Raw genomic sequence first — 71,349 nt, forward strand, 5'->3', positions numbered from 1 at the left:
TATAAAATAGATCCACTACTTGGATACATAGGTGGCAGAACATGTATATAGACGTATTGAAAGGAAAAAAAAAAAAAGAACATTGAACACTTAGTTGGGTTACAACCACAAAAATGTAGGATAAAATAAGAGGAGATTTCTCCTTTCTTTGCACATATTCTATAAAATCTCTCAAAATTCAATATTTTTGTCAATTTTAATCTTCTTTATATTAAACAATTTAGATGGAATTTGTCATGATTGATCAATTAAGAGATGTAATGCTATCAGAGGTGTAAAACAAAATTTAGATTAATAATTTACGTCTGTTAATTAACTAATTCAACAGCGTAAAAAAAATACTGAAAAAATTACAGGTTAGTATTTATCCCTCTTTATTTAATTTGGGCAAATTCCATCTAAATCATATAATTTTAAAAAGAAAAAAAAATTGGTGTTTTTAAAAAAGATAGGGGGTGAGAGTAGGTGGGGACATGAGGTTCCAATTTTTGGTCTCAATGAATTGACTTATGATGATTAATAAATGCGCTCATTCTATTGAATTTTTTTCCATTTCATTTGCCAGAAGAACAAAAGAATAATATTTAATAGATTTAATTTACCTAAAATAAAAAATAAATAAAATAAATAAATTAATAGTTAATATTATAATCACTTATAAATAGTCATGTATATGTACATATTACGGATCATTTATTTAATTCTTAATAATTTAATATTATTCACTTTACTTTTTAAAATAAATTACTTATTATAAATGAGCCAAATAGGCATGTTATATGTATACTCCCTCCATTTCATAGAAAACGTCGTCTTTAATTTTTTTTACAAAAATTAAAAAAAGAATATAAATAAATGATAGTTTTTTTTTTCAAAGTTATCTATATCACTATTATTAACAATTTCCATAATTATGTATAGTAAAATATAATAAGATTAAAGTATGGCAAACAATATTAACTTTTGTTCCTACTTAGGTTTAAATTTGTTTTCTCAATTTTATAAATGTTAAGATTTTTAAACGGTTCTTTTGAAAAATAACTATTTAGTTATGATAAAATTATTTAATATTAAAAGCTCAACATATAGTATATTAAGTAGTCTTGTATATTTTACCTATCTTTTGCAATAATTGCAGTTGAATTTCGAAAGAAAAAAAAATTATTTTATCACGATAATATTATAGTAATATGGAAAATGATTTTTTTTCTTCTGAAATACATGAAATATATTTGAATAATAAATAATAGGCAAAAATATATAATAGTTATTTAATATTAATTTATTTTTTATTTAAATTATTTAAGTTTTGTTTTTATTGTAGTTTACATTCAATTAGCACCATAGGTTTAAGTTATATTAAGTTAAATATTAATTATTTAATTTTGATAATATTTTTTAAAATTATAATTTTAAAATATTAAAATATAAAGATCTAATTGGAACATCATAATAAGTTAATTATCTAAATTTTTTTATAAATGAAGAAAATTAACAATATTAATTGTGTGAATAGACTTTTCAAACATTTTAAATGTTACGAGGACCATCTTTAATCTTATCTTCTTCATGAAAGTTACACTCATTATTCTCCATATTAATTGTTAGTCTAATCCATCATTTCCAAGTTCAACTTTTTCTTGTTTTTAATTGTTCTTGTTGTGTTCTTGAAAAAATTATTTGAAAAATTAAATTTAATCATGGAAAGATTCTTTTAGAATCTTCACCCTAGGATCACATCATTTTCTTTTAATTTTTAGAATCTTCTTTTTTTTTAACGTATTTTTATAATCTTTTTAAAAAAGAAAATTAATTCATACAATCAAGCATTTATAGTTACTTAATAAATGATTATCAACCAAACATATACTCTCTTATTATTATTATTATTATAAGAAAAAAAGTGAATTTAAAATTTTGGTAATTATTAATTAAAAAAATTATGTTTTATCTATTTAATATGAATATTGTCAATATATTATTATTTTGATAGTTGAATGTTTGTTATTCGAATAGACAAACAAAGTAGTAAATTTAGATTGTATTTTATTTGAAGTCTAAAAAATTAATTATATTTAATTAGTTTGTTAAAATATAATTATTTTATTTATAACGGTGGCCGAAGAAAATATATCATTAAAATTATACATATTCTATATATTAACTAGCTATATACTCAAAGTCAAACAAAGTAAACTAGCTAGAACTTAAAAGTCAAACATTCAGACTTTATATGTTGTGATGTTCCATACATTTTCCAAACGAATACAAAAGAACCGAGTAGGTGAACAAAGCCATAGCTGTGACATGTAAAATGTTCTACCAATTAAGTGACCAGAATCAAATGGTCGAGGTTAAAACAACAAGGTAGGTATGCATCATCTAAGAGTGAAACATTTACGTAAATCGAGTTAGAGTATTGAATGTGACCATCACATATATAGTTTGTACCAAATAAAAAAAAAAATGCATGTGTCATGTGACCACCACCTTGAAAATGTGCGCTTGCAGTGTCATGCATGTCCAATTGCAGTATGGGCCACTGAATTAGTAGTAAGTGGGCGTGTGAATTCAATCCTCTCACTCTACTACTTATATATATATAATATATTTTGTCAAAATACACACAATTCAATAATATTAACATTAAATGATTTGAGACAAATTTTTAACCATTTTCACACCGTTACAAAAGTCACTCCAACACATGGACTTTTAGTATCACATAATTGGTTCAATGTAATAGTGAATCACACTTCCCTAAAATATAGCTATTTCTTTTTTTAATTATCTCGTTTCTAGAGCAATAACTTTGTAATTAGAGTTTGACGGAATTACAAATGACTTGCACCAGAGTTCCACGGAAAATAGATAAAATTTAGTAAAAAATAATTCTAGTTATAATTACAAATGTTGTAGTGTTTATTTTTTAACAGAATTATTTATAGTAGTAAATTTTGCTTTTTCTTATCGATGATTTGCATTAGAAAGATAACAATGTGTAAAAGTAAAATATTTGATCATATTTTGGTTGACATACATAGGAGAGTCAAGGATTAATATTTATAGGTCTTATCTTGTAATAATAAACATTTTTTTAGAATAACCTCATTTGTCTAATTGTTGGAGACTATCAATTCGACAACCTATTTTATTTTCCATGTTATCAATTTACGCTGTTATTTTAGCTTTTTTTCAGTGGTATACATAAAAGTGGTCAAGGACAACAAGTAAAAACTCGAGTTAATGTTTAAATTAAATAACTGTAGTGGAACTCAAAATTATAGTTTTCTCAAGAAATAACATTTAATAGTTTTTATTTAAAAATAAATAAAAAGTGTATAATATTACAATTTTATATATAAATATAATAACAGAAAAATAAAGAAAAATATATCGAATCATTAAATAATTGTTCTTGGTACATCAAACTATATATGAAGTTTATATAGTCAACGAGTAACAATTTAGTAACATTGTTTTTTTTTACATGTATAACTAATTAATAAGTCTAATATTATTTGGTAAATTGAAATGTGTTTACTGTACTTTTAGCTTCAAAATTACAAAAAAAGAAATGTCAAAAATACATCGACTATAATGGATATAAAATATCAAAATCAATCTACTAAAAAAATATTTAACCATTCATGGTTTTTTTTCTATGGATATAATCTAAAATGTCAAATAAGACTAGAAATAAACAAATTTTGCTTAACCATTCATTATTTTATGGATAGTAGCCAAAATGTTTATGCTAAAAATAATTAATTTTGTTTAATCACCTATTTTTTTATGGACATAATCTAGTCTATCAATTAGCCGATTTACAAAAGAAAGAAGAATTATACCGCCAATTGTTCTTTGTTCTTCAAAAATCTTGTACAAATATTTGATCTCGATCAACGAATTCAATCAACAAATTTTTTTTTTGAGCTGGTAAGAAGCAACTTCGTTGAGGAGGTTTTACTAAAGAATAATTTCTCAAATTGCAATTGTCCACTATTTTTTTTTTATATCAACTCATTTTAATCGATCTTGATGAATCACTTTAGGGTGAGGGATCGACGGAGGTTGTTGTGATGGTTGTGGTGGGGGAAGATCGATATTTATATATGTCATTTGATGAAATAAAGAAAGAATATAAGAGATTTTGTTTTGAGAAAGAAGAAACTTATGTTGCGAACAAGAAAAGTAATATAGAAAATAATTTTTGCATAATTTTTGTTGGCAAACACATTGTCTTTAATATTAATTGTCTTATGATTTTTTTTTCTTCTTATTATCATGATCATGATGAGATAATTCTTATTTGCTATTTGAGAGGAAAAGAGAATAAATATATAAATGGTTCAAGAATCAAATAGAAAGGAAATGATAAATCAATTAAGCTTCAATAAAAAAATTCTCAAAGAAAGAAGTAGAATAATTATTACTCTGAAAACTATATTTTAATTCTAGATAGAAATCATAAATGAGAGAAAAGTAAAAAATAAAATAAATACTTAATGGTGAGAGAATTGTTCTTGTTACATCAAATGATACATAAAATTTATATAGACAAAAAATTGTTGGAATTCAATTATGAGTGGTTAGTCCCACATTGACCAGGAATGGAGGCTATATTGGATATATAAGGAGAATGACCCATAAACCTAATGCCTTAAGCTTTTGGGCTAAGATGTGGTGTCTAAGTCTCTTATGAATCCTTGTTTAGCCCATTCCGAATGTTGGGCTCCCTCGGACTCCCCAACAAGTGGTATCAGAGCCCGGTTTGGCTTGATGAGGGAGCAAAAAGTGGTCAATAAAGGACTTGGATCAAGTCTAGTGGTGGGAACTCATAATTGAGGGGGAGTGTTGGAATTCAATTATGAGTGGATATATTGGTGGTCAATAAAGGACTTGGATCAAGTCTAGTGGTGGGAACTCATAATTGAGGGGGAGTGTTGGAATTCAATTATGAGTGGATATATTGGATATATAAGGAGAATGACCCATAAACCTAAGATGTGGTGTCTAAATCTCTTATGAATCTTTGTTTAGCCCATTCCGAATGTTGGGCTCCCTCGGACTTCCCAACAAAAATAACAACTAGTTAGTATAACTAATTAATTATTTTATTTTACTTATATAACCAACTAATATATATAACTAGTTAGTATAACTAAATAACTATTGTATTTTTTCTTATATAACTAACTAATATGTTTAATATATAAAATATTTATTTCTCACTAATTATCTAAAAGATCCTAAAATGATATATATATTTTTGGATATTTATATGATCACGAAATGAAAGATATGGTTAAAGCAGTTGGGCTAGGGAAAGGACATGCATGCAAGTAATGGATGTAACTAACTAAGTGAGTGTAGGGCAAAACCGCCACTACGTCACTTAGCTAGCATGCATGCATTGGGTCGGGGAAGTTGAGGTTAATTATGTTGTTGGTGTCATAAATTAAGGAAATACAAAACCGTAAGTATGGATCATGTGTCCCCACTATTAATCATCCAGGTAGAATGTGGTGGCTGTGCTATGCTATTGCTGTGTTTTATCAATGTGGGCAAAAGCTAGCTGGATTATTGAAGAATTATCCATGTATTATCATGCTTCCAAATTCATTTAACATCTTAGTACCCACCCTTTTGAAAATTAGCAATTTAAGAATTTACAATCATAAGAAATAACGGATATATCTTTAAAGATAGAGGTGTCCATACTCTTTATCTTGGTTATTTATTTTACAAGTTAACTATTGTTTGTGATTGTTTGATGTTCTGATTCATTTTGTTAACATTACAATATATACTATTAGATACATATTTTCTTTCTATTATAGATTAGATTTTAGTCACTAATACTTTATACTTACAATATCATATCAGTTACATGAAAATATACTAATTGATTAATTATTAACTTCTAATAGTATAGTCTAGAGATAAAAAGTTATATATTGAATTTGAATGTTGCGGGTTTGATCTTCATGAGGATTATTAAAGGGAAATAGAATTGCATTTATTTGTAGGTATCTAATGAGTCTTAAGGACATGTATAAGTTATTAATTGAAATTTCTATCCTTAGTTGGGTTAGAAACTAGGATAAGATATGAAGTCGTTTACTCAATTATTCTTATAAAATATAATTTGAAATATAATAAAATATAATCTAAAATATAAAATAATCAAATAAATAAAATTTGATATTAAACTTATAGATAAAAAATTAATAATTAATTTAAAAAATGTTTATGATTTTACATAAGAGTAGTTTTGTTTTTTATATAATTTAATAAATTAGTATTCACAATTATAAAAATATAAAAGTTAATTGAAATTTTAAAATAAATATAATTTGTTTACAAGGTATTCTTGCCATTTAGATATAATATATATCATATCTTTATTTACATTCTAACAAATAAAATATAACTATTTGATTATTCATGATTTTATTTTTAAAATTTAAATTGTTTATTTAGTAGTGTCAATGGATAGTTTTAATATAAAAATATTTCATTAATTATTTAATTTTTTTTGTTAATTTATAATATTTAAAATATAATAAGTTAATTAAAAAACTAATATATAATTTTTCACAATGATAATTTTGTTATTTAAATATAATATATATTATATCGTATCATAATGAAATGTGTATCAAATATATGACAAAATAAAATGTTATCACGTTAATTATTATGTGTGTATGATATGATAATATTTATCCTGTCACTATCATATTATATCCTTATTCAATTTTATTTATTTTTATCATGTGCATCAAACAGATCATAAATTTTTTCCTACTTTATATTATAATATTATTTTTTAATCGGTTTAAATTTATTATATACAAAAATTTATTGTAATTATTGTATTTAGTCACCATTTAGACTATATGGGAAAGGTGCAATTGACAGGACTCATGAGAATAAGCTTGTTACTAATTGCACCGTCGCCATTTGATTAATTAACATCCGAGTCACAGATCCATCAAAAAACTAAGAACATCCGAGTCATAACGCACTATTCTAATTATTGTGGACACAAATAATTATATGACTAAAAATAAAAATAATTATAGATTCTCGTTAACAAACATATTTAAAATATTCATTAGAAAAAAAAAATAACTTTTTTACATAAAAAATAAATAAATTAAACTTTAAAAAAAAACTTAAAAACACAATTTAAATACACTTCCAATATATTTTTTTAAATAATTATTAAGTGTCATTTCAAATGATAGTGTCCTTTTAAATGACATTTGTTGTAGTTATATTATCAAACAGTGAGGTTGACATTAATGCATGATATTGATTTGATGGATTTATCTGGGTTTGTCTTGTGTAGTTTCCATGAGTAATTGAATAACAATGATACTACGTCCATCATTTTTTAATATAAAATTCTCTTATAAAATATATATTTCTTTTATTTTTTACTTTTATAAAATATAATGAAAATTTTATTATGTATCCAGACTTATACTTCTGTCCTATATTTTATTAAAACTATCATTTTATCTTCTTTTTTTTCAAAAAAATAAATTTTCTCTACTCCACTAAACTCAATTGGATATTCGGAAATTTTAAAACAAATAAGTTTTTCAGAACTCATGTATATCACAAATTTTGAATTTTGTTATCATAAATTTCTTTTTCGATACACAAATGTATTGTATAAAATTTAAACTTCGTGCACCAGAAAATAAAATATAAAAAATTCGATATACAAATATGTTTAAGTAGGATTTAGAGTTTAAATCCTAAACTCTAAACTTTGTGTACCGAAAAATTTAAAATAAATTTTCTAGTACATAAATGTATTTTAGTAAAATTTAGAGTTTAAAACCTAAACTTTGTGTACTGAAAAAACTTTTTTAAATTTTACACAAATGTATTTTAGAAGATTTAAAATTTGTGTCCCCAAAAATTTAGAGAAAAATTTTCAGTAATCAAATATCTTTCAATTTTTATTTATTTAGTAGGGTCAATAGATAGTTTTAAATATAAAATTATTTTATTATTTATTTAACTTTTTAGTATTTTTTGTTAATTTATAATATTTAAAATATAATAATTTAATTTTAATAAAAAACTGATATATAATTGTTCACAATGGTAATTTTATTATTTAAATATATATTTTTTATATTAAAATAGATGATAAATTTCATTATAATTAATTCACTGTGAGGTCTCGGATCATATGATGTTATGATGAAATAAAATATATTTTTTTACTCTAAAATAAAATTTCGTTGTCCTATTAGTTAACATATATATCAAACAAATGACGTGATAATATTTACCATATCATTATACTATATTTATCCAAATTTATATAGTATCTTGCATAGCATAGGAGCTCTTAGAGATTAATGTATTAATACATTTAACTGTAGGGTAATTGGTTCTAAAGTTACACGAAGATAAATAGTGAAAAAGTTGACCAAAATAAAACTTGGAGTGTATCTCATTGTGGCTGTGGTTGGGATTTTGGGACTGATCCATTCATGGTGTGGGACTTAATTTGATTTAAAAATGGGAGACAAATGTACGACGATGATTAGATTGATTTTTCTCTTTTACGCACAAAAGTCTCCTTTGTGTTTGTGATTGAAAATAATAACCTTTTGTTTTAAATATGACAAGGTCACTAGATTAATTAGGATAGGATCTGTGTTTGGTTAATTAGTGGAAATAATAATACACTTCGATCTAATCCGGTTGTTAGCTTGTTTGCTTCACCTTATCAATTCTTTATATATATGTGTGGTGATACCATTTCTAGCTTCATATTCAGTGTCACTACTTTAATTAATTTCCATCTATTCGTTGATTAAAGAATGATAATAGGACACATACAACAAACACTTAATCAATCCTTTTTTAAGGAATTAAATTAAATAAGAACTTAGGAAGAAATGTCTTCCTGGAATAAATAAAGTATGGATCAAAAAATAACTTTTTAGTATATTATTTGAGGGATGGAGAGAATTGATGAATGAAGATGTACTCCATTGACATGATTTCACACGCTCATTAAAGTATTATGAATGCTATTCAATATTTGATTTTAATTTGTTTTAACATTTTTATTTTTTTACTAACAAATTTATCAATAACATTTCACGTAATATTATAAATATGTTAAAGTAACAAAACTAACAATAGACGAATCTATTAGATTGAAATAATCAAATCAATTGAAAAATGACATGATTATTGATCTTTTGTTACTATTTTATCCTAACATTTTTTCTATAAAAAGCAAACAAGTAACATTGAATTTTACCATATAAATTTTGAAACCCCAACCATCCATCCTATTGTGAAAGTATATACTTTACATGCCATAACTTTGAAAAATTGCATTTTTTTTTCTTCTTAAATACACTTTTAATTTCTATTTTGTCTAAAATAAATTTTTTTACTTCTAAAATCAATTTTTTGGTTCACTACTAACTAACTCATTTATTTTATTTAAATATTTAAAAATTGTTTATCTTATCTTATTTTTTATTATTATTTAATGTTTATTTTTTTATATATAAAAAATTTAAAAATAAAATAAAATAAAATTATAAAATACTTTAAAATTATTTATTTATCCAACAATAATTAAAACATTAAAATATTTAAAATTTTAATTATTATAAAAAATTAAATGAGATATAATATTAAAATACTTAAAAGAAAATTTTAACTTCTCTATATAAATACTTCAACATTTTAAATTATTAAAAAAAGTTAAATAAATATTTAAAAATATTTTAATATACATAAATAAAATAAAATAAAATAATTTTTAATATTTCATATAAAAATAAAATTAATAACAAAATAAAATTAATGGGAATATCATATCATCAAAATTAATGGATAACTAAAAAAATCCCAAAAACTAGTTAATAGGAGATCAAAATATCGATTTTAGAAATGAAAAACTATAAATTTGTCTTATGCAAAATAGAGAGACCAATGGTGTATTTAAGTTTTTTTTTTTTACATTCTAGATGTTTTTTTTCACCTTTAGTCTAACAAGTTCAAAATTTAAAAATACTCTCATATTTTACAACTTTGAGTCATGATTTTTAATTTGTCACTGACACATCACTCTATATAACATGTCATTTTGAATAATGCAAAAAAGGACGGATAATGATAAATGACTTTTTTATTAGGATGAATATTTTTTATTTTATTTTAAAGAGTCTAACAGTAAAATTTACATATATTAAAATGTTGAGAAAACAAATATATCGGGAGCATTTGATTTGTTGTTGGCCCTGCACTTCTCAAACTCTTCAACAAAAGGTATTAGAGCAATGGTCTGACTTGGTAGGAAAGCAATAATGGATATGGTGTTGGATCCTCGTATCGAAAGTATTTCTGAAGATGTAGTTAAAAGCAGGTGTTGGTGGTAATAACGACGATACAAGTATATGATGCAGTAGACTCGCACTTGAGGGGAAAATTTTTGGGCTTCAAGTGTGAGTAGTTAAGTTGCATAATGACTAACAATTAGTAAAATGTAGGATATATCAGAGTGGTGATCCATATACCTAACGACTTAAGGTTTTGGGTTGAGATATGGATTTAAAGTCTCTTATGGTCCTCAAACATTTGACCCTGTGCTGCTATCGACACTCTCTTAGACTCTCCATATAAGTGGTAATCGAGGTAATGGTTCGGTTTAGTGGGGGAGTAGAAGTGGATCCTGATGTTAGATATTTGTATCAAAGTCTTCTTGGCGGCATAATCGATAAGCAAGTTTTGTTGGTAATAACGGCGGTGCAAATGTATAAGATGTGAGAGACTCACATTTAATGGAGAGATTGTTGGATTCAAGTGTGAGTGGTTAAGTCTCATATCAATTATGAATGAGCTAAATGTTAGATATATAAGAGATACTGACTCATATAGTCGATTCCTTAAGATTTTGAGTGAATATGCGGTGTCAATGTCTCTTAGAGATCTTGGACGTTTAGTCTATTGTTGCTTTCGCGCCTCTGGTCTTTCCAATAAGTTGTATCAAAGTTTTATCATTACAATTTGCACTGGTCAATAACAATTTAAACTTGTATTTGATTATTTTCTCTTATATTATTGTGTTAGAGTGTTGTGAGATGTAATTTAAGTATATAATTTTAACAGTGTTATTATCTGGTTATCATTATACAACAGTTTGATTTTCTGTGAGAATTTAGAATTTCCACGTTATTTTGTTGCAATTGTGTTTCTTTATTTTCTCAATAACATGAATTATATTTACGCAACTAATGATGAATAATTAATTAACACTAAATGCTTCTTAATTTTTTTTTTCAAAAAAATTAGAAAGTTCAAATATAAAATTAGTTTTTTAACATAGTAAGTGTTGGAAGGTATCCACGAATTATTAATGGGAAGTTTGTCAAAGTGTTAGATACTAGGTTATATTAGCACAAATATAAGATGAAAAGAATAAATCCAAGAAAAATAAATAGTATAAAGATAAAATAATAGTAATGAATAAAATGTTAATTGAATATTATTTGTAGTTGGTGGGGTGGTGTCAGATTGTGTTTTTCAAGTTAGTTGTGGTAAAAAATGTAGGTGACGTTAGTTTTGCATGCGAGGCAGTGACATTGTGACACCTACATATGCAAGAGAGTGACATTTTTCATTAGAAAGTGACTTACACTCTCACTTCTATATTCATTTCGTTTATTTACTTTTTTTGGTTATACCCACTTTTGTTTTATTGAATTTCTTAAATATTATTTATCGTCTCTCTGCCGACGCAGTGAAGTGGAAGTGAGTTTGTTGGGCCTCATTCTAGAGCTGATGTTTGTTGATGTGTATACTTGTTTTACTTCTCTATCTCTATTTATAAACGTTTTTTTGTTTTTTTAACATTTATTAATAAATATAAAAAATATGTTTAATGTGTTTATTTTTTATGTACATATTTTTAAAATGCTTTTTAAATTTAAATGTATTTAATTTGTTTTTTATTTTTAAAGATAAATTATTATAATTAATAAGGGATATATTTTAAAAAATAGCAATAAATATATTTAGTAATTAACGATTAAGGGAGTATGTTTATTATCGCAATTAACATTTGAGTTAGTGATTTTGTAAAGACCACACATTGTAATTTTTGTAAAATAATAATGATTTATCATGATTTTGACAAACTCGTATCATATCAAAGATGGACCTCATTTGGAATCTTTTTTCAAGGATTTGTGTGTCATAATTAATAGACGTGAAAATTTTGGTTAATTCGCCCTCATTATGGTATGCTCTGACATCAACTTGTCGAAAACGTACGAAACAACTTAGGTAAATAGGTTGAAACTCTCATCTTGTTCGCGTCTCTTATTAGTTAGTGGACTGACGGTTTACCTTTTTGATAATCAACCATAATCAAAGAGAGTGTATTGATTTTTAAGGAAGTTAGATTGTCGAAATAAAAACAATACTTCAAAATTATTCCATTAAAACTAACATAATCCAACAATTATTACACACATAATAAGTCTATGTTTGGTATCACAATGGAATTGTCGGAATCGCAGTGAACTACTATAATTTTGCAAAAGCTACAATTTGTAGCTTTTGCAAAATTACGATGATATACCTTGATTTTGACAATCCTGATAACATGCACTAAAAAAAAGGACTAATTTGATTGGTAAGATCTAATCATCTAAAACATCAATTCATGCCACTTAAAATAATAGGTTAAACGGGTTGGTCAAACGATCCCAAACCACCTTCTCATCCCTAGTCATAATTTTTTATTGTCTGGTCCCCTCACTCGAAAAACACTTATCCTGAAAAATAATATCAATTTATTGGGAAATATAATATAGTAGTATGACATTTTATGGGTTTAAATATTTTTAATACACTTAGAAATTACAGTATGAAAATAAAAAATAAAGAGAAAATGGAAATGATCTTAATTCACTTGTAGGTATTATGGCAACGAGGTAAGTTAAGATCCCCTCCATTTTCTTCTTTCTCTATTTTTTCCATTATTAAAATTTTGAGAATATAAAATGTAATAATGTGATATTTCGTAGACTCAAATATTTTTCATCTCAAAATTCTTTAAAATTATAGTAATTAAGAGAATAAATGGAGAGAGAAAATTGAAATAATATTGACTCCAACGAGTTGAGGTCGCGTACTGGTTTTGCCTCCCCATTTCACCCACAAGGAAAAGTCCACCTATACATTCGTTCTTTGGTGAAGTTGAAATTTAGATCTCCATCACCACTCTCAACCCCCATCCATCGTATATAAAAAATAAAAATTTAAAATTTATATTAATTAATTAATATAATAAAATACTAGTAATAATTATTAAACAATAACCCTCTTTTTAAAAAAATATAAATATATCCTATTTTAAAATTTACATACTAATCTACATTATGGTTGAAACTAGTTGAAGGGTGTCAATTGGAAAGATAACATATTAGTATACATATTTCAACCTTTTATTTTTATTTTTTATTTCTTTTATGTTATCTAATTAAGGTCGTCTAAATAGTACTCCATATTAAAATTGAAATTAAAATTGAAATAAATGATTAAAAAGATAGTTAAAAAAATGAGGCTATGTTAAATAATTGATCATAAAATTATTCAAATATTGCTAACAACTCTAATTGACCTTTGTAATATTTTTTTGTTGTATATCAAATGACAACCTTCTTATACTTTTTGGAAAAAGATAAAAATAAAATCCACAATGCATCATGGTATATAAATTTTAAAATCCGTATATCGGAATTTTTTTTCTTAAAAATGCATTATATTAAAATAGAAATTGTTGAAACACTTAATAATAGTCTAAATATATATAATTTATACTTTAAAATTATAAAAAGTATAATTTTCTATTTTTTTTCTTAACAAGTAACTTGCATGAACCCAAAACCCTGATTTAATTATTATCGGCCATACTTAGAAATTGCATAGAAATCAATTTGTTTGTACGCGGAAGCTTTACTTTTCAGTAACCAACATACGGTTTATTTATTCTTTAGGCCACACAAATGTAGAATCCAATGTAAAAGGGCAGGGTTTTCAATGTGGATTGTTTGGCTACTCAAGGAAACTATTGTAACGTACTTTTGTACAATTTGCAGATTAAATATATGGACGTCGATACCCTTCTATTGGAATCCAAAACCACCCATCAATTTAACACACTTATCAAAAATATTTGTTCAAATTATTAATAAGTTTCACTTAAAAATCAACCGTTAAAAATAAGATGGGAATTTTTTTTTGTCATTCTCTTAAAAATCCAGTTAAGGTTAAGATGGGAAATTTATTTTAATCGCTTTCCCATTCATTCATGTAGTTTACTCTTGCTCAGGTGGCTTTTTATAATCTCTAGTCTTTGTCAAATATATATATATCTTTTGGAGCAATTGTCAAATAATTTTTTTTCGAGAAAGCGATACTGGTTTGAATATTGGCATTCGTCGAAAAGAAAAAAAAAAAAAAAGGAAAATATTATAAAAATAATACAATGGGAAAATGAATTGTATATGTACAACCCATATTACACATAGTATTTCCCTATATATTTGTTTGACTCAATCTTTTTAATCATTGTTTGTCGTTTGGGGGAAATTAGAACGAAAAAAATTTGTAACGTAGTTTGTTTTAAAATTAAGGTAAAATACATTCACGATTCGTCTATTTAATATAGATAATAATTTAATAATAATAATAATAATTTATTTAATTTTAAGTAATAATTTGATTATTTATATTTTAAAATATTAATAATTTTATTTTTTTCTTTTTATATATAAACATACAATATTCATCATCATTTTCAAATAAAATCCATAAAATTAATTATCATTATTATCTTCAACAAAATTCACATTTTTATCAAAATTATAACTCAAATATTTAAATAAATCATATTTTTGTATCCAACAACAATATCAAATTCATCAAATAAAAACTCACATTTGTTGTTAAGAAAAATATATTCTCTTGATGATTTGGAAATCAAATCTTAAAGTGTGAGTTTTTTATTTGATATTGTTGTCGTTAAAGTTGAAAATATGAGTTTATTTAAAATTTCAATTTATATATTCAGTGAATATATGAATTTTTTAGATTTCGTTTGAAGATTAGATGAATTTTATAAATTTCTATAAATTAAAAAGGATAAGACATATTTAAAGATATAAATTATTAAATTGTTAATTAAAATTAAATAGATAATCAAATATTTTTTTTTGAATTGTTGTCTAAAATTAAATTAAGAGAGTGAGATATATTTTTTTCTAAAATTAAATAAATAATGACATACCAACAATGCTTACTATAAATTAAAATAGATACTAGAATATATACATTTGATATGTGAAAAGTATAATTTGAGAAAAGAAATTCCCACCAGCAATTGCAAACTGCAAGTTATCATAACATTATCAATAAGATGCACGAAATTTAAAAAATGTATGACACATTGACATCTAAGCTAAGACGATGACCATTGGATGACCCTACAATTTTATTATTTGGTTGGTATTTTGCAAAACTGTAAGATATAACATTATTATACTAGATGAAACTTTTATGATTTGATAAAGTATCGTTTTCATGGATTAGATTAACAGCATTTGCAAAAATATATAATTTAGGAAAGACACACACATAATATATACAATCTCATAATAAATTACTATTGTGTTGACTCTTACTTAACACTAAGTTCTTAATGTTTGTATATAAGAACAGATATAGCGTTAAATCGGGCCAAGTAAAGTAGGTGAAAACCTTTTTGTTTTAATTATAATAAAAAACAAAAACAACTTATTTTTCAACAAAAAAAGATATTTTTAAATTGTCTGTTGGGTTTTGTGGATTAGTTGTCTCACCGAACAAACAATGTCGAAAGCGCATCGCATTGGGCTGGTTTATATAATTTTAACTATTGGCTTATTTATTATGAAAACATATTATGCATATATTTTGACAATAAAAGCAAGTAGAAAATTCATACTTAGATAATCTCTATTACTATGATCTCCTTCCACTTCTCTTAATCATGTTTCTTCTTCTTCCAACACTAGCATGCATGTTATTTATGATGGAGAGGATACTATATCTATTTACATGATCAAGTTTACCTTAGAATAAATAGTCAATATTTTTATGTGGTAAATTTTTTTTTTAATTGGTAACAAGCTCGTAATTGTTAATAAATTTATTCAATAATGAATCTTCAAGAATATATATTTGTTGAAAAATTGTAATCATTTAAATATTAATTTTTAACAAATTGATTATTATCACAGTTATAAGAAAAAATAATAGTTTTAAATCTTGATTATCGATCATTATAATAAAAATTTATTTAATTCATTAAAATGCTAGCATTAATAATATATCATTCTTTTAATAGAAAATATATTTTATATCAATAGTTGAATGTTTGACATTTGAATAATTCAAAAAAATTAAATTATATTTTACTATAAATTAATTATACTTAATTAATTTTTTTAATAATTATGAAATTAATTAGTTTTTAATTATGTCTTTTAAAAATAGTATTAAACAAAAATATAAAGGTGATTATTAGATTATTTATTGATCTAAGTTTAAAGACCCGGTATATTTTTTATTTCTTCAAGGTCGAAATAAATTTAATAATAATGACATGAAGGAGTGTATATATATATATATATATATATATATTATATTAAAAGATATTAATCAATTATTAAATACAAACATGTACGTATATGAATACCTGTCTCTCCTTGCACGAAATGAATGCCTCTGGTCCAGTACACTATTTCCCTTTCCCATCCTGCTTGTTTGGACCCCCTACTGACTCAAGTGAAAAATACAAAATTAACTAGCCAAAAAATATTACTAGTATTTTAAGGGTAATGATAATAACTAAATGAATACTAGTTAATTTCAATCCCTTTCTCAAATAAAATATTGAATTACAGTTTTATCTCATTTTTTATTTATTAAAAGCTACACTCTTATCACTTGAGAATATAAATATTTAGAGTAAATTACACGCCTCTTGTTTGAGGGATATTTGAATTATATTATCCTCCTTCAAGAAATAATTAAGTATACACGACACCTTAATACATTTCAAACATAAGCATTTTTTTTAATGAAAAAATATAAACAAATATTTTAAAATTAGCAAATAACTTAAAACAAATAAATACACATGTTTGTTTTTTTATATTTTAATTATGGGTAGATTTAATAAACATATCTCTTTATAAATTAATTTGAGACTTTATATTTACATTCAACTCAAATTTGACAAATTTTAATATCATATTATTTCATTGATCAGTCTCAGAATAATCGTCATAAATTAGTAAAATTATCATTTTATCTATTTTATTTATTATTTTTATTTTTTATGAAACAATCAAATACAATAAATACCGCGAGACGAATAAAGTAATTTTTATCATAAAATTGAAAAATATATTTTTTTATAAATTTTTGTTTGAGACTTTTTATTTTATTTTAAGTGGAACTTTTATTTTTCTACATGTCTATTTCCCTTCTAAATATGAGGTCAAGGTGAGTACTTTTTTATAGCACACCCTTTCCAAAAATAGATATACTTCATACGGTACAAGATGAATTGATAATTGGTCACCTAAAAAAGTTAATCGTGCTTAAATACGTAACACTAGAGTTTAAGCTTGGAAATATTACAAAAAGGGGTATGTGTGAGTAGAGTAAACTTTGTCAAAAAAAATGAGTAGAGTAACCTGATTGATTTTTTGAGTTTATAATAACTGGACGTTGATATAATGTCAAGTAGTGGCAGCACTTATTCAATTCAAAAGCCGCCAACTCATATGCAAGCTAGGTACCAAATACACATGAGCTGTATTTTATTTTATAGGCTATAGACTATTATAATATAATATGGATTTAAGTGGTTAATAAATTTCAGATAAAAATATATTATTCAACAAAATTTGAATTTAAATAATTATTTTTTTAATTAAATTTTATTTATCAACTGATTAAACTCTAAATTATTAAAATTTTATTTTGCTTAGAAGTAAGTTAAAATAAAAAATGAAATTGTAGTGGCAATGTGGTCCAATAGAAAGTCTTAGTAATCACGCTTGTCTCAATCTGCAAATACAAATTAATTAATCCTAAATTTATATTTTTCTAGAACCTGTTATTTATGATAAGAGAAAACAAAATGATGCCTTTTTTCCTTTCCCATGAACGGGTACAGCTAGCTCACACATAAATTCTGCCACAAGCTTTCACCAACGGAACGGGTCTTCCTCGCTCTTTCATTCCAATTGCATTTACAGCCTATACTTATTAGTCAGCATAAATTTGTTTTGTTTTTATGTTTTTTTGACCATGTAATTAATTAGGTAGCGTCTAATAAATACTACTCCAGTATCTTTTTTTTAACCATTAGTCACTTTTGTTTTTAGATCTAATAAATAACTTAGGACAACAGAAATATTAGTGTTAAATTTTAATTTTATTTTATAAAAAAATGAACAAGACATAATTAATTAGATTTAATAGACATGTACTGTGAGTTGTAAAAAGTTTTATATTTACAAATACGAGTAATTGACTATAATTATTGATTGATAAAAATTAAAATTAAAATCATGCTAAATTTAGTTTATATTAACGATACATAAATTTTTCTCTTTAATAATTAATTAAATAATATTAATTGATATAGCTTTCTCTCTACAGTTTTCTTTTATCTATGTATGAAAAACGTTCGACAATGCTTTTAAATTAATTTTTTTTCTTTTATTTTTCTGACTTATTCATTTTTGGATTGAACCGTGCACTTAGATTTGTTTAAATTAATCACAAGTCTAATAATTGTTTGATGGTGAAATGTGAAAACCATTTTTAATTTTAAAGAAAGACTATTTTAATACCATATTTTAAAATTATAAAATATAGTATATATATATATACATAAAAGTTACTAATTACATATGTATATAAAGATGGTATAGTAAAAAGAGTGTATTTGATTGAATAGAATATAAAAAGAGAAGAAAAAAAAGGTAATAAAGTGGGAAAAGGTGATGGCATTTGGAGTTTCGTAGAAGATGTTGCTTTTGATAGAAGCACCTAATTCCCGAATATCTCTCTATTAGTCTTCTTAGCCTAGCTAGCCACACCACCACCACCACTACCATCACTCTCTCTCTCTCTCTCTCTCTTTCTCCGTTCCACCACCGCAAATATCACAATCCCGATCTCTCTCTCTCTCTCTCTCTCTCTCTCTCTCTCTCTCTCTCATTCCTCTCTTCTCTATCCCTAAAACACAAACCATTCCATAATCCATTCTTCCACCACCGAACACAACCTGTTCCATTTTTTTATTAATATTTATTTATTTATTTATTCTCCGGTAAGTCCATTTTACTCTCCACTCAATCGTTCAATGCTCTGTTTCTTTATTTCAATCAACTAAATCATTAGTACAATCTTCAATTTCATTCCATTCATTTACTCATTCCCCAATTTTTCCTTTTATACTTTTTTTTTTCTATAAATTACTAATTTCGTTTATAAATATTTTCAAATTTGGATCTAAATTATTATTTTTTTACATATAAAGACGCCTCGCTGTAAATTTTATTTAATTTTTAATGACTAATTATTATAATTTTTTATTTTCTGAAGATAATATATACATTTTTTTTGGATGATGGTATGAATAAACAGGGGGAGGTGAAGTGGTTAGATCTTGAAGATCGCAGTTAGTGTTAGAGTATAATTGGGTTTAATGTTTATTACTATAGTTCACACTTTGAATGCGTTGATACAAATATAGTAATATAAGGGACCCAATAATAATACTATATGGTTACCTAATTATATGCAATTCCACAATCTGGGCCTTCCCTGTTGCATTTTACTGTTTCCCTTTTCTATTTGTGAGTGTTTGCTTTTCCTACCACCACCGACACTCATTACCAGTGTAGTGGAGTAGTACTAGTAGTAGTGCATGTAATCATTGCTGTTGAAAAATATGGAGGATGATGATTTTATCATATGCTTGAATTATTTTTCTGTTCTTGTTGTAATCATAAATAGCATATGTGGGAATTTGGCTGTGTTGTTAAGTGGTGGAAAATGAAATAAAGAAGCAAAAAAAAAAAATGTTCTTTTTGTTTTGAGTTTTGTTTATTTATATAAGTTTGTTTTTTGTTTTTTACAAGGTCTTTTGTGATTTGTGATGGACCGAAGGTGGCCTTGGAAGAAAAAATCATCTGATAAGGCTGTGCTTGATAAAGTAGCTGCTGAATTGGACTCTGCTGGTGCCTCTAATCAGGCCAATCAGGTATATGTTTAATGTCGTTTCTTATAAGAAAAAGATTGGTTTGAAGTATTTTTCATTTGGATACTAAGTTCTGCTTAGTTTTTATGCTTATGAGTTACGACAATTTCAAGTTTTGAATAATTTCTGGTATTTTTGTTAACATTTCATCTGCTGAGTTTTTTTTTCCTGGTGTGATGGTCTTTTTTTAGTCCCATTTTATGGTTGTTACATTATGAAGCACACTAGATGCGGTTCTATCCATCTCTTCATCTTTGCATGTCCGTGCGTGTAGGAATTGAACTTGGATAGTTAGATTGAAAACTTCACCTGACTAATACTCCATTAGCATTAATCTTGGATTTATTGATTCAGCGATGTGATTTAGTTCATCTATCTTTGTTTTCTAATTCTCTGTGCTGTTGCTGTTGCTGTTGCTTGTGTAAACAGGATGTTTATCAGAAGCCGAACTATGTCCAAATCTCTGTAGAGTCGTATTCACATTTGACGGGTTTGGAGGATCAAGTGAAGACATATGAAGAAAAGGTTCAGACACTCGAGGATGAGATCAATGAATTAAATGAAAAACTGTCAGCAGCAAACTCAGAGATAAACACCAAGGAAACTTTGGTAAAACAACACGCTAAAGTAGCTGAAGAGGCTGTCTCAGGTATGCTGCTTTGATGTAAAAGTTCCTTGTTATATGAAGTGCTTCCTTATTTTTTTTCTTGAAGTTAAAAATTCTATTCAAATTCTGCAGGATGGGAAAAGGCAGAAGCAGAAGCTTTGGCGTTGAAGAACCATCTAGAATCTGTCACTCTTTCAAAGCTCACTGCTGAGGATCAGGCATCACAGTTAGATGGTGCTCTTAAAGAGTGTATGCGACAGATAAGAAACCTGAAGGAAGAACATGAACTGAAAATACAGGAAGTTGCCCTCGCAAAAACCAAGCTATTGGACAAGATTAAGGGTGAGCTTGAGGCTAAGATACAGAACTTTGAACAGGAACTCCTCAGGTCTGCTGCTGATAATGCGGCTCTGTCAAGGTCCTTGCAGGAGCGCTCCAACATGCTAATCAAACTAAGTGAACAAAAAGCTCATGCTGAGGCTGAAATTGAGCATCATAAGAGTAACGTAGAATCATGTGAAAGAGAAATCAATTCACTTAAATATGAGCTTCATGTTATGTCCAAAGAGCTTGAAATTCGCAATGAAGAAAAGAACATGAGTATGAGGTCTGCAGAAGCTGTTAACAAGCAGCATATGGAGGGTGTTAAAAAGATTGCCAAATTAGAGGCAGAGTGCCAAAGGTTACGTGGTCTAGTACGGAAAAAGTTACCTGGTCCTGCTGCGCTCGCACAAATGAAGCTGGAAGTTGAAAATCTTGGCTATGGAGAAACTCGATTAAGGAAGTCTCCTGTCAAACCTGCTAGTTCTTATTTGTCTCCATTGCCTGATTTATCCTTGGAGAATATACAGAAATTCCAGAAAGATAATGAATTTCTTACAGAGCGCTTATTGACAATGGAAGAAGAAACAAAGATGCTGAAAGAAGCTTTGGCAAAACGTAACAGTGAATTGCAGGCTTCAAGGAGTATGTGTGCTAAAACACTTAGCAAACTTCAAATTTTGGAAGCACAAAGTCAGACTTGTAATCAGCAGAAGGGATCTCCGAAATCTACCATCCATATGAACCATGAAAGCATTTACAGTCAAAATTCAGGCTATGCACCTAGCATGCTCTCCATATCTGAAGATGGTAACGATGATACAGGAAGTTGTGCCGATTCTTGGTCTACAGCAATAATATCTGAGCTATCCCAACTCCCAAAAGAAAAGAGTGCTGATGAATTGAGCAAATCTGAAGCCACTAAGAAGTTGGAACTGATGGATGACTTTCTGGAAGTGGAGAAGTTTGCTGGATTATCAAATGATTCTAATGATGACGCCTCAGTGTCATGTACTTCGAACAATAAAACAGAAGAAATTGTGAATGATGTATCAGAAGTCAGTACCAGCAAAGATGATCCCTCAGAGTCTGAAAATAAGGGTGATTTGAATCCATTGCCAAGTCAAGTGTCTCCTGGTGCAGAATCATCAGCACCCACTCCGAGTGGGGTTGATGGCTTATCACCAGCAGAGCTTCAATCAAGAATACTATCAGTTTTTGAGTCCATGGCAAAGGATGCTGATATAGGTAAAATCCTGAAGGATATTAAACATGTTCTTGAAGAAGCACACGAGACTTCCATCCAAGACTCTGTAGCTGTCATTTCTTTTGACGTCACACCTGCTGACATTCCATGTGATAAAAAGGATAGTCCTGAAGATGCTGGTTCAGTCGCAGAAAAAGAACTCATTTCTTCTGAAGATCCTACTAAATATATGCAGATAACTTCAGATATAGAAGCTGCAATTTCTCAAATTCATGACTTTGTATTGTTCCTAGGCAGAGAAGCAATGACAATTCATGATATATCTTCTGACGGGGATGGAATAAGCCAAAAGATGGAGGAGTTCTCTGTTACTTATAATAAAGTTAAATGCCATGATGCTAATTTGCTACAGTTTGTTCTTGATCTGTCTCATGTCTTGGCTAAAACAAGCGAATTCAGATTTAATATATTTGGTTATAAGGGTATGGAAGCTGAAACTAACAGTCCTGATTGCATAGATAAGATTGCTCTGCCTGAAAATAAGTTAGTTCAAGACAATTCGTCAGGAGAGAGATATCAAAATGGCCATTCTCATATTCTTAATACCTGTTCTAATCCTGAGGTTCCCGATGATGGAAATTTGACCTCAAGCTATGAATCAAATTCCACATCACAAAAGTTCTCCGTCGAGGACTTTGAGGAATTGAAATTAGAGAAAGAGAAGGCAATAGGGGATCTGTCAAAATGTTCCGAAAATCTTGAAATGACTAAGTGTCAGCTACAAGAGACTGAACAACTTCTAGCTGAAGTTAAATCACAATTGGCTTCTGCTCATAGGTCAAACAGCTTGGCTGAGACTCAACTAAAATGCATGGCAGAGTCGTACAGATCACTTGAAACACGTGCACAGGAGTTTGAAACTGAGCTCAACCATCTGCGAATGAAGACAGAAACTCTTGAGAATGAACTCAAAGATGAAAAGAGATCTCATGAAGCAGATTTGGCGAAGTACAAGGAGCTAGAAGAACAATTACAAAGGTTAGACATCTATGATCTATCCAATATCAAATAGTTTTTAATTACTGAAATTAGGCATATTCTGCATAATCCAGTCCTGCTTGCATGCCTGATTACAACATTGGTATTCGTGTTTGTTTTAGTAAGAAAATGTTGGATTAATAGTATTGTGGCGTGTATTTAATTCCCTGCTAACATTAACTTACCACACATGTTTTTCAAATATTTTGTCAGCGAAACTGACTATGCCGGTTATGTTTCTAATTCCTTTGTTACTTTGTGTATTAGGAATGAGAGCTCTGCTGCTGATACTGACCTTAAGACTAAAAAGGTAAAGCTCTAATTTCATTCAAATAGATAGCCATGTTGGATTTAATTCTCTTTAAGATCTGGCCTTAATTAAATTATCATAATGTGTATCTCTATCGGGGAATATTTTTTATAGGTAGAAATCTAAGCTTGAATTATTTTCTTTATCATAGGAGAGAGACTTGGCTTCTGCTGCCGAAAAGCTAGCTGAGTGTCAGGAAACCATATATCTTCTTGGCAAGCAGCTAAAATCTCTGCATCCTCATACAGAACCAATGGGATCTCGGTACGGTGAGAGGCCTACGGAGAATGAAGGTTTCGCAGAGCATGAACCTCAGAGCCCAAATTTGCAGGATCTGGATCAGGTGGAGTTGGACGGTGCTAGTTTTGCTTTTATGCAAAGACAGGATGCAGGGTCCCCTTTGCATTTCTCCAACAACTTATATAGTCCATCAGATAATGACTCAAACTTTCAAGCCATATCTCCTGTACAGCATCCAAATCACAAGCCTACAAAGTCAACCTCTTCTTCAGCTTCTTCCACTCCTACACCAGAGAAACATGGCCGAGGTTTTAGTAGATTCTTTTCATCAAAAGGAAAAACCGGTCATTGAGCTTTTGCAGCATAGAGGACCTGTGAGAATTAATGGTTTGACGCAACATAGTAATGGCATTTGGACAGCACCAGGTTGCAAACCCCCTTCATGATTTAATGAAATTGAGCTTATGCGAGGTTTGTGTAGTTAAAGGAGAGGATGCCATGAACGTCGGGTGATGGTATTCTTGTTGTATTTAATGGTTGTACATGGTAACCATATGTTTTATTCTTTTCATTTTCATTGTTTTCCCTGTTTTGTAAACATTGACAATACAGTCTCTGAAATATTACAGGATATGTTAAATATGTTTCATTTTACTAGAATTTATTGTTACCTTCAACAATTGACTATGGTTTTTTTAAAGTTATAACCATTGTCATAACTGACAGATTTCATTAAATAAATTATTACTTTTAAGTATTAATGTGATGTAGATAATATTTATTTTCTTTTATTTCTTACCACCAAATGGTCTAGCTTGAGAAGACCTATACAATTGTGTGTTGCATCCATTTAGTGTTTGACAGAATGGACCCTTTGGTTTATCCATGTTTTTTTTAAACTCTTTGGTGTGCACACTGGAGAAGCCTATGGTCTATTGATGTCTAACGAGTGGGTGAGGGAGATTAATCTATATATGAGATATTTGAGCTTAATTAAATTTGGTTGGCAGTAAGATGCAACTCAAGAGGGATAATGACAGAGTTTGAGACTATTATCTGTGTGTGTAGGAGATTACCTTTTGTTTTCTGCCTATAACTCTCATCTGAAATTTACTTGCTTGACTGAAACAAAAGTTAATACGATGGCTTATAATATAATGTGATAATAAAATCACGTTATTTTAAATTTTATTTTATCATAATGTAATTTTCATTGCTTTAAAATAATTTTGTTATAATTTTTGTCGGGCCCAGTTTTGCTATATTTTAAAGCTATGTTTGAAAAAAAATAGTGGATAAGTTTGTAGATAGTGGGTGGCTTTAGGGCGGATAATTGATAAATTAATTTATTTAATTTAAAGTGTTTAGTAAAATTAGCTAGTGAATTAGTTGAAAAATATAAAATGATGTAAAAGAAATATTTTAAAACAATATTTAAAAATAATCAATTAAGATAACAAGGGTAAAGATGGAAGAAAAAATGAAACAATATAAACTTAAATACTACTTCAAGTAGGTTATAAAAAAAATATAAATTTTAAAATAAAATTATAAATTTGTGAGAAAAAACAATTATCAAATAAGACTATTGATTTAAATGCTATGAACTATCTGCTATAAATTTATTTATTGTGCTCGTCAAACAAACGCCTGAGTATGGATTGAAATAAATGAATTAATATTTTAAGTTGAGACAATTAAATACAAATAAAGTATAAGCGGATGTATTGAGTTAAAGAATTTAAGAGTATAAAAAGGTTATTGTAGATTTCATAAGACTGGTAAGATTGTAATAACTTATATGATTCTTTTAGAAGTCTTTTATCATCACTATTTGTAATTTTGGTTTCAAATAATTTATACAAGAAGAATTTATGGGATTTGAAATAACTTAACGAATTTATAAGATTTTAAGAACAGGCAAGCATATAAAAGAAATGTTAGCAAACAATCTACAACACAATATTTCAACGCACTATTTTATTAATCCAACCGTCTCATTATAGATGTTCTATTTGAGTTATGCATATTTTTAGAAAGATTAATATATTCGTTTACTAAAATAACAATGTTAATAGTAGTTATAGTATAATAATTAGATGCATTTTCTTATATACAACAATACAATAAATAATAGTGTATTAGTAAAAAATATTATTAATGTTCCGTTGGTAATATAAAGAGATAAGTAATTTGGAATAAGTGAAATTTTTGCAAAAGAAACACCTAATATGAGAGATAATTAGATAAAATTGAAATGGATTCTAGTAAATTTTAGTGGTTCATATAAATTTAGTTGAACGTGTAAATTTTAACAAATAGATAAGAATATATTAGAAAAAAAGTGATAAACCGTCATTTTAATCCCTGAAAGTATAAGATACTATTATTTTAATATCTAATATTAAATCATCAAAATGTCAGTTAATTTAGTATATGAAATAATAAGAGTCACAAACTTTTTAAATAATAAATTATATCTTTTATGAACTATTTTAATAATTAATTTAATTTTTGATTAAGTTAAATATTACATACACAACAATCTACACCAATAACTAAAATGATAGTTTATTATAGAAAAAAAAGTAAAGTTACAAAAGTCAATGAAAAGAGTATTAACGAAATAATAATGCTTAGATAAAATAAACTAATACATTTTGTACACATTTAAAATTACGTTACTCTTTTACATATTTAAAGCTATATTAGTATGTGTTATTATTTCAATCACATTCTTCTAAGAATTCATGGAAGAGATCAACAATTTTTTTCATTTTGATGGTTATTATCATAATTTTTTTGAGTTTAACCATTCCACATTTGAACAATAAGAAAAAGAGGTGTTGATAATGCAAAGTTCGATCGGAATAAGTAAAATTTAGTTACAAATTATTTAAATTAATATTTAAATTCTTTAAAATAAATATATTTAACTAAAATTCATGAACCATTTATATTTAACTACTTAATTAATTATTACCATGACATGCAATATTTTATTAAGGGATGGAAAAAAATGTTATAAAAAAAATATAAAGAGATTAAATGAAAAAAAAACGAGAAATATCAAAAGAAAAATCGAGAAAAAGAGACATATATAAATATATGAAAAATAAAAATTAAAAATATTTAGAGTGTATTTATTTCAAGATATGGATTATATTTATTGGAGCGAGACTTCCAATATTATTACTTTTAGGAATATCATTCCTACTTGTGCGTGTGTATTTGGTAAGAATCTGAATTTCCTTAAGAATGTTTTTAAAATTTGTTTATTTTAAAATTATATAAAAAGACATATAAATCAATAAATGTGGGTGGTGGTGAGAAATTGTAGTTAGTTGAGTTTTATTCCCACAAGAATGTTTGATTTCCACCTTTTAGCATGATAATAACAAGGAGAAACCATGTATAATTAACATTATTAAGAATGAAAAATACTTAGAATAATTAAAAAAAAACTAAAACAAACATGATAATGTTGCAGTTTTCAATATCCTTAAAGAATTACATTTCAATATTTGAAACAACCACAACTTAAAACCTAATATTACATTTTTCCCCAATAAAACTCACTAAAAACCTTAATAAAATTTCATAAAATTCATTTCAAAAACTAAATTTAAAATATTTTTAATAGTATTAATTAAATAGTATAAATTTCATTTATATTACATAAAAATCTTAGTAAAACTTTTTAGAAATTTTATAATAATATTCTAAACTAATTCTTTATACTTTAGAAATTTTAGTTGACTCATCTTATTTTGAAATTCTAATGATGGCATCTATAAATTACAAGTGTTTTTAAAATAGCGAAATATTTTTATCGGATATTTACTCGAAGCTGACATTGATATCGTATTTATATATACTATATATTTTTTATACATTAATATAATATTTTTATTGTAAATAAAATTAATTTTTTTTAAAATATAATATATTATTATTTATGTATTCTAATTTATTTGTTGATGTAATTCACATCCATTTCTAACTTTATGGTGGATATATACTATGTAATACACATTGTTACTACATAAGTTCATTTAAAAAATACTATAACTCATATCCAATACGATACCGTAGCGAATCTATTACTCTTTTGTCCAAATCAAAAACCCTTTGTCTTAGATATTTCAGTATATTGTCGCTAATATATATACATTGTGATGACACATCAGCTGTGCCAATTATTTAACCTAACCGACTCATATAGTTCAAAAGACCCAAAACGCCATTCAATATCCACACTCTCTCATTAATCCGTTAAGGGCAATTTCGTCCATCAATTTCACCTTCTCGCCCTAGACACTATCAAAGAAGAAAAGCGAACCATAATACGTAACCGTTAATCGACGCATTTCTTATTCGATCTGAGTTCCAGAGTGAAAGATGCCGACGTTCTATAGATGGCTTGCGGAGAAATATCCTATGGTGATTGTCGACGCCGTCGAAGAGGAACCGGTTGTAATCGAAGGTGTTTCAATCCCTATTGATACCAGTAAAGAAAACCCTAACAACATCGAATATGATAATCTTTATCTTGATATGTATATATATATTTTGTATTGTTTATTTTTCTTAATTTTGTCTCAGAAAATTGTAAATGTGTATATATATATTTCTATCATCTTATATAACATTTGTCTTAATAACTCCAATTTTAAATTCACTCATAAATAGTCAACAAATTGTACATTGTCTAATAAATGGTGTTGACAAATAGTTATATTAAATAAAAAATAATTTATTTAAGTAAATATAAAATTCATTTAGACTTCTTAGCCATGAATTCAATTAAATTTTCAGAATATTGAAGAGAAAAATTCATTTCATCGATTTCAAACACTATTTTATCAAATTTAAAAACTACTATACTATACATTTTATATTCTAAATTTATTATTAAATATCACACAAATTCAAAAGAATTCAAAAGATTCATAAAAGATTAATGAAGACTAAAATGCAAATTCAAAGATAAAAGATACTCATTTTTATGTGTATTGTTTTGTTTGTAACGGGAAAATTATTTTTCTTTAGTATTTTGTGAGTAGTACTAAAATGATACAACAAAATTTATATGAATTCTTAAATGTCATGTCCATATAAATAAAAATAAAAATTCATTATTAAGTTATTTACTCATTTTTACATTTACTAATTTACTTATTTTATATATGTCCATATCCATTATTTTAAAAATTCTTATTTCATCTAATCTAATTATTGAATTTTTTTTAATAATTATTGTTTTTATTTGTTTAAAATTAAAAGTATTGTTTTATAATAAGTTTTTTGAAAAGAAATAAGATTTTTTTGTAGAATTAAAAAATAAGACATGGTGTTGGAGTCATACTTTTCATCAATAATATTGAGCGTATAAGAAATTAGTTTTTAAATTAAGTTATAATTAGATTTTTTTTAATTTTTTTATTTTAAATTATTTTTTTTAAATCAACTTATTTTTTTAATGTCAATAAAATAAAATTTATAAAATTTGATATATATATAAACTAATATAATAATTTAGTTATTAAAATAGTTGTTTCCGTGCGACCCACGGGTTACAAACTAGTATATATACATTGTGATTGTGAGGACACATCAGCTGTAAAAATATCTATCTAGCTTGTCTGCTGCGCCGTTAAGTCTAACCATTATTTAACCTAACCGACTCATATAATTCAAAAGACCCCAAACGCCATTCAATATCCACCTTCTCGCCCTAGACACTATCAAAGAAGAAAAGCCAACCATAATACGTAACCGTTAATCGGCGCATTTCTTCTTCGATCTGAGTTCCAGAGTGAAAGATGGGAGTTCCGGCGTTCTATAGATGGCTTGCGGAGAAATATCCTATGGTGATTGTCGACGCCGTCGAAGAGGAACCGGTTGTAATCGAAGGTGTTTCAATCCCTATTGATACCAGTAAAGAAAACCCTAACAACATCGAATATGATAATCTTTATCTTGATATGAATGGAATCATTCATCCTTGCTTCCATCCAGAAGATAGGGTAATAATTTTTCTCATTCTCATTATTAATCGATTGTTAGTGTAATTTTTGTTAATATTTGATTCAATGGATAGGGTAGCTTTTCTAATTCTTGATTTCATTATGAATCGGTTACTATTATAATTGTGTTTGTCATTGGATTCGGACGATAGGTTAACTTTATCAGAATAGTTGTGTTTGTTATTGGATTCGGAGGATAGGTTAACTTTTCAATTGCTCATTATGAATCAATTATTATTGTTGTTGTTGTTGGATACGGAGAAACGTGAATGATTTTTATGTTATTTGATTGCAGCCCTCACCGACGTCTTTTGAGGAGGTGTTTCAGTTGATGTTTGATTATATTGATAGGCTGTTTAACATGGTGCGGCCACGGAAGCTGCTCTTTATGGCTATTGGTTTGTGTTCTTTTCTTGGTTTTGATTTGTGTTTGTTTTTCATGTTTTTTAGTTTGTTGGCAATGCTTATTCGGTTTGTTTTTTGGGTTTTAAATTGTGTAGACGGTGTTGCACCGAGGGCTAAAATGAATCAACAGCGGTCTAGGCGGTTTAGGGCGGCTAAAGATGCAACTGATGCGGTATGTTTTGATGAGTTTTTTCATTATTTGGATATTGTGATTTGTTACAGATTTTAATATTTCATGCTTTTTAATGTTTAGCAATTTCCATGGACTATATACGAACTTGCAATTTTGGGTTGTTGTGTACAATTAAATTGTATGTCATGTCATACTAGTTTGTAGTTGGAATCTTGAACTGCACATTGGTTGAAATCTTGAATACTCTGTTATTGGGTATTTGTCTGCTGCGTCTTTATCTTGGTTTAATAAACATGAAATACTACTGATAGTATTTCTTGCTTGCTATTCTTACTTTGTGGTTTCTGTTGGTGTCTGTTCATCTTATTTTACTGACACATGTTCGACTTTCATCTATCGGGAAAATGATGAAATATTTGAAAAAAAGTGTAAATATGATTTACCCTTTTTTGACTGCCTTTCTCTTGTGTGATAGGCTGCTGAAGAATCAAGGTTAAGGGAGGAATTTGAGAGAGAGGGAAGAAAGCTTCCTCCTAAAGAAGAGTCACAAACTTTCGATTCAAATGTAATCACACCTGGAACTGAATTCATGGCTGTTTTGTCTATTGCACTTCAGTACTATATTCATCTTAGGTTGAATAATGATCCCGGTTGGACAAATATCAAGGTAATAAGTTCATTGTATTGTATCTAAGTTGTGCATTATATGGCTGTAACATGTGTGTCTCAGTGGTGGGTAGATTCTTAATTTCATACTTTATTTTTATTTCTGAAGGTTATTCTTTCTGATGCAAATGTTCCTGGTGAAGGGGAGCATAAGATTATGTCCTATATTCGCCTTCAAAGAAATCTTGAGGGATGTGATCCGAATACACGACATTGCCTGTATGGTTTGGTATATATCTTCCAATATTTGTTATTCTTGGAAAAGAAACTTCTCCTTGACTTTCACTCAATGTCTTCTATGCATGACTTATCATGGACTTGATTTATTTGTTCATATCAATTTGGTTTCTTATTCCAGGATGCTGATTTGATTATGTTGGGTCTTGCTACTCATGAAGTTCATTTTTCAATTCTTAGAGAGGTTTGTGCACAATGAAAGTTTCTTGAGTGTCTGAATTAGTGCATATCAGCATAGTACAGTTAATTATAAAAGAATGGTTCATAGGGATATATATGCACTAGTATTGGTTTTTTTTTTTCTGTCAGACTGTCCTAGTTATTGAAACAATGGGTAAATATGGGTTATTGCAGGTTGTATTTACTCCTGGACAAGATAAATGCTTCGTGTGCGGTCAGATGGGTCATATGGCTGCAGACTGTCAAGGAAAGGCAAGAAAGAAAGCAGGAGAATTTGATGAAAAAGGCAATGCTGTTGTTCCTAAAAAGCCGTTCCAGGTCAGGGTTTGAGATAAAATTTTAAAATTAACAATTTCATGGTGTTGGTGCTTCAGGATTTAGTTCTTAGTTCTGCATTTTTCTTTTGCAGTTTCTGAACATCTGGACTCTGAGGGAATATCTGGAGTACGAGATGAGAATACCTAATCCTCCATTTGAGATTGATTTTGAATGCATATTGGATGATTTTATCTTCATATGCTTTTTTGTTGGCAATGATTTTTTACCACATATGCCTACACTTGAGATTCGCGAGGTATGGCATTCTAGATCTCCTGTTCTTGATGTCTATATCTTTTCTATTTTGCATGCAATTTCAATTCATTTTTTTGTGCCTGCTGTTACTAAATTATAAGTATTAATTTGTGTATATTCTTACTGAAAGTACTTGGTCGGTAAGTATACAGGAACAGTGTTTATACTATTTTGAAATTATGATCCCCGTCATTTATGATCTGAAGTGCACATTTTTATGCTGCTTTAGGTTACGTAACTGATAATTTTTGGAAATTTCATTATTTTTCTAGGGTGCAATTAACTTGCTGATGGCAGTATACAAGAAGGAATTTAGCGAAATGGGTGGTTATTTGACAAATGGTAGTAAGGTACTTGATAGTAACGAGGGTGATGATTTACATATGTGGTATCTGTGTTGTTTTCCACCTGAATCAAAGTTGTTCATAATTTCTCTTTTTCCCCTGTTTTACTCAGCCAAATTTGAGCAGGGTGGAGCATTTTATTCAGGCTGTTGGATCATATGAAGATAGAATATTCCAGAAAAGAGGTCGATTGCATCAGGTCTGTTGAACTCGGAACACTGTCATTTTATTAGCCTGCAATTAACTTGATCGGCGATAAAAACTGTAAATATTATTGAATATTTATTTATAACATGTCTGAGACTGATCTTGGAAGTATTAGATGGAACCATACTGAGTATCCGGTATGCTACTAGCATATACAATTGCTAAGTTGTCTGAATTATTATTGTGGAAGTTCAAATTATTCAGATATTTTTCATGCATTTTGTAATGTAACACTAATCATGGTTCACAGCGGATTTTTTATTCAATATTTCCTTTTATCAATATGTCTATTTGCGTCTTTTCCCCAATTAAAACAAGGTAGAGAGAGATCATTGGTTTAAGCCCAATGCTTATGTTGTATTTCTGTCATACCAATGCCAGGAAAATGGGTTTTAATTGTTTAATTTTTCTTTCAATTTCTATCCATATATTTTTGTGCATAGTGAAGGGGACATTCTTGAAACAGAGTGGGCAACAAAAAGTTCACGTCCCTGTAGTTTCTCATGTTCATAGAAATAGGATGTTTGATTGCTTGCTCTGAAGTGATTCTTGCTTTGTGTTTTTAACTGTTATTTAATCTCTCTTCAGCGACAAGTGGAAAGAATCAAGCGTCAGAAGGCACAAGTAAGAGGAGATGATGCTGCGCCTCAAGTTCAACCTGAATCTGTAGTTGCAGTCTCAAGATTCCACGGTTCTCGTCTTGCTTCAGCTCCAGCACCTTCACCATTTCAACATTCTGGGCATCATGATTCACATATGTCCCCATCAGCTAGAAAAGGCGATAAAGAAGTTCTTGAGAGGCCCAGTAAAGTTTCTAGGTTATCTTCAGGAACATCTGTTGCTGCTGCTATTGTTGAAGCTGAGAATAGTCTTGAAATAGATGTATGTTTTCCTGCTTTAGAAGAGGCACTATTTTGAACTAATATTTGGGATAACCTTTTACTGGGTATGAGCCTGGAAGAGTTAAAATGCATTTTTATATCTTGTTAAACACTTATTTTCTAACAGTTCTGTTGAACTGGTGATTTCTCTGTACTTATCTTGGAGTTAAGTATTCTTCTGATTTTCAGGTTGAAGATAACAAAGACGAATTGAAAACAAAACTGAAAAGTATACTTCGTGATAAATCTGATGTATTCAACTCAAAAGTTTCCCACGTGGACAAGGTAAACCATAGAATGCATATAATTGTCTGTATTTTTGAACTTAATTAATGGCCGAAGTTTGGTATTTTATTGAGTAAATAGTCTGTAAGTTATCCTGTGTATGGATATTAGATTAAATCTTAGTTATTTTAATTTTTCACTACTAACTTTCCATACCATCCAGTTGGATAAGACTTTGTTGTTGTTAATTATCCCAGAACATATATATATATATATACTTCCACTGGTCCTATATAAGAAATTTTTTGGAGTATTTTTTGGTTCTATATATAAGAAAAAGCTAATACTTTTAAGGTGCATTTATTGTTTAAGTTATTTTTATACCCTTATTTAAGATGTTTGTCTTTATTGTTATTAGTGGATATTAAATGTTTCACAGTTTTCAATAAGTGTATATATGTAAAAATAATCAAAATAATCAAACTCTTAAGAGATCCATCCACCAAGGCATTTGAAATTATAGCTTGTTGTGTTATGAATATATGGAGTTCTTTAATTGCAAATATTGGGTTTTTGGAGTTTCTTTTGAAATCAAAGTAGAAATGAATATGGACTTCTTTAGTTACAAATGATATGAAGCATATGCCTTGAAGAATTATCCATTTGTACTTTGATTATCTAATATTTGAATAGACATGTATTTTAATTTTTCATTTACATATCGGTGTGGTCCTAGTCATTGTACCAACATCAAGACAAAGTTCAGGGTGGCGCCATCAATATCTTGGCCATGATGGGAAGCTTACTGGATCAAACTATCACCTTTTAGTGTGTGTTGGGTTTGGGGTATTTGATTTAATACATGTTTTTAATATATGCAAGTGTTTGGATATTGTGAGTTATGATCTTGCTTTGTCTTGGGTCTTTGATATAAGCTACAATGATTAGGATTGCTACATTAATATGCATTTGAAACATGTAATAGCCTTTAGCTCTGTATTTTGAGAGGATGTGATTAAATGTAATGCCTGCATTTGTGCTTTGTATCTATACTGCATTATTTCAAATGATTTCCATTATCTTGATTAGTTATTTCACGTAATTGTCGCTAACCTTTTTTTGTTTAAACAGATTAAATTGGGAGAACCAGGCTGGAAAGAGAGGTATTATGAAGAAAAATTTTCTGCTCACACTCCCGAGGAACTTGATGCTATACGGAAAGATGTTGTAAGTTAAGAAATTGAAGTTTTATTGGTTTTGATTCACATGTATCTATTCACATGAAGATACATGTTTTCTTAATACGGTTTATTGTTTAGGTCTTGAAATACACTGAAGGTCTATGTTGGGTGATGCATTATTATTATGAAGGTGTTTGTTCTTGGCAATGGTGAGTTATTTTTCTAATTAATGTTGTATTAATCTTCTTTAGTTGTGTTGGCTTTCCTTTTCCTTGGATATGGTACTTTTTTTTTTTACCTTCCTTGCCTTGATGAGAAATTCGTTATAACAAATTTTTGGTGATAAGTGTTAGTTTCGTGTGAAACGCAGTGCTCGCTCAGAACCTGTTCTTGAGATTTTTTGCCATTGTTTTACTGATATTTCTATGTAGATCTTACGTGGTATTGTAAGTGAATGTTGGATGAATGTTTGATAGAGATGGCACATTCCAATGAAAATAGAGCTTTCATCTCTTGATTGAAGATCAGATTTGTTAGTCAACATGATTCACAATCTATCAACAGGTTTGTTAGTCAACGTGATTGAAAAGGCCATGTTTGATATTCCTTGATATTCCTTAAGATCAATTTGAATAAGAATAGAAAAATGACAAATAAAATCAAGGAATATCAACACATGGCTACAATTTAATGTGTTTGGTTTGATCATAACTCTCTTAAAAGAGGTTTCTTTATACATCACTTGATTGAAGATCAGATTTCATGTACATATTATGGCCTTTTCAAATCATGTTGACTAACAAACCTGTTGATAGATTGTGAATCATGTTGACTAACAAACCTGTTGATAGATTGTGAATCTTTGTACCATTTCTTTTCTCTTTTTCTTGGTTGTTTCATGTTTTGTTCTTTGTTTAGGATGATTTGTTCTCCTTCTTTCCCTTTTCAAGTTGTCATCATCCCATCAAATTAATTATTTTATGGGGAAAATTATAGATAAGGAGGAAAAAACTACTAGGGTGCAAATAAGGAAGTGTTTCTACTTTTCTGTTTTTGCAACGAGAAAGTGTTCATACTTTTTACCTTTCCTTCAATGTTCATATATTTTATTCATCCGTAGCGTATACCCAAGAGTTGCCTGTTTTATATTTTCATCATTTTTCTTATTCCTTGTTATAAAACAGGTTTTATCCTTATCATTATGCCCCCTTTGCGTCAGATCTTAAGGACCTTGGTGAGCTTAATATTAACTTTCAGTTGGGTACTCCATTCAAACCATTTGACCAGCTTCTTGGAGTTTTTCCGGCTGCAAGGTTTGCTTGCTATCCCATTTTTTTGTTCCATAACAGTTGTAACTTACCAAATTTAAGTTGCTTTAACATGGAAATTATGCTATATCTGCAGCTCTCATGCTCTGCCTGAGCCATATAGGAAACTTATGACTGATCCAGACTCACCCATTATTGATTTTTATCCAATCGGTATGTATAATAGTGTACACTCAACAAGGTTTAGAAGTTTCACCGTATTGTCTTTATTGCTCTCCTATTTAATATTTGATGTTGTGTGTCAGATTTTGAAGTGGACATGAATGGCAAACGCTTTGCTTGGCAGGTTTGCCTCCTCATTTCGTTTGCTTTTACTTTGTTTTTTCTAACATGACATTAACATAGTTTGTAACAAAATCCTTCTTTTTGTAGGGTATAGCAAAGTTGCCGTTTATTGATGAAGTCCGTCTTCTTGAGGAAGTTCGGAAAATAGAGAACTTGTTAACAGTATAACTCTTCCCTTCATTAAGTTTTATTAATGCACATATGTTCAGTTCATTTTCTCAATTCCTTCCCATCCCATTCCCACATGCCTGCCCTTATCATATACTGATTTAGTTACATTTTGTTGTTGTTCTTTGTCTATTCAAAAATATAAAAGCCAGAGGAAAAACGACGAAATGCAATAATGTTCGAATTACTTTTTGTGAATTCATGTCATCCTCTCTCTGCGTGCATTAGTACACTCGACAACAAATGTAGAAACATGTCTAACATTGAACGTGCTGATGTCAAGGAAAAAATCGATCCCATAGAAAGGTTGGTCTGGTTTGCAATTTTTAAAAGTACTTTTTGGGTGTGATAATAAATTTGTTGTATCTGCTGTAGCATTATTTAAGATAATGCTTTGTGCAGTTTTTCTCAGGATTATGATGTGGTAAGCTATATTATGCTTTTATCGAATTTTCAAATTGAATTTTCTTTTTAGAAAAAAATTGTGACCCCTATGTGTTGATATTATCATTTCATTAATAATAATAAGTTAAGTTTTTTGAAAAATGACTGAATTAGCATTGTATTGCTAGTTTTCTACTATTTAAAGTTAATCTTGAACATCATACATGCCCAGTGGCCACTGTAAAACTTATAAATTTACAAAAATATGGAGAGCATAAAGTGGACTAAATTTTGGCCACTGTAATAAAGCAATTATTTTGAAACATCTGATGGTGAATGGTTGGTTGTTCATATTTTCAACATGCATCAAATTATTTTGTTTGCATACGATTTATTATATAGACAATTTTAAGATGTTGCCCGACTATTTTCTGATGTTATTTAGGGATACATGCAGTGGTGGAATGAATGGTTACATATCCTTATGTGGTGGAGAACCTTGCCCTCCCATCTTCAGGTCCCCTGTAGCAGGCATGGATGACATCATGGATAATCATGTCATGTAAGTTTTTCAATGCTGAGTATAAATTAAATAAGAACATTTCTTATGGTCATGTATTTGATAGGACTGCTAGCTACACTCTTTTGAGCGCACTCTTCAACACTCTTAGTATGTGCTATTTTTTGAAAAATAACACATGTAATTTTTGTTATTTTCTGCATTTGGTCCCAGATGTGCAATATATAGACTTCCAGATGTGCATGAGCATATTACCCGACCGCCACATGGAGTTATATTTCCAACAAAGGTATTCAATTTTGTACCTCTTCTTTTTAGCGCGCTCTAATTCTCAGCTTTCTCTTTTTGGCTTCACTCTTCATTTTCGGTGGTTTAGTTATTAAGATCATATTCTGGTCAACCTAGCATGCTTCTAGAGTTTTGCTGGTCATACTATGTTGAATGTAGCATGCTTCTAGTGTTTCATTTGGTTATATTGTTAATATTGTTGGAAAATTATAACCATGCGCCTTTTGTCCAGATTGTGACGATTGGGGATCTAAAACCTGAACCTGCTCCATGGCATGAAGATCCTGGTAGGAGATTTGGGGAAAGTGGAAGGTAAGGATTTCGTGTAATTATATTAGGCTAACAGACATGTTGTTAACCTTGTTATGTACTGTTGAATAGCATCGACTAAAACTGATTCTCGGGAATCTGGTTCGTTTCAGGAAAAACCCTCCAGGATCTATTTCCGGCCGGGAGCTTGGAGCGGCAGCACACAGGCTTGTTGTGAATTCTTTACCGGGCAGGCCAGATAGGTACCGTCTCATCAATGGAATGCCTAATGATGCACCAATGGTTCATAGGCAACCACGCCCTCACAATAACTATGAACCTCCTCACAATAACTATGAACCTCCTCACAATAACTATGAACCTGCTCACAATAACTATGAACCACACCCTGGCTATAATTATGAATCACACCCAGGATATGCGGCAATGCCACCCCTGCCTTTATCAGCTCCTCAGCCGTTTGTACCTTACGCTTCTGTCTCTACTGCACATTACGGTTATAACCAACCATACTCACGGCCGATAGTGCCCAGTCCTTATCATCATCATCAATCAAATTCCTTTGCGGGAAATGACTATCAACATCCTAGATCACATCAATATGAAAGAAATACCCATGTTAATGGCGGCAATGCAAGGCATTCGTCAGGAAACCATCAAAATCCTCAGTTTACAAATGCACAAGGTTCATTTCCCAGTCACAGTCACCATCACGATGCTGGTCGCCATAGCCAAAACTTCCAACCGCATAGAGCTTCTGACCAGCATTGGACTCCACGGGGTAACCCTAATGGGCACAGGGAATATACTCAACATTCGGCTAATAATTATTCTGTATTAGATAGAAGATCAAGTAGGAAGCCAATGCCACCACCTAATCGCTAATAAATTATCGTTTCTAGGGAATGTTATACCGGGAATGTTATACCCGACGTAATATTAACATTGTTGTACCATATATTTTTTCCGCCCATTAAGATGGGCTTTTTGAGAGTGTACTAGTAATTTCTTTTCACCTTCGGAACATACGACAGTAGAGGCAATACCCTTCTAATTGAAATGAACAATTGCTAAATACTTGACCCATGTTTGATAAGACTATTCAAATTTGTAGGTGCTTTGATTGTTATTTATGTCTTGAAGTAGCATGTACGCGTTTATTTGCAGTTTATCAAATACCCAATTCGTATCCGCTGCAGGTGCTGCCTGAATAATTTTAATGAATCTCAGAAATGATTAATAATCACGAACAGTTATGAATTAGTTACACCTTGGTCCGAATTGTAAAGTTGTCTTATAGTTTGTAGCTCTTTTACAGAGTTCGCTTGTGCAATAATGCTATGTGATATTGTTTTTAGTTCCAAGAATTTGGTGGTGAAACTTCATATGTTAATGCAGAGAAAAGGGTGGTCATGGTTCCATTATGTAAGATAGTTATGTATTTACAAAATATTGATGCATTTTTATTCATTGTTGATATAATTCTAGTGGATTTGATTATTAAAGGTTTTGCTAATTACAACTAGAGCAATCACTCATGCCATGACATGCACGAGTAAAAGCATGTGTTGGTTGTCCGGATGAATAGGGAGGTACACCCGTTGAAGATTTGAGTGTCATTAAAATATGAAAAGAAAGTACTACGTTCTCCCTAATCATCAACATTCTTAAGAAATTGTGTCCTTAAACATAAACTTCTAAGATATTTACATTTATTATTTTCATAGAAATATATCTTTTATAATTTATCTTTGGAAATAGAAGTTATATCTCTTATTTATAGTACTAATTCATTTTTGAACATGACAATTAAACACAATAATATACAAAATGGTGTTTTTGTATTATCTTTACACAAAATAGGCATACTGAATATATTGTTCATTTTTTTATGTTTGCAGAAATAACGTAAAGGAATTATAAATAGAGACATGGATAGAATGTATTAATGTTTTGCACAACTATTTTTACAATAACAATTCTGAGAATTTTTGACATAACATTATGAGTAATTGTTTCAAACCATTTTGCTTGCACGTGTTTGATTTCGATCGATCAGACTACTGATGTCTGAACCATTCACTTCTTTCAATTTTTCTTTTGGTTAACATAATTAATTACATTTTGTAATTATCAAAATTTTAAACGAATTATAATATAGGATAAAAGTAATAGCTATCTTTAATTTTTAATACAAAGTCTTTTAGCCATATTGTGATTTTTCTTAGTTACCTATTGATTATTCATTAGAATCTGACTTGTAAATCCAAATTAGACTTTGAGAATGAGTCACTGATAAATAAAAAAGTACTTTAGAATTTTAATTAAAATAATTTAAATCAGTCTTTATTTATCTTTCGTTCGAACTTTAAAATTACTAGATCTCATTATCCTAAATATCGAGGGTTAAAAAGGAATTATAAAATTTCCAAAATTTTCAGTGGTAATATAATAGGCTAACAGAGCTAGCTTCACTTGAAATGTTAGCTTATTTTACTTTCAAGTTTCAACTCCAAATGTGATGTCAACAAAGAATTTGTCATTCTAAAATGAAAAAAAAATAACAAGACAATTCATGTTCTAAATTTTAAGGGGTTTAGATTTATTATTTATCTTTAAATATTATGCGTTCACAAAATTTCTAAACTCTAATCTGTTTGTTCTTTTCTCACAAGTAATCTAATTGTCTTTAACTTCATGTTAGATGAAAATAACATGAAAATTTTCTTTTCTCATCTTTAAACCTATTCAAAAACTTCTTGATTTTGTCTGAATTGACTAATCTAGAGGCATATTTTACACGTCCGGATTATCTAATCTAAACATGTATTTATATTATTTGAGATTATTGAGGGATGGAGAGCAGAAATGCTAAAACAGACTTGGTCTTTAATTTCCTTTCATAAACACTTCGCAGTCCATAACTAAACAAAGGGGATTAAATCTCTCAAAAGGCCAGCTCAAAACTAGTCCGGCTTAGCAGCCATGTAAACAAAACCTTGTAATACAAGGAACTGTTGCGTTGCAAGGGCCTACCTGGTGCACGTACCAACCAAACACCCATTTTCGAGTAGGTAAGCAGGAAAGGGTGCTTGGCAGCTGCTAATATGTGATTTTAACCGGGGTATATTTGGATGCGCACTTTTACATCTGTGGCACCTCAACTCCATAGACGTTAGCTTGTCATCATCTTTCAATGTCACTTTTCCATGATTGGAGACCTCGTCAATTACATCTACCGAGTCACGAAAGAAAGCAGTGTTAAATGAATTCCAGTGCTTCTTATTCTTCAAATGTTTCGATTCAAAGTCCTGACTAATAACATGTAAATGTAGTTGTCGCATTGACGGAGCCTGCAGAAGGTAGAGATATCCAGAAAGTTAAAACATGTATGTATAATGAACCCAAAAAAGGAGGAGGCAAATATAATTGAGAATGACACCTAAAACCATGCCCACAAAAAAGCATAACCATGACTTTGAAGTTTCTTGTAGATGTACGTACTCAACCTAATAATAATATAATTGAGTGAATATCAATACTATTATAATAGCTTATTTATTTCACAAATCTCAATATATTCCATTCAACTTCTATGGAAAATTACCCTTTCATAGCCTTGAGTTATTGACATAAAAATATGCCTAACCACAAAAGTAATCATCTTCAAACTCTCAATTTTAATATGAATCTAATTTAGCCACCACCTAACATAAATGTGTTTTTTGATTGAAAATGTAATGTGCCAAAGTCACTCATTAACCAAGGCCCGATTTTCATTTTTTTTTATCTGGATGGAAGAAATGAAAAAATTGATCTTGAATATAAACTCTGCATACCGAGTGATATCCAAGGCGAAATACTAGTGAGGCACTCTCGCTCAAGAATTTTTCAGCCCATTTTAAACCCACTGCATGCATTCTTTTCAATATCGAAAGGTGCTCATTTTGGACATCTGATAGGGAATCAAGACCTCTAGTCCTTGCCAACACCAGAACATGCTTCTGGGCCTGCAAAGCACAAGTAAATTCAGTTTGATACGTTTACAGAGTCAAGCATGTTAGAAAAAGTTAAGAAAGAATAAAAGGAAAAGGGACAAATTCACCTTAGGATACATATCATTTAATACAACAGCGTCTTCTAAAATTTCAAGCAAGTCATCCTTGTGCTTTTCAGGATGCATAGCTATTTGGTGAAGAGCTTGAGCCCATGATCCCCATGCCTTCCCCGTTCTCGGGTCAGCTCTTTTAATCTCCGAATCTATGTTTTCACCCCTACAATCTGTAAAGGTCAATCCAACACCATCTTGAGTTCCCTTGTATTTCTTATTTTTTTCTAATCCATGATCAGCATTTCTCTTACTCTTTTGATCAGTATTTGTGAAATGATTTTTGGAACGGAATTCAGACTGATAAGGTAACTCCAAATACTTTTTTCCCAGATTTTCATTTTGTTGTGTCTGATTCCTAACAATTGATGCAAAACCTTCAAATAGTGATGCATAAGCCTCTTTGAGAATTCTGCAGCCTTTTTCATAATCATTGTTGAGACAATTTGGTCTATGTGGATTCATATTAGGTCCAAGGACATGTATTACATGGCTTACACCTTCTCTGGTGAACAATGGAGAAGACGATGGTAGAGGGACAACAACAGCATTCCCAGGTGAAAGCGTCTTAACGTTTTCTTTAGTTGCAGACTCCAGTTCAGGACCCGCAGCATCAAAAATTGCTGCATTAACACCTCCACCACCAGGTTTTAACCGCCTGCAAAGGATTTCTCCATTCAACCAAAATAACAAGTGAAAAAAGGATATGTTTATTTGACTGAAAGTGAAAATACATTCTATATGGGAATTAGTCTGCGGAAAAGTGATTGTTTATTCACTTGATGATGAAACTGATTACATAAGGAATATAAATAGTTCAAGTAATTTAATTATGTACAATCAAAATAGAGCTGGAAATCAGGAAACTGATTCACTACAAATGCTATCTTAATTAGAATGATAATCCTATGATTCTGATTTTTGATCTCATAATCAACAAAGTCAAAACCAATGAGCATCATAGCAATCAGGAAGCAAGCTTTACTATCAGCTGAAATAATTAGAAAGGTATGACCAAAATAAAGGTAGTTGGGTTGATGGATTGAGAGCAAAAGAAGTATAAAATAAGAAAAGTGATAAGTTTTATCTAGAATTTGATCGTAAAATTATAGTCAACAGACATTTTGTAATGTGAAATCAAGCACCTAGCACCTGAGAAAATCCTCTAAGATACAACATGGCCTACAATATAAAACTCATAATTGTCACACATATACTTTATTGTGTTTATTAATCTTCAATTTCAACTTTATGGATAAATTAATGGAGTTACATTATTTTTATACACCTAAGTCATATAATCTTACCAGTTGGCAGCATTAGCTATGACACTACAGCGCAAACCACCTGTGGAATGAAGGCGAGTAATATCTCCAACATGGGTAAAAAACTTTTGGGTGTCAACATTCTTTTCTGCTGCTTTAGCTTTAACTAAAGACATAATTTTTGACTTGTGAGTCAAGTCTACTAGAACAAGTCTGGCATTCCCTATCTTATTTGAGTACTCGCTGACCTTCTCAACAATAATATCAGCTGCCTTGTCATGGTTGAATTGAAAATCAGATGTTGAAATAGATGGAAATGCCAGAGTGGGAGTATCATCGAGAGAAACTCGATTGTGATAGGAACCAGCAGAGTTATCAGCCTGGCCTTCTACTTCATTTGGCCCAAAGTTGGAATTATCTTGTGTTGAGGAATTTTTTTCTGTATCTTTGCAGCGGGAATCATTTTTCCCAGGAGTCTGGGAACTAGAGTCTCCAATGCCATTCTTTCTAGATGCAGTATCAACTGGAACCTCTACCTTTTTTAGGAATTTCATTATACTAACTTGAATTTTGGAATCCGGATTTTTCTGACCAAAGCAGCCATGTGGAAGGTTAGCCCGCAGCCCAAGTTTTCCATATGTATCAATAGCATTTTTGACATCACTCTCACTCTGACAAAATGTTATTCGGTTAAAACCTTCACTTAATTTGGGCAGTTCTTTATTTTGAAGCATTCTATTCACAACTGCAGCAGCTTTTCCACCCTGCAAATTTCCTTCATGCTCAGATCGTTTGACAGATCGAGAAATACACAGCTTAGCAGGAAGATCAAGTACAACTGCATGGATATCTATTTGGGGTTCACCACTAAGCTTTATAAAATCTGAGCGCTGTTCTCTGTCAAGATTGCACCTGTCAATAAATACATTCTTCCCATCCTTCAATGCTCTAGCTGCACTGCTTAGGCATTGAGCTTTATTTCCTGCTTTACCATTTCCAATAGTGTCCTAAAGCAAAAGATAAAAAGTACAAATATAAAACTAACTTATAACTAACTGATGAATCAAACTAACTACTTATCTAATAAAAAAAGACTACATTTCGATTTCAATGAAACCAAAGAGAACAGCAAAGTTTCATTCATGGTCATTGTTTTACATGACAAATGTAAAATTTCATCAACTCCCACACTTGTTTCCAACAAATTGTTATCATTTACCAACTTACAATTTAAAAAAACAAAAAAACTAGCTGAGTGGTGAAAGTAAAAGCCAGTGAGGCATTTGATCAAACAGGTAAAGGGGAAAGTAAGAAGTAAGAAAACCTGACAAATGCGTATCCAAGGGCGAGAAGAGGAACGCATGACATCTTCACAGAAAGTGGATTTCCCGCTCCCAGGCGCTCCCACTAAGATTACCAAAACGAGTTTTCCATCTGCGTATAAGAAAAAGAGGGTTGAATTAATTTCAATGATTCATTTTCAGATAATTAATATATAGACAGAGTGAGAGTGGCGAAGGTTGTAGAATGAAACCTTTAGTTTCGTCAAAGTCCGTATCCATATTCAAATTCCAGATTTCTCCTTCGAGATTCTATCTATGATCGGAGTCTGTAGGTGTGCTTTGCTTTCTATGTAGTTAGGGAAAACGGAAACTTTCCAAAAGATGGTTTTGGTTTCAAATGTAGTTATAATGTCTACATAGCAACAAGATTGAATTGTATTGGAAGTATAAAATAATTTTATACATTGCTACATTTATTTTATTTTATGATTTTTACAAAATATGAAATTAGATTTTATCTATTCTCTTACAAAAATAAATTGAGATTAATTCATCATTCAACTAAATATTAATTTTTGAACTGATGACGTAGACGGTTTAATATATTTATATGATGGAGTTAATTGAAAAAAAAATATTTAATTAATCCCTAATTAATTAAAAAGTATATACAAGAAAAGGATTACTTTTTGACAACAAAAATAAATAAAATAAAATAAAAAAGGGAAATGGAATACAAGAAATAGGGAGAATAAGAAGAAATTATATATCTCTTTATTCTTCTTTTTAAATTTAAAGTTAAAATTATAATCTTTAAAATTTATCTCTTTAAAGAGAGTCACAATAAGAATAACTTATTATAAAAATATATATTTTAGTTTTTCATAAAACTCAAAATACCTATGTTAGTGTTTCACAAAACACAATTTAATTTTAATTTAATTACAGTTTTAATATTCCTAATTTAATTGAATTATGAAAGTAATCTTCTTTCTCTTTAATTTTAGTTCTCCAACCATAATTTTAATCCAAAACTTGATAAAATGATATTTTTTTAAGCCACACTACACCATTTATGATCATATGTTTTCAAGTACAATTCTCGTATCGTGAGATCTCAAAGCATAGTGTGTTTTAAATAAACGCAAAAAAAAAAATAAATGAAAGTTCATCAAGTTTTTGAAAAAAAAAAATTCTGATTGAGAACCAAAATTGGAGAACAATTTTCGTGATTCATCTTAAATAGAAGGACCAAAACTACAATTAAGCATTTAGTTTTTTACTCTATATTGAATGAACCATTTTAGTTGTTTAAATCATAATCTCTTTGAGAAAAAAAAACAATTTAATAAAAAAAAATGTAATGTAAATAGATTTTATATTTTTAATCAATAATAATTAATATATAATTAAAAATATTTGATTTTTTTCATATTATTTCTAAAGTCACGCACATAATTATTTGTGATGCAATGACAATATAAACATTTTATATGGATAATGTATAAAAATTAAACACTTTAATCTCTTTGATTTATTAAATGGAAGTTATTTAATTTTAATTTAATTACAGTTTTAATATTCCTAATTTAATTGAATTATGAAAGTAATCTTCTTTCTCTTTAATTTTAGTTCTCCAACCATAATTTTAATCCAAAACTTGATAAAATGATATTTTTTTAAGCCACACTACACCATTTATGATCATATGTTTTCAAGTACAATTCTCGTATCGTGAGATCTCAAAGCATAGTGTGTTTTAAATAAACGCAAAAAAAAAAATAAATGAAAGTTCATCAAGTTTTTGAAAAAAAAAAATTCTGATTGAGAACCAAAATTGGAGAACAATTTTCGTGATTCATCTTAAATAGAAGGACCAAAACTACAATTAAGCATTTAGTTTTTTACTCTATATTGAATGAACCATTTTAGTTGTTTAAATGATAATCTCTTTGAGAAAAAAAAACAATTTAATAAAAAAAAATGTAATGTAAATAGATTTTATATTTTTAATCAATAATAATTAATATATAATTAAAAATATTTGATTTTTTTCATATTATTTCTAAAGTCACGCACATAATTATTTGTGATGCAATGACAATATAAACATTTTATATGGATAATGTATAAAAATTAAACACTTTAATCTCTTTGATTTATTAAATGGAAGTTTAGTTTTTTCTAAAAAATTGAAGAATGTAGTTAAATTTACTCTATTAAATTATATTTCTAAAAAATATTTATTAAAATCGATGAAAGGTTAACATTTTCATAAAAAATAAAATATGAAAAATTAATTTATTATTTTAAGATAATTTTTGTACATTATCAATATAAAAAGTTTTACACATATGATAAATTATGACCAGTCATGACAAAAATTAAATGTTATTCATGATCTAATAGTTGTATTTAGTTGACCATATAATTTTTTTTTACATAAGTACGTATAAATTAAATTTTAATTTTAATTTTTTTTTTGTATTAAGACAAATTTAAAACTTTTAAACTATTGTTTTTAAACTTGGAAAAAATATAAAATTAATTGAACTTCTTTGATTTAAGAGATTAGTTTTATTTTATTTTTACATAAAAAGATTAAATTCTAACTATGCAAATTTGAGAACTAAATTTTCTAATTCTTATAATTAATTTTTTAAGGTAGTTCTTATAATTTAAAATAGAGTTAATTTGCATATACAATAAGAATAAAACGTTTGATACTATTAACGCGTTATAATTATTTTTTATACGACTTTTTTAAATATTTATAGTTTAAGTTAATCATATTACGATAATTATTAGACATATTTATTAGTTAATTAGTGGTACAAGTGAAGTCCAATAGCTAGTTAGTATATTTAGTTATACTAATTAGTTGTCACATATTAATTATATAAATTTCATGTATTATTTGATGTACTTAAATAATTATCTCATTATTCAATGTGATTTTAAATATTTTTGTCTCATATATAATCTTTATCTAAAATTATAATAATAATGTATCTAATAAAGTAAGATCAAGTTAGGATAAATGATATTTTTTTAAGTAAAAATACACAGAGGACTCAAATTGAATTAGAGGAGTCTAGAGTATTTTGACAATTAAAGAATAAAAAATTGTCGTAAGAGATAGCTTAATTAACAAATAATAAAATTGATAACATTAATACTATATTTGAAGTTCAACACTGAAGCATGCAGTTATATGCAAGTTTGAGATAATATTTTAATCGCATTGTACATACAAAAAAATAAAAGATTGGTACATATTTTTATTGAAAATGTATTTATGCATTTGGAGTTGTGGAAAACTCGAATGAAACGACATCTTGAAACAGTTGAGGAAACTCTGAAGACAGCCAATCACACGGCGACATGTTTTCTTCCATAGAAATATAATTACAATTAAATAAATAAATAAATAAATAAAATTAAAATTGAAGATTCACGTTCTCCCAGACATTCAATTTGGTTATTTTTGTTCCAGCACACTCGTATAGACCAGGTTTGAAAAAAAAAAAAAGAAGAGGATTCAATATTTCAATCTTCAACTCCAAGGCGAGGCGAGGTACCACTGTTATTTTTTCTTCGTTAAATTTCTAAACCTTCATTCTTAGGGTTTTAGTTTTGCAATGTTTCATGCGATGATGATGGCGATTACATTTTACTCTTTGTTTTATTTCGTAATTTTTCCTTCAACAGTACAATTTTGAATCGATTGTTGGGGGTATATGTACATGCAGAGGGGTTCCGTTTGTGTCGTGCACGCAGTATTCATGTTGTTTGGATCAAAATTCAATTCCAATTCAAAATTAAGTTGCTTTTGTTTTATTTCTTATGTTTTTTTTTTATTTGCAAATGTTAATAGTAATGTTAATGTGGGGATTCAAGGCCAATTGGGGTTGACATGAATGATTTGTTGTGACTTATATGGTTGAATTCAAGTGTGAACGTAGTCCTACATCGGTTAGGAATGACGTAAATATTATATCTATAAGACAGACTCATATACCATATGTGTTAAGGTTTTGAGTGGAGAGGTGATGTCTAAATCTCTTATTGGTTCTGGATCATTAGCTCATTGTTGCTCTTGACTCTATGAAACTCCTCAACAAGTGTTATTTGAGTTGGCTTGATTTATAACAGTGGTGCAAATATAGTGATCACTATATATAAAAAAAAGTGTCCCATAATCTAAATTTTCATTTATAAAGAAAAAGTGTGGGGATTCAAACCCACTCCCATGGTTGTATTGCTTATGTACTCATGTCTTCCCCTTTCTTCCTGAAAAAACCCTTCTTGTTCTCATTCTTTTAAACTAACATTGAATAGAGTAGCTTATGACTGTTTGACAAGTTTTTTGAAACAGAGTATCTTATTGCCTTGCTTATCCAACCCAGATTTTCTGCATTTGAAAATGAAGCTAATACATTCAGTAAATTTGATCGGGAAATTGGATGACTTGCATTCTGAGTTTGTGTTTCGACTCTGTTTTGAAGTTACAGTTAAGAAATCTAATCTTCATTCAACAATTCCAATTTACCGAGTGTGCTAACTAATCTACGCCTATCTTTCCCCGAAGCTAACTGACAGATTTCTAATACAATGGCTCAGACTTACTGAACACACTAACTTCATCATTTATTGACTGCTGGAGTTCTGTGTTCCTGTTTTTATCACGGGGATTCTTGCATGGATCTAGAATATACGAACCCCGTGAAATTTGTATGCATGGATCTGCATAGATTCATGCAAGGATCTCTACTTGGTCATAAGCCATGTATAAGGGATTTCCATCCTCATGTGGTTGTGAGATGAAAGTTTTAATGAATCTAGGACTTGTTATCTGGAAATATCCTTTCTCTTTTCTAAATTACGACAGATATTGCTTTATTTGTATTTATCCTAAGTTTCTAACATATTTATTATTTAGTAAGCTGCTAGTTATCACTATAACTAGGGTAAATTTTGTATTAATAGGATTTGAGCATTGAATTAAAATATACAGAATAAAGGTAGTTTCTTGTTGTAAAGGAAGATGTTCAACATGAGTTTAATTGATAGATATGTAGTATTGGAACAGGGTACCTTTCCCCTACACCCCTTGGTTCGATGTTTCAATATAGTATAGCATTTTCATGAAATGAAGAAAAAGATAGAAAATAAAAAGTTATAAAGAATAGAGAGATGTAAAATTGGACGTTGTAATCTCTTTCTTTTTATTTCCTGTCTTACTGCGTAGTTAACTTGAGAGTAACTGTTGTTGAACTGATTATGTAGATGCTAGTGAGGATAAGTTCTCACTTATATCTGCACATAATTGGACTCTTGAATCCTCCCTAGCTGCACATATTAACCTTTCCTATATTCCTTTTTTTTTAAAATAGAGGTTGTCATTTTTCCTTTTCAAATAAAATTTGGTGGCAACTTTTGTTTTAGTTACTTTTGCTGCATCTCTTGTCATGGTGCCATATGAGATAATTGTGACTCTATTGTAAAAATGAAATTGTTGATCTTGACTTGGGTAGGTATAATCTTTTAAGCAATGAATTTTTCTTAACTTTTAGTGTAATAAATGCAAAAAGTATAGATTATTGAATTTTAGGCATTCATACAGGTGTAGATGGAACTTGAACCCAGTAATCAACCCAAGCAAGAGCGTTCAAGGACAAGATGGACAGCATCCCTTGACAAGATATTTGCAGACCTTGTTGTCAAGCAGATTCAACTGGGAAACAGACAAAACGACGTTTTTGACAAGAAAACCTGGAATCACATTCGTGATGAGTTTAACAGGCAAACAGACCTCAATTTCAACAATAATCAATTGAGGAAGCATCTAGATGTTCTTCGGACACGCTTCTATAATTTGAAATCTACTAATGATCAAAATAATGGCTTTGTAATAGATGATCCCGGTTACATTGGCTTCGAACACTGGGAAGACATAGTGGTAAGTTCCATTCTTTATAACAAAATTTCCATGTGCATGTAACATCGACTGTCGATTTTCTCATCAATGATTGAGATTACTTATTTTACTCTTTAAATCGAGTTGTTTACTTCAAAGGAACAAAGTCCAATTTTAATATGAATCTGTTATGTTTTCTGTACAGGCACAGCCTAGGAATGAAACAGTTAAAGGGAAAGATTGTCCGATATATGAGCAACTCTGCACAATATTCATAGACTCACCCGCCGATGGGAAGTATGCTCAATCTAGTCATTATGAAGAGATAGATAAATCTGTCGGTATTGACGCTGCTACTTTGACTTCATGTCCAGATATTGGGGTCTCACATTATGAAATTCTATCATCATCAAAATTCATTCCAGGGAATATATCAAATGTTGAGAAGGTAACCAAGAATTCTCTTGATAGGAAAAGGAAACGTCCTAATGAAACACAAACTACTAGTTTGGATCAAGACACATGCAATGCTATGGCAGAAGCTTTGTTAGAGATGGTTGCTGTTTCAAGATTAAGGGCAGTTGTGTCAAATGTAAGTGATGATAAATTTTCCATAACAAACTGCATTAGGGCTCTGGATGAAATACAAGGCATTGATCAACAAGTTTACTTTTCTGCACTGGACCTCTTTGAGAATCCTAGTTTAAGGGAGACATTCATTTCTTTAAAAAGTGTCAAGATAAGGTTGACATGGTTACAAGGAAAGTGCAGTAAAAGTTCTTTCCGTTAGTAAAGATTTAAGCCATTTTGAAGTTGGCTTCATTTACTTAGGCTATAGACTGATAGTATACCCTTCTTTTTTGTTTTTCTGTAAGTATTTTTGTTTTATCTCTTGCAACCCTTCATAAATCATAACTGTTTATTACAAGTGCCATTTAATCAAGAACATGATTACCGTATCATTGATACCTGTTAATTACATGTAAACAAGTGCCATCTTTTGCAAATTTTTACGCTATGTTTACGTAGTATCAAAAGCTAATACCCGTACCTTCATTCAGAAGTAGTATCAAAAGCTAAGGATATACACCATGTTTTTTTATAGGTCTAGTTACACATCTTTCCTTTGCTAATATAAAAACAAAGTTTTCAATTTAATCTCTGTATCAGTGCATCTTGTAACTTATCATGGTGGATGAATGCATAAGAAAACTTATTCTATTCTCTTTCCAATTATCCCAAGTAAAAAGTGGAAAACCATATCAACTCGACAGTCATAAAATCTATCAGAGACGAGGAGAAATCGATTTTATATTTCATTCTTAGAGTTCCATAAAACATAATGGACAATCAATCAAAACTCAAAGCTATCCTTAATACTCATCATCACTTTTGCTGTAATCAAAAGCTAAAATGGCATGGCTTCTAGCAATTTCTGGCTATACCATAGAGATTATCTCTCACTTAAGAGACTAATTATGCCTCTAGTTTCTTTATTACAATGGCAATACAACATTTTTGAACCAATAACCTTGTTCAATTTAGTACTATAGCTTATTATGCTTATAACTTTTGTAAAGAAGTAATAATATTAGCCGTTTAAGATAAGTCAACTCTAGTAAACAAAAACAAATCTAACATCAATGAGACCATATACATAACAAAATCCATTCTTTACAGCCGGAGATTTATGGTAAATAATGTCAACAAATGCCAAAATTTTAGAGATAGGTCATGAAAGGGAGTGAGTGGCCTAATATCACTGGTTAAAATTGTAAACCAGATGAAAGCATCAAGCATGATTTTGATAGTTGTATTTGGTGTGTACAGAGACCAAAGAAATTGAAGGAATACATTAACATCACAATTAAATCCAAAATCAGTGCCGCCCAATTTTAGCTTGTCTCAGTCATCGTCTTTGAATTCTCTGATAAAAGATTAAAACAAAATAGTGTTAACAATACAAAACCAAAAGATTCCTAGACCAACTTTTCAAATTACCAAAGATTTAATTGCCAATGGTGATTAACATGTTTTCATTGAAGAAACTTATATGATGCAATCATTCCTTGTAGCCTTACTGCTATTGCAAACATGTGCCAAATGAAAAAATTATCATGGTACGCATAAGACTGTAGAAACCCTTACCTACGGTCGAGGTAACGAGGTTGAATTCCAGATCCTTGACAAGTCGTGCATGTCAGTGAACCAGCACCGTCACAATTTATGCAACGAGAGACCTCCTTCTCGGCCCCACCAAGTTCAACTGTCACATTTCCAGTTCCCAAACAAAATCTGCATTTCTCTGGAGAGAATGTAACCATTTCATACATAGATTGGTTAAAGAATAAATATCAAACAATTGAATTGTGAATTTCACAAACAGATTCATATATGAATTCTTAGGTAACTTGTGGAAGACAAGGTGTCTTTTGAGATTCACTTTCACACCTTAGCACTAAAACTGAGACATATCTTAAGGTGAGAATGATTACTCTAGAATGCAACTCCATAACAATGAATCCTTTCACTATGTGGAACTGAATTGATTATATTCACAACCTAATGTCTAGAGACTAGCAGAAACCAAAATGAGAAGCAATTAATCTAATTAAACACCTCCGCACCCCATTGCCTTAGAGCGCATGAAACACTTCTAGAAAAAGAAATACTTAAAGAATCTTACAATAACTATAAATTTATTTAAATAGTATCTTCTTTTGTAAGTTGAAATTAAATTATGCATTTTAATCATTTTGTCTTGAAGTTCTAACATATAACTTATTCTCAAACACTATAAACTATGTAACGCTAACACTTCAGATGTCCAACACACACCGACAAATGTAACTACATTCAATCACTTATATTTTCTTAAATTAGTACTAGTGTCTATGTTTAAGTGTCAGTGTTGTATCCAATGTCTATGGCATTTTTCATAGCCTATAAACTTATAAGGAATTTTTTCGTGTAAGTCAAAATATGATTGACATATTTAATTGAGAAGTTCCAATGAATTAGAAGCTAAGCCAAACTCTGAATTAGTTTGTGACCTGCCTCAGTAATGCTCCATTCATAAAATTATCCTAGTCCAAGTATCAAGTATCAATAGTCTTAACAGAATATGCAAAATATTTATATTAAGCATGAACAACAGAAAAATATATATAAATTTTGTATTGATCAAATGAGAAAAATGATTACAATAATAAGTATAATGAAACTTGTATACCCAAATTAGAACAACTAATTTTTAACTGGACTAACTAACTTGTTACTAACTCCTAAATAAAATAACTAACTTGTAACTAATTTTACGTCTCTGGTACATCTTAAAGTGTAATGATGAAATTGAAGAGAAGTATAATAATACTTACGAGCTCCAGATCCATTGCATGGGAAGCAGGGCTGCGTGTTATCTCGCTTGGCCTGCAACAAAAAATAAGGTATATATTAATATAATATATTTACATGTAATATGATATAGTTGAATACAAAAAAAAAATGTAATATGATATAGTAATAGTAATAAATAAATGGTAAAAACAGTTTACAGCATTATCAATTTGTGTTTCATAGAAGACTGGAATGCCAATCCCAACAGCAACACTCAAGACACCAACAGTTATAGCCACTACCTGAAAACAACAATAACATTCATAATTTAAATTTAAAATAAAAATAATAATAACAAAAAAGGAAAGAAATTAGATACCGTGTTTTGATCAAGTTCAATAGCTCTAATACGTGGATAAAATGTGGGTTTTGGTTGAATTATAGTTGTATTTGAGGGTAAAGTTTTGGGAGAGAAAGATTTAAGAGGTGAAGTAAGAAAGGAAGAATGGAAGTGAAGAGAAGAAGCTAGTGTCATTTCTCACACACTTCAATTTCAACTAAGTTATGAATGTGAGGCAATGGAATGAAACTCACAACAATAGAAAATTAACATCATCATCATCATCCATTCGGTGCTGGAGCTGTCACAACCACATGGTAAATGCTTCCATCTTCCACGTGGCACCATTCTCTCCATTTTTCTTATTGGGTTGCATAAGCCCATCTCTTTCGAAAGCCCAAAACTTTGCAATTATCCAATGAGCTATCTTGGGCCTTTCTTTGCTTTACACTGTGTTGGCATGTTGAAAATTTTATCTTGTACCCCCATTATTTGATCTATAACCCCATAAATTTTCAAAATGCTAAAATTACCCTCAATTTTTCTTTTACTATTTCACAAAATCTAGAGTTAATGTTTTTTTTCTCTCTCACCATTTCATTATTTCTGGGACCGTAAAAAAGATTCTCGGTAGGTGCAAGTTTTCCGGTAACTTCCGAAAAAAAATTTAGAAGATTTTCGGTACACAGCCTATTTCCGGAAAACTTTTTACAAGTTTTCCGATACAAAAGGTTAATACCAGAAAACTTGAAACAAAGATTTCCGGTATAGAAAGAAAAAAAGTGTGTACCAGAAAACTTCATTCACAAGTTCTCCGGTATAGTGTTTTCGAAAAACTTCATTCACAAATTTTCTGGTACGTACCTATTTTTAATTTTTTTTTAAGTTTTTTTATCTTTATTAATTTTTTAAAATGTTAACAGATATGGATAAACTGCTACTATTATGGGATAAAACATGCGTCGATACTACAAATATTTTTGACACAGATCAAGTATGAATAATTATAATTAATATTAATATTGTAAAATCATATTATTGTGATTAATTATAATTTATTTTATATTTTATTTTAGATATTTTATACAAAGGAAACTGTTATGAATTGGGTTAAAGAAATCGGTATAAAAAATAAAGTTAGTGTTATCATCAGAAGATCAAAGATATAGATAAGAGATAAATAAATTAATATTAGGTTGTGACAAAGGAGGAAAATACAAGTGTACTGCTACTTTAAAGTAATTTGTGGAGTTCACAACCATGAATGACATGATACTTTGGAGGGGTATGCATTTGTTGGACACTTAGATGAAGAAGAAAAAAAGCATGTTCATGACTTAACAAAAGATAACGTTCCATCGAGACACATATTACTCTCATTCCAAGACTGAGATAAGAACAATGTTACTAAGATCTCACAAATATATAAACGGATGAGTATGATTCGGTTGCACGTGAGAGGTAATAGAATAGAGATGCAACATTTATTTAAGTTAATTGAAGATGCAAAATATGTGTGTTGGAATAGAAAGCGTGAAGACTCTGATGTTATGAGAGATATTTTTTGGACGCATCCATATTCAATGAAATTGTTGAATTTATTTCCAATAATATTGATTATGGACAATACCTACAAAACCAATAAATACAGAATGCCATTACTTGAAATTGTTGGTATGACATCAACAAAGAAGATATTTGTAGTTGGGTTTGCTTATTTGGAATGTGAGCGGGAAGAAACATTATGCAAGCAATATATCTTACAAGATAGACAAGAGTCGGTATTAAATATGTGGCAAAATATTGTGTATTGAAGTAATGAAAAAGAGTATATCATGCGTTTGCACATGTTTGAGCAATCATGTGTCGATAATAACGTGTTTGTTGACTATGTGAAAGAAACTTGGTTGACTCTCATAAGGAAAAGTTTATTGAAACATGGACAAATCAAGTGATGCATTTGGGGAACACAACGACTAACATGTATGAGCTCCATCATGCCCCTCCTCTATATGCTCTCTCCCATGAGCAGATGCAGCCTCCTCATGCTGATGTACATCTACATGTTCATGTACTTCCTCCTCCTCCTCATGCACTATAAGAGGCTCCTTATGTTGATGGATAGTCACATCTGGAATAAATCGATGATCATGCTCTCCCTCGTCATCGTTTTCAATTATCATTCGTCTTCTCCTTGAAGTTGTTGGTTGAATCCTCTCTGGAGGATTCATCGCGGATGATGTAGAAGTATCAATGTCACGTGTAATTCATATGATTTTTCCGTCTCTTCCTCGTGCATCCATTGAAAATTAAAAAATACAAAGAAATAAATCACAATTAGTTATAAAATCATAATTAATTAAAATAAAAAATAATAATAATATAACTTCCGGAGAATTTGAGGTTCAAGTTTTCCGATAACTACCCGAAATGTTAAATCTCAAATTTCCCGGAAAATGCTTCTGTACCGGAGAAGTTCAAAAAAAAATTCTGGAAGAAGCCTTTGTACTGGAGAAGTTCAAAAAAGATTTTCGGAAGAGGTTTCTGTATCGGAGAGGTTGAAAAAAGTTCTCCGAAAGTCAGCTTCTGTACCGTTAAACTTCAACAAAGTTTTCAGAAGTTTATGTTGTGTATCAGAAAACTTGGATTCAAATTCTCCGGAAATTTAGAGAAAAAAAATTCACTTTTGATTTCCGAAAAGGTTAAAAAGGAAAATGGTAATTTTTTTGGGAGTTTTATTAGTTAAACGAGAGCAAAAATGTAATTTCCTTGCTTATTTGGGAGGTATAGGTATAATTAGGGGGTATGGGTAAAATTTTCTAGCATGTTTGAGAAGGCAATATGTATGATTGTAATGTGAGAAGATTGTGAAGTACAATTATTAGAAGTTTGTACTAAAAAGATATTTATATTGTGAATGAACACTTGTAAAAATATGTTTTTTTTTTTTTTTCTCTTTTAATTCTAATTTTTTATTTAGATTGTCAATGAATACTAAAAAGATAATTTTAATTTTTTTCTCTTCTCTCAATTATGTTCGATACACTTTCGAGCCATTTCTATTTTCTCGTCTTTCTTTCTGACTCTTCAATCTCAGTACCATACTTCTAAAAAACATAATAGTCATATTAAGCATGTAATTCGATTTTCTAAAGTGCAATAGAATACTAATACAATTAGAATATTGATACAAATTGTAACTAAATTATTTTATTCTGAAGACGTCGTGATTGGTAATCTATTTGCACAATTTTAGTCAGTACTACGAAAAATCTTATTGCTAAAAATTATATTTAAAACGGTTTTTCTAAATTAAAAAAATGTTTTAAACTAGTTTCTGCACTAACGAAGTTCTTATGGATAAACAATTGTCTTAAATTTACGAAGTGAAAAATAAACTTAGTACTTTTTAGGCTAAATTGCTCTCGTGGTCCCTTAACTTAATTTCATTTAACGTTTTAGTCATTTTTTTTTTATTTTTTTTTTTATTTTTTTTGATTTGATCCTTTATTTTAATTTTAAGTGACGATTTGATCTTTTATGTTTTAAAATGTCAACAATATTATTTTTTCTTTTTTACAAAAAAATCATCAAAATTTTCAAACAAAACTCATAAAATTAATTGTCATTTTTAATATTATGCAACTTTTATCAAATTCATAACTTAAGTCTTTAAATAAACTCATATTTTCATTCTTTATTTGATGAATTTGATGTTGTTGGAGATGAAAATATGAGTTTATTTGAATATTTGAGTTATGCATTTGATGAAATTTGCATTATATTGAGAATAATTATTTATTTTATGAGTTTTGTTTGAAAATTTTGATGAATTTTTGTAAACAAGGATAACATTGTTGATATTTTAAAACATAAAAGATCAATTTATCACTTAAAATTAAAATAAATTAAGGACCAAATTATGAAGAAAAAAAATAATAATTAAAACGTTAACTGAGATTAAATTAAGGACCACAAGTGTTATTTAACTTACTTTTTTAATAACAAAAAGTAATAGAAATAACTAAAATATGTGTTTTATAAAGTAATTTTATAATAGAATAAAAATTGAACATTGGAAGAAAATAAGTTCCTGATAATCTTGTTGGAATTCATTTTTGTGAGATAAGTTTGGAGATAACCTTTTTGTTTGAGTTATGCATATGTAAGTATGCATACATATGATTTTTCTCTATTTTAATTTGCTAATTTTTTAAATACTACACACAATTTAATAAATTAATCTAATATGAGTATTAATGCCTATTTGAAATAAAATTGGATTCTTTTTGGCTAGAACCTTTGACATTTTTATATTCTCTTAATCTATTTTGGTTACATTTTGCCTTTTTTGTTATAAATATATTTTCTTAATCTATCAAAGCTTATTATTAAGAAATAATAATTTGATGTGCTTATGTGTAAGACAAAATATAAATATATATATATATATATATATATATATTTATATTTTGTTTTACAATAAATATTACTTTAATAAAAAAAATTACCTTAAAATAAATAAATATTTATAATTTTTGATATAACTTTAACTAAATTTTTGTGTGATTGTGTTTTTTTTTTTTGGTGAAATGTAATGATAAGTGTACAAGTATGACGTGCATGCATAGAAAGAAAATTATGCAGAAATAAAATACAAACTATTTTTTCCCCTTTTCATAGAAAAATTAAGCAAGAAAGGTTACATGTAGATATGAGAGCGACAGGCTAACAATAGACATGATTAGGAGGCACATGAGCAACATTGATAATTGATTTTGAATTTTGGCGTTTGGCATCATGGTACATGATATCATATCTATGTTGGACATTCTCCCATGTCCCATAACATATATTTTTTTTTAATGAAAATATCGATCAATAATTTAGTAATTTAAAGTTCGATCAATAATTTAGTAATTTAAAGTTCGATTGAGAGTTAGATAATATTTAACTAATAATTATTTTAATTTTAATTAAAATTTAAATTCTTTTAAATAATTTATCTTTAACTAATATTTATTAACCAGTCGCCGTATAACATATAACAAAGGTGGTTTTGATATACGTATAATAGAATCCAAGGTTTTATTTCTTTTCTTTTTCACCCTTTTATCCTCTTGTTAAGAAGAAATTAACACATCCACTTCTCCAATGTCGTACACTTTCCTTTTAGCTGGTTTTCTTTACCTTTAAATGTACACATTTTAATGAGGGTTATGTAGTCACATGGCATTTTATTAGGTACCTTTGCCTTTCTGAAATATAGTTTGAGCCTTTCTTATTTCTTTTGCTTTTGATGCCAATAATCCAACATGTTTGTTTAGCTTTCTTGTGGTTGACAAAAACTGCCAAGACCCGTGTCCTCCACTTCACCAACTTAAAGATAATGATCCTAATCCAATTGCTTCTCTTTACAACTTCTCTCTCAAGGAACAGTGCCAAAACATTCCCAATATGTCCAGATATAATCGAGTCCCAATATATCAAGGCATATATCTATATATATGGTTCATAAATAAGCATTTTATTATAAACAAGATTTTCGAACAAATTATTATATTATATAACTTTGGCCTTTTTTGGACACATTATTATTTTTTAAATGTGCTACATTATTTTTTGGAATATGTTTGCAGCACGCATTCTGGCACAACAAAGAAGCCAAAATCATCCACATGACTTTGTTGCTACCCTCACGTTTTTCATTATTCTCCTCTATCAAATCTTTCATTTCTCAATTTAAAGTAACATGATGCAATTTCATATTAGACATATTCTTTTGATAGATATCATATTGTACATTAAAATATTTAATTTTGTTTTAAAGTTATTAGTAGATTTATAAGGAATTGTTGGATTACTCTACAAGAGTGTTTTAATTTGAAATTATGTAATGCATATCTGTTCTCTGAAGTGAACCACCATTCAAAAATAAACATTATGCACACTGAATTACCGTAGTAAATAATTGAAATGAGAGAGGTTTGGGGTCCAGTTATAGACAACTTGGGCACCTCAACTAATTTACCTCTTTGATTTTGATCAAAAGTGCGCACTTTTGTTTGTGGTTATTCATACATCACATGTTCCTTCACCACCAAACTTTAACTATTTAGCCTTGATTTGATATAAATTCCAATATTAGCTACATATTTGATATCATAAATTTTACTAAAGGATCAGTAAATATATAAAAAGTTTAATTTATATATATTATCATATGAAAAAAAATTTCACAATCAATCAATTATTAGATACTTTTATAAATAATTATAATAAAAATTAAATATTACTAATAATTTAACCGTCATAAATAATTCACAACAAAAATTCAAAAATAATTTAAAAAAAATAGTGGATAGAAAGACTCGAGAGTGCGGTCCACATACTAGTAACTGATATAGAGCAGATATTTTAAAATTATGATATATTAATTGGATATTTGTGTACTAAAAGAATAAAATTATCTTAAGAAAGATATTATAAACGGGTAGTAATGAGCGAGATTGACCACCGCATCGAAGGGTGCACGATTGACAAGAAACAGAGGATAGTTTCCAAGTAGTAGTAGCTAACACAATACACTTCACTCTGAGCCTGAGACATTTGCAATGTGCAAAGCAACCATTTAACGGCTCTTCTTCTTTTTTTCTTTCCTCTAACAAACAAAACAAACTTCTTCCTTTTTCTTTCTTTCTTTTTCACCACTTACGGTTACTTCTCACCGACAACGTAACGGTTCACTATAGCCGTTTCCGGTACCTTCGCCGATCTTCCACCGTCAGATTTACCTCATCTTCTTAACTCTTCTCATTTTTTATTTCACACTATTTTTTTCTTCAACTTCAGGTATTTCTTCACTTCTTCATCTTCGTTTTCTTTTTCTTTCTGTGTTAATGTTAGTTTCTCTTTGGTTTTGCGATTTGTAAATCAAATCAAACGGTCTCAGGGCATTAGATGTTGTTATCGTTACAAATTTGAGTTTGATCTTTGACATTCATCATGCTTCGCCCTAGTTCCTTCCTCGATTTCTTCATTTTTTGCTTCTATTATATTCTCTCTCTTCTTAATTTTAAATTTAGCTAGTCTTTTTTTTTTGATGAACACTGCATTTCGCAATAGTTGAAGTTGAAAGAGAAAATGACAAGTGAATTGTATTTTACTATAGCCTATTTGATAGCATCTACGAAGCACTTTCATAGATATAGACACATCAACACTTGTAATAATTTGAAAAAATGGAATTAATTGAATGTAATCCACATGGATCAGTGTTTTGTTTTCATACACACCTTCAATTTGAAGTGTCGGCACTACATAGGATAACATCACGTTTAAAAGTTTAGTAAGCATGGAATTAGAACTATTTTAGCTATGAATTAGAAATTAGAAACTTAATTATAACATAATACCAACCTTATAATTGTTCTTAAGTTTCGGTTGCTTGGATTGGATGCTATATCTAATATCCTGTTTGGCTTAACAGGTTATTTTTGGTTTCAATTTCAGGGATACAAAATGATAGGATCATTTCTTACCAGGGCGCTTGTGTATGTTTCACATTCTCCCCAAATTTTGAATCTATCTGTTCCTAATTATTTGCATTGTGAATTTGTGATATTTAAAATTTAGTGATTTTATTTGTCCTTTGGTGTATTGGCAGGATGGTTTTTGGCTATGCTTATCCAGCCTATGAATGCTATAAAGTAGTTGAAAAGAATAAGCCGGAAATTGAACAACTTCGATTTTGGTGCCAGTATTGGTATACAATATAGATTCATCCTCTGTGCTAAACCTATACTTAACAACTTCTAGTAAATAATGACACAGACACCGTTTTTATTTTTCCATGTTGCAGGATTTTGGTTGCTGTTTTGACAGTGTGTGAGAGAATTGGAGATACTTTTGTATCATGGTAGATGACTCTATCTTGCAAGTTTTTGTTCTAAATCTAATTCAAAAAAAGTTTGTTTCTGATGGATTCTTATTTTTGAATTGACTTCTTCTTGAAGGGTCCCAATGTATAGTGAAGCTAAGTTGGCATTTTTCATATTTTTGTGGTACCCCAAGACAAAGGTATATAATTATTTACTGTGGTAGAATCTGTTATAAGTTTAGGGTTTGCATCTCTTCAATATGATGGTTAAAATTGATGTTTGTGTTAGGGAACAACATATGTGTATGATTCCTTCTTTAGACCATATGTTGCAAAACATGAGCCAGAAATTGATCGCAGCTTGTTGGAACTAAGGACGAGGGCGGGAGATTATGTAGTTTTGTATTGGCAAAGAGCTGCTAGTTACAGTCAGACAAGAATATATGACATTTTGAAGTTTGTTGCAGCACAATCAACGCCAGCACCACGCCCTGCTCAGGTAGTTGATTACTATTATGCCTTGGTTGTCTACCAGTATTACATTTGAATTTGACTTACATTTGGATGTGCATATGCATATAAGAACACAATTAAAGCCACATAGTACAACTTATAAATACATACCTGTTAAATAATTAATCTTCGGAGATTTGAACAAGGAAATTAACTAATACCTGGAATGATTCTCATTTTTTTTCCAATATAATCAGTGACTCTCATTTTCACTAAAGAAAGGAGAAAATTGTGTGCAAGTAATATTTTATTCATTCATACAGTTGAATATAGTCCATTTCATGTTTGCGTATTTTTAAACATCGTAAGTTGTTATTCATTAGAAATTTGAAAGTCAACATTTGGTTGATCATTAATATGGATATTGTCGTGTTATTTGCTCCATCATGTTTTCTTTTCACTTCCAAGTTGAAAGTATTCTTCTTTGGAGGAAAGAACTCTGTATCACACAATCAACATTCATATTCAATATATGAACAAATATGATACAAGAAGTGATTATATAGCACTATAATTATATAACAAACAACCTGACGGCCTAATTAACTTGTAACAAACTATGTTACCATCGGCGATTTTGTTATCCTAACACATCTCACTCTTCTTCATGCATGCTCTCACATAACAAACAAATTCTATCTTGAAATTGCAGCAACGACCAGGTGTGAGGGTTCGTCAACCTGCACCTGCCACTGGCCAACCAGCTGCTGCTACAGGAACACAAGTTGAGGAACCCCCATCCCCTGCTTCTAGTACATCTTCAAGTCAGTTCCAGAGGGAAGTAGCAGAGGAATTGAGCTCTCCAAAAGTTCCTAAAGCAGCCCCTCCTGTTGCAGGTTTAAATAACCAGATGTCTTCTGTAGCTGGTAACCAGAAGCCACCTGTAGCTGGTCCGAGTACTCAGAAGTCTTCTTTAGCAGGTTTAAGTACCCAGAAATCTAATCCTACACCTCAAACAAACATAAAATCTGCATCAACAGAGGCTGACCCAAAGAAGATTCAAGCAGCAGCACCTTCATCCTCTTCAGCAAATGAAAATGGAAAATCTCCTACAAAGGAGACCATAATGGAAGAAAGCATCCGGGTTACACGAGGCAGACTAAGAAAAACCAGATCATCGGGAACCCAGTAGCACAATATTGTCAATTTTTAGCCTGAAATAGGGATAGTTGGACCATGCTGCTGGCCATTCAAATGTATGTAATGGTTTCCTGAGTTTTCATTCTATTTGTTGCTTCATTTTATTTCTTTATCTTTTTTCTTTATAATTTGTCTAGACATGGTATCGTTAGTAGCTTGATGCCACGTTTTATGGACTCATTCCGATGGGTTGTTTGCTTGCATCGGCTGCTCTGTATAGCAGGTATTCACGATAGAGTGTAACAAACAGTATTAACATGTTTTCCAGGGAATCGTTAGTTGAAACATTTTAAATTTAGATTCGAAGTAGCAGTGAAATTGATAGTTGTCATCAACATACAAATTACAAACAGTGTTTTCAAAACCGTGATTGGAAGTCGGATCAAGTAGGAAGTGAAGTGTAGCTCTGTGCTAGGTTCAGGTTGAAACTCACTTTGCGCGTTTATCTCATTCTACTTTGTAATTAAATATAAATAAATAAATAAATAAATAAATAAAACTAAAAAGTTGATATATTTAACGTTGATTTTTAATTAGATATATTAATTTTTAAATTACTATTTTTATTTATATTTTATTCCAGAGGAAGCATCTCTAAACTACGTTTTTCTTTCAAAGTCAATCAATTGTATTCAACTAAATAAATGGCTCAAGGAATGCCATACAAATATTGTAAAATAGTGCAAACACCCAAAACAGTAGTATTGACTTTTGACACTTTTATCCAATTCCCTTAAACCCCGTTTAATTTCAACGTCATCATCACTCGTCTAGTTTGGTAACGGAAGCGTTGAAGAAGGGACCACATAGGCCATGGTCTAGAATAGTACTATCATATCCTCCACCCTATTTTTAGTATTTTATTGATTGCAAAAGGGCCCACCAAAACATGACTTACGTTCGAAGTCAACTGTTAAAGACAAATTAGAAGCTAGTAATTTTGGTATAGGTGGAAAATGTACGTGACATCAACTATCGTTTTAGTTTTGCTCATGTGGATGGCTATTCAAAGTTGATCATCAATCACCATAACCAAAACATCTAAACTAGGATTAGGTTTGAGTTGTAACAATTAGTGTATGACATAACCGAAGTTGATTTAAATGTTTATGGACTAAAAATAAGATGCACTTCACTACTCTATTTAAGCAACAACCCTTGAATCCGACATTGCAACTCACCCAGCAAAAGTAGAAAAAATCTCAAACCACTTCCATTCCATTTGAAGGTATATTTAGAGGGGATTTAAATGGTCTATTGAGTACGACAAATAAAAGATAATGTGAATGTTTATTTTAAAAATGTGGTGACTTTATTTTGATGTTCAAATAATATATTTATTGCTAAAACAAAAAACAAGTTAGTTTGGATCTTACGTTATTGATTTAATAACATCTATTTCAATATTTTAAAATCAAGGAAAAAAGCAATGAAAAAGGAAACTAGTAGTTTATGGAGGTAGTAGGTAACTAAGATTTAAGAAATAATAGTGACGGTTCTATTATTGAGATTTTTTAGGTGAAAATAAAATGATAAAAAAACAATAAATTAAGGAGGTAAGTAACAATAGGATTAGATTAATAACAAGGATAGTTTGGCTATTATTAAATTTTAGGTGATTAATTAATGAAATAAAAATAGAAAAGCTATATAGTACAAAAATCATATTCCAGCCCGCAAAAAAATAATGTGTTAGTTAAAACTTAAAAGGCTTGTGGGCAGAAAAACAGTTAAATAGAGAACTAGTGTACATTGGCCATATAAAAACGCTTTTGGCTGACCAACAGAGGTGTAATTAAGGGAGCTGGAATCAGCTGCTGCAGATCTTTGTCCCACTGAGAATGTATCCCCCAAATGCACTCATTTGCATGCACGGGTGAGTTCTTGATGGAAGTACCTGCACGGGTGATTATATTGTAAAAATTGGTAAGAATATGTTTGGGAGTTGGATTTTGGAGGACAAAGTTTATATGTTAGACATATAATTGAGATTTAAAAAAAATTGAAGGAGTGGCATTATAAATGATCACATAATATTTCAATCACCTTTTTAACGGATTTTACAAATGTTTTATAAGTCCACTAAATTAGAACTGGAAAATAAACTTTCCCTTTCCCTCCAAATGAAATAGAGAGATGAATGGGATTTAAGAGCATAAACAATAAATAATACAGACCAAGCTCCTTACAAGCAGATGTAGCCCTCTGTTGCGATCAAAGTTACAAAAGAAAATGTAGAAAATATTGGTAAAAATAAGGGAAATTTTAACACACTAGATAGCCCAACCTTTCCAAAACCTCCCCCCATGAAGAAGAGTGTACCCTAATAGGCCAATCCAAAATTTCCAAAACCCTAATGAGTCCAAAATCTTCCATGTCTATCTATCCGGTTGAAAAAAAGGTAAGGGTTTCAATGCAAAAACTAAATACACGAAACTAATCTCCTAAAATCCTACAGAACAGAAAAATCATGTGTTACACAGGAATGTGCCTAGGGTGTCAACCAAAGCATCTTTTTAATCATAATGATAACCATACCTATCTCCTAGTACAAACTACAACAATAATGGGTTGAGAATTTCATGATTTGAACATGAAACCACTTGGAATTTTCTTAACCATACACACTAGCAATTGGTTTTTTATTTAATTTTGAAAACAAAGGAGTTCAAAATACCTGTATTCTTTCATAATAATGATAAGAATAACTACTACCTGGTATTCACGGAGCCAAGGCTCTGATATTTGCAATCCAATGGCCATTTTCCCAAGCTGTAGATTGTGCATGCAAGTTGCTAGAGGCTGCAGTTTAAACAGCAAATAAACCAGAAGATTCTGTTAAAGACTGAGGGAGCAAAATCATCATAATCTATTTGTATTTAGTAGTCATAGGAAGCATTGCAAGCTTTCAACTTTAAACACACCCAAACCTACATATGGATTGGATAAACGTAGGTTGAAAAATGTTTGATCTCTTAAAAACTTGCTACTATTCATAATATATCTTTTACATGTTCCTAATGTTATAACCAAAGATACCAAGAATAAATGTTTCATCCTTTACATGCTCCTAATGTTATAACCAAAGATACCTAGAATATATCTTTTACATGTTCCTAATGTTATAACCAAAGATACCTAGAATAAATGTTTCATCCTTGACATACAAGGGGACAAAAAAAAACACAAATTAATTGAAAATATTTTCATACATGGTTACTTTTAAATTAAATCACTACTCATTGAGCTTGAAGATTGAACCTTACCTGAAGATATTGGTGATAAATAGCAAATGGGGCAGAGTTCGATAAAAGTGGCAATAGGTCTTTAACCAATGTCCAAGTATCCACGTCTGGTGCAGCAATAATAAGGCTGTACAAGTTAAAAATAAAAAACTCATTTTATGATTTTAGAAATAGTGATTAGTGAGTCAAATATTTAACTTTAGATACCTAGAAAAACCATTTTCCTTCCATGAGTCAACAACTTCTGGAGATGCCTTTTCTCCAGCCTTTGCTGCTTTGCAAGCTCTTAGAGCAGGCAATGTGGTATTCTCAGCACCAAGATCAGAAATTGCATTTTCTGATGAATGAGAGATTTCCTCAATGCCGCCTAACACATTCATTTGATCCTGTAACATCACATCAGTTGATAAATTGTTCAAACAGTAAGATAGAACTGATTAGAAGAACAAGAAAGTGCAACTTACATTTGATTGGCTTTCATCATTTAGCAGATTTTGTTGCTGTGATTCTTTTTGTGACAACAAGTCAGACATGGAACACCTTAGAATTCTGCAACAAATAAAAGATGTTAATAACACCAGAGGCAAGAAACAAAACCTTGGTGCATGCACATTCAAACAAACCATCTGATACAGTGATACGGTGGTAAACAAGTCCTATAAAGTACTAGAAGTTTTTTTGGTTCTTAGATAGTAAAGTAACACAAAATTAACTAAACGATTGATTACATCAGAGGATGCTTCAGGTTTTTATGGTGAAAATGCATATGGCTTAGATCAATATTCCTAGTTACTACTTCCTACTAATTTAACACATGGCTCTCTCAGAAGAAACTCCTATGAACATTTCTATTTCTCTTCAATTCTTGTGATATATAAACTTATTAAAATTATAAAAAAGCATCTAAAACTATTCATTTGGAAGAAAAAACTAATTCCATTAATAATTGATAACGTAGAAAATATCCAAGTCCATACAAAGAGATCATCCAAAACCAAAACTAGCTCTAAAAAATTATAGCTTAAAAAACGATATTTCTCTTTCAGTGCAGCAGCAGCAATTTACTCCAGCATTAAGACTGATAAATTGTTTTCATGATTTTAACTGGACAAAATAATTGGTTAACTGCAATAAAAACACATCAGCTGACCTCTTGCAGATTTCATCGCTTAAATTAAATATCCTCACAATATCCATGGAATATGGTGCCTGTCCAAGATATGTGTTGCATACATAGCCAGTGCCTGTACACATTACATTAACTTTAGATTGTCAAACTTAACGCACAAATTAGCTGCATAACTATGAAAACTCACTATCATTCACTCGATCAGATGATTGTTAAGAATGGAAAGTGAATAATAAAAATGACAATTTTTTGTAGTTTCATTGTTGTGATGATTCAAGTTTATTGCACACCATATGGGAAAAAGTAAAAAGATTTAACATGGCCAAAGTAGTAATATCAAACCTCCTAAACGCTCTGCCACAGCACCAGTGACAAGGCCACCAACCATATCAACAACGAGAATGTCAGAATTTGAAGAAACATTAGCCATTGAAAGTAGAAGGGACAGTGTGTCCACCCGCAAGAATCTGAATCAGTTATAGTTAGTTAGAAACCAAATCAAGGATACATATTTCACTTCAACTAGAGATAATGAGCCCCAATTAAATCCTGCAATAGCCTCACACACCTTAACATTTTTCAAACTATACAGAGTGCACAGAGGATACACAGGTCCAAAATGCAAGGAAAAGTGAACTCAGAAGAATATTTACACCCTAATATTGATAATGAAGTCGGAGGTCCTCGAAAAAGCATTATTTAAGAATTAACTGTTTTGATGCACAATTTGTGGTTTACAGAAAAGTAATAGTTGTCATACTTTAGAGCCTACTTATGAATTCCAAATTCTAATATATTCAAGGTAGAAAATTTCTCCCTTCTATTCTCATTCTTTTTCTCTTCACTGACCTAAGCCGCATACAGACATTAAAGATGTTATAATGACATCACTTTATAGTTTATATCATGCTCCAAAAGAATATCTCAAATCTAACAGAAATAAACGCATATGGTAAGAATTTCAAAAAATATGCATTCATAAGCACAAGATAATCCTTACCCAATTTTCAATGGATACTTCTTAAAATAGGCCTCACATATACTGAAACAAAAAAAAAAGTGACAACCATGAGCCGTTGAGTAGAAACTCAAAATGTAAAAATAAAATGATAAAAGTAAACATATTTAGAGATATGTAACACAAAAGGGGAACAAAATGAAATAATGCATTTGTCTAGTTATTAATGAAAACAAAAAAAATCTCAAACCGTAAATAATTTTACTTGCACTTCTTTTGTAGGATAGTGCCAAAAGGCATAAGAGCTTGTAGAGATCATGCACTTAATATCAATTACCATTATCCGAGCAAAAACTAAATGCTCCAAGGACAAGCAAAATATTGCATGACCATATTTGACTTTCAAAGCACACCACGTAGAGAAAAGAAATGTGAAGCTTTAACAATCTTCGAATAATAATAACAATGGAAAAAATAAAAGGTCACCTTCGAGCAACAGGACGCCTCATAAGTACTTTTGGCGCATATTTCTTCTGCTTCTTAAGTCTATATTTTTCCTGCACAGATAGCAGGAGCTTCAGTACATTTCCAAAAATAAAATAACGAGAAAATATATGATTGGGTCGGTACAAGATGTTACTCGTGTCATTTTGATCCCCAAAGGTTTCTGCCTACACTATGTATCCCCCCCTAGAGTTGCCAACTTGCTGAGTTCACCCTTCGATTATTTGGTATCGTTAGTGAGCCCTTATAAAAATGTTGACGTGGTGTGTGTTTGGAAATATAACTTTTCACGGAGGTTTATCACGTACATGCTAAAGCTCGAATTGTTAGCTTCACAATCAAACATACTAGTAAAACGTAAAATGCACACATGTAAATCACGCTATGTTTAGAATAACAATATCATCTCCAACCCTTAGGACTGCAATACCCTTGGCACTAACTTAGAAAGCCAGGCTTGCAGCATGTTAATCGGGCGATGTAAGCCCAATTATGGTTGGAGGCAAGATTGTCATTTCAAGTGAGCAGTATGATGGACAAATTAAGTAATTTTTACACTCGCTCACTGACACGAAATGTCGAAAGGGTTGACTTCTTAGCAACTCCAGGAACTGATTTGTATAGACAAAAGAGTAATAAAATAACAAATATAACATTTATCAGTAACCAAATTGTATCTTAACTCTAAAAAATAAACTAGGTAAGCTCTTTTAATACAAATAGATATATACCTGCGAGAATGATGTTTTCTTTTCAAATGTTGCGCTATTGGCAATCAGAGCTTCAATTATTTCATCACCCTTTGCACCCTGCCTGCATAAAAAGAACAGCATAGTTTTTCACTACTGAATCCCAAGCATTTCAAAGAAATAATAACTTGACAGTTTATTCCTGAAAAGCGAGATGTGGATTGCAGAATCCGTATTGACTAACAGTGGTACTAAAACTGTAATTATATCGCGAATTATACCTCAACGCTACAGAACCAAAGTACAAAAATAAAGAATACACGAAACTTAATCATTTATTTTCATCAAGTCCCAAGAGACAATATTAACTTTAAAAATCCAAACAAAAGAAGATGCCCTCACCTTCGCATATCTTCTATATCTTCACCGGTGAGGCTTTGGGCCGTATTATTGTCAATCAACGACCGATTGTCCCTAACTTCACCGTTAAGTTGACCATCTTTAATTTCTTCAGTGTTATTAACATTACCTAAATTGCAAACAAATATGTACCATCCAACTTAGAGTGAGAGTAAAAGGGTAGACAGTAAAGCAAAGTATCTCGGCAAACCACAAAGAAAC

General features: G+C 29.7%; 7 protein-coding genes across 11 annotated transcripts in view; 4 read left to right on the top strand and 3 right to left on the bottom strand.

The window, feature by feature from the left end:
- Window positions 1–19,130: 19,130 nt before the first annotated feature.
- On the top strand, window positions 19,131–24,775 carry LOC101509947 (filament-like plant protein 4). Its single transcript, XM_004499180.4, has 6 exons — window positions 19,131–19,459; window positions 20,274–20,395; window positions 20,822–21,041; window positions 21,132–23,565; window positions 23,833–23,875; window positions 24,027–24,775. The coding sequence occupies exons 2-6, from the start codon at window positions 20,291–20,293 to the stop codon at window positions 24,465–24,467; spliced, it is 3,243 nt and encodes a 1,080-aa protein (XP_004499237.1). The 5' UTR covers window positions 19,131–19,459; window positions 20,274–20,290; the 3' UTR covers window positions 24,468–24,775.
- A 4,979-nt stretch (window positions 24,776–29,754) lies between these two features.
- Window positions 29,755–39,548, top strand: LOC101510269 (5'-3' exoribonuclease 3). 2 transcript variants are annotated; one of them, XM_004499181.4, is made up of 23 exons: window positions 29,755–30,144; window positions 30,440–30,542; window positions 30,645–30,721; window positions 31,158–31,349; window positions 31,458–31,577; window positions 31,707–31,769; window positions 31,940–32,083; window positions 32,175–32,339; window positions 32,611–32,688; window positions 32,795–32,881; window positions 33,478–33,771; window positions 33,960–34,055; window positions 35,127–35,222; window positions 35,315–35,385; window positions 36,361–36,489; window positions 36,581–36,657; window positions 36,750–36,790; window positions 36,877–36,951; window positions 37,106–37,263; window positions 37,787–37,903; window positions 38,075–38,150; window positions 38,382–38,461; window positions 38,572–39,548. In XM_004499181.4, exons 1-23 carry the CDS (start codon window positions 29,941–29,943, stop codon window positions 39,302–39,304), a joined length of 3,276 nt encoding a protein of 1,091 aa, XP_004499238.1. In that variant the 5' UTR covers window positions 29,755–29,940; the 3' UTR covers window positions 39,305–39,548. The 2 variants fall into 2 exon arrangements, with proteins under 2 accessions (XP_004499238.1, XP_004499239.1); XM_004499182.4 differs by having other exon boundaries at window positions 37,799–37,903.
- Window positions 39,549–41,301: 1,753 nt separating this feature from the next.
- Window positions 41,302–45,498, bottom strand: LOC101510807 (transcription factor bHLH140). The gene is made up of 6 exons (XM_004499183.4): window positions 45,327–45,498; window positions 45,117–45,226; window positions 43,835–44,799; window positions 42,525–43,185; window positions 42,259–42,429; window positions 41,302–41,772 (listed from the first exon to the last, which is right to left on the bottom strand). Exons 1-6 carry the CDS (start codon window positions 45,352–45,354, stop codon window positions 41,452–41,454), a joined length of 2,256 nt encoding a protein of 751 aa, XP_004499240.1. The 5' UTR covers window positions 45,355–45,498; the 3' UTR covers window positions 41,302–41,451.
- A 2,954-nt stretch (window positions 45,499–48,452) lies between these two features.
- On the top strand, window positions 48,453–51,957 carry LOC101511337 (L10-interacting MYB domain-containing protein-like). Of its 3 annotated transcripts, none has more exons than XM_027333356.2 (4): window positions 48,453–48,652; window positions 49,454–49,588; window positions 50,702–51,037; window positions 51,201–51,957. In XM_027333356.2, exons 3-4 carry the CDS (start codon window positions 50,708–50,710, stop codon window positions 51,783–51,785), a joined length of 915 nt encoding a protein of 304 aa, XP_027189157.1. In that variant the 5' UTR covers window positions 48,453–48,652; window positions 49,454–49,588; window positions 50,702–50,707; the 3' UTR covers window positions 51,786–51,957. The 3 variants fall into 3 exon arrangements, with proteins under 3 accessions (XP_027189157.1, XP_027189158.1, XP_004499242.1); XM_027333357.2 differs by having other exon boundaries at window positions 49,485–49,588; XM_004499185.4 differs by lacking the exon at window positions 49,454–49,588 and having other exon boundaries at window positions 48,459–48,652.
- Window positions 51,958–52,630: 673 nt separating this feature from the next.
- On the bottom strand, window positions 52,631–54,965 carry LOC101511885 (protein SPA, chloroplastic). The gene is made up of 5 exons (XM_004499187.4): window positions 54,711–54,965; window positions 54,550–54,633; window positions 54,373–54,424; window positions 53,144–53,300; window positions 52,631–52,922 (listed from the first exon to the last, which is right to left on the bottom strand). The coding sequence occupies exons 1-5, from the start codon at window positions 54,864–54,866 to the stop codon at window positions 52,901–52,903; spliced, it is 471 nt and encodes a 156-aa protein (XP_004499244.1). The 5' UTR covers window positions 54,867–54,965; the 3' UTR covers window positions 52,631–52,900.
- Window positions 54,966–61,241: 6,276 nt separating this feature from the next.
- On the top strand, window positions 61,242–64,501 carry LOC101512208 (HVA22-like protein i). 2 transcript variants are annotated; one of them, XM_004499188.4, is made up of 7 exons: window positions 61,242–61,523; window positions 62,184–62,224; window positions 62,338–62,436; window positions 62,533–62,589; window positions 62,687–62,750; window positions 62,840–63,049; window positions 63,716–64,501. In XM_004499188.4, the coding sequence occupies exons 2-7, from the start codon at window positions 62,193–62,195 to the stop codon at window positions 64,193–64,195; spliced, it is 942 nt and encodes a 313-aa protein (XP_004499245.1). In that variant the 5' UTR covers window positions 61,242–61,523; window positions 62,184–62,192; the 3' UTR covers window positions 64,196–64,501. The 2 variants fall into 2 exon arrangements, with proteins under 2 accessions (XP_004499245.1, XP_004499246.1); XM_004499189.4 differs by having other exon boundaries at window positions 61,270–61,523; window positions 62,161–62,224.
- Window positions 64,502–65,775: 1,274 nt separating this feature from the next.
- LOC101512731 (uncharacterized) overlaps window positions 65,776–71,349 on the bottom strand; it is a 6,411-nt gene continuing 837 nt past the window's right edge. Inside the window, exons 3-13 of the mRNA XM_004499190.4 lie at window positions 71,131–71,257; window positions 70,771–70,852; window positions 70,022–70,092; window positions 69,578–69,619; window positions 68,920–69,044; window positions 68,599–68,692; window positions 67,913–67,997; window positions 67,656–67,834; window positions 67,470–67,575; window positions 66,919–67,005; window positions 65,776–66,100 (exon numbers count right to left, since the gene is read on the bottom strand). Of these exons, the coding sequence (XP_004499247.1) occupies window positions 66,014–66,100; window positions 66,919–67,005; window positions 67,470–67,575; window positions 67,656–67,834; window positions 67,913–67,997; window positions 68,599–68,692; window positions 68,920–69,044; window positions 69,578–69,619; window positions 70,022–70,092; window positions 70,771–70,852; window positions 71,131–71,257 (1,085 nt within the window). The 3' untranslated portion in view covers window positions 65,776–66,013. The remainder of the gene's footprint in view (window positions 66,101–66,918; window positions 67,006–67,469; window positions 67,576–67,655; window positions 67,835–67,912; window positions 67,998–68,598; window positions 68,693–68,919; window positions 69,045–69,577; window positions 69,620–70,021; window positions 70,093–70,770; window positions 70,853–71,130; window positions 71,258–71,349) is intronic.

This window comes from Cicer arietinum, chromosome 4 (assembly GCF_000331145.2).
Source record: "Cicer arietinum cultivar CDC Frontier isolate Library 1 chromosome 4, Cicar.CDCFrontier_v2.0, whole genome shotgun sequence".
NCBI lineage: Eukaryota > Viridiplantae > Streptophyta > Magnoliopsida > Fabales > Fabaceae > Cicer > Cicer arietinum.

Excerpts from the sequence above, each read along its gene's own strand:
- LOC101511337 (XM_027333356.2), top strand. The coding sequence starts at position 50,708 with ATGGAACTTGAACCCAGTAATCAACCCAAGCAAGAGCGTTCAAGGACA. Across the intron at positions 51,038-51,200 it reads AACACTGGGAAGACATAGTG|GCACAGCCTAGGAATGAAAC; the intron begins GTAAGTTCCATT and ends TTTTCTGTACAG.
- LOC101512208 (XM_004499188.4), top strand. The coding sequence starts at position 62,193 with ATGATAGGATCATTTCTTACCAGGGCGCTTGT. Across the intron at positions 62,437-62,532 it reads CGATTTTGGTGCCAGTATTG|GATTTTGGTTGCTGTTTTGA; the intron begins GTATACAATATA and ends TCCATGTTGCAG. Across the intron at positions 63,050-63,715 it reads CAGCACCACGCCCTGCTCAG|CAACGACCAGGTGTGAGGGT; the intron begins GTAGTTGATTAC and ends TTGAAATTGCAG.
- LOC101510269 (XM_004499181.4), top strand. The coding sequence starts at position 29,941 with ATGGGAGTTCCGGCGTTCTATAGATGGCTTGCGGAGAAATATCCTATG. Across the intron at positions 32,084-32,174 it reads TTCCTAAAAAGCCGTTCCAG|TTTCTGAACATCTGGACTCT; the intron begins GTCAGGGTTTGA and ends TTTCTTTTGCAG. Across the intron at positions 36,658-36,749 it reads TATTGATTTTTATCCAATCG|ATTTTGAAGTGGACATGAAT; the intron begins GTATGTATAATA and ends GTTGTGTGTCAG.
- LOC101511885 (XM_004499187.4), bottom strand. The coding sequence starts at position 54,866 with ATGACACTAGCTTCTTCTCTTCACTTCCATTCTTCCTTTCTTACTTCA. Across the intron at positions 54,634-54,710 it reads TTGAACTTGATCAAAACACG|GTAGTGGCTATAACTGTTGG; the intron begins GTATCTAATTTC and ends TGTTGTTTTCAG. Across the intron at positions 54,425-54,549 it reads AAACACAAATTGATAATGCT|GCCAAGCGAGATAACACGCA; the intron begins GTAAACTGTTTT and ends TTTTTGTTGCAG.
- LOC101510807 (XM_004499183.4), bottom strand. The coding sequence starts at position 45,354 with ATGGATACGGACTTTGACGAAACTAAAG. Across the intron at positions 45,227-45,326 it reads GGACTTTGACGAAACTAAAG|ATGGAAAACTCGTTTTGGTA; the intron begins GTTTCATTCTAC and ends TCTTATACGCAG. Across the intron at positions 43,186-43,834 it reads ATAGCTAATGCTGCCAACTG|GCGGTTAAAACCTGGTGGTG; the intron begins GTAAGATTATAT and ends AATCCTTTGCAG.
- LOC101509947 (XM_004499180.4), top strand. The coding sequence starts at position 20,291 with ATGGACCGAAGGTGGCCTTGGAAGAAAAAATCATCTGATAAGGCTGTG. Across the intron at positions 20,396-20,821 it reads CCTCTAATCAGGCCAATCAG|GATGTTTATCAGAAGCCGAA; the intron begins GTATATGTTTAA and ends TTGTGTAAACAG. Across the intron at positions 23,876-24,026 it reads CTGACCTTAAGACTAAAAAG|GAGAGAGACTTGGCTTCTGC; the intron begins GTAAAGCTCTAA and ends TCTTTATCATAG.